The 72,089-nt window shown below is 36.3% G+C and overlaps 4 protein-coding genes across 6 annotated transcripts; 2 read left to right on the top strand and 2 right to left on the bottom strand.

The window, feature by feature from the left end:
- Positions 1-3,870: 3,870 nt before the first annotated feature.
- On the top strand, positions 3,871-6,441 carry LOC107781148 (iron-sulfur assembly protein IscA-like 2, mitochondrial). Its single transcript, XM_016601792.2, has 4 exons — positions 3,871-4,199; positions 4,656-4,780; positions 4,982-5,090; positions 6,051-6,441. The coding sequence occupies exons 1-4, from the start codon at positions 4,023-4,025 to the stop codon at positions 6,114-6,116; spliced, it is 477 nt and encodes a 158-aa protein (XP_016457278.1). The 5' UTR covers positions 3,871-4,022; the 3' UTR covers positions 6,117-6,441.
- A 12,392-nt stretch (positions 6,442-18,833) lies between these two features.
- LOC107781149 (uncharacterized) lies at positions 18,834-23,008 on the top strand. 2 transcript variants are annotated; one of them, XM_016601794.2, is made up of 10 exons: positions 18,834-18,947; positions 19,275-19,385; positions 19,883-19,997; positions 20,693-20,729; positions 20,808-20,877; positions 20,954-21,058; positions 21,334-21,484; positions 21,753-21,835; positions 22,434-22,527; positions 22,623-23,008. In XM_016601794.2, the coding sequence occupies exons 2-10, from the start codon at positions 19,355-19,357 to the stop codon at positions 22,705-22,707; spliced, it is 771 nt and encodes a 256-aa protein (XP_016457280.1). In that variant the 5' UTR covers positions 18,834-18,947; positions 19,275-19,354; the 3' UTR covers positions 22,708-23,008. The 2 variants fall into 2 exon arrangements, with proteins under 2 accessions (XP_016457280.1, XP_016457279.1); XM_016601793.2 differs by lacking the exon at positions 18,834-18,947 and having other exon boundaries at positions 18,963-19,385.
- Positions 23,009-23,850: 842 nt separating this feature from the next.
- Positions 23,851-27,594, bottom strand: LOC107781150 (monothiol glutaredoxin-S15, mitochondrial). The gene is made up of 7 exons (XM_016601796.2): positions 27,455-27,594; positions 26,267-26,373; positions 25,420-25,554; positions 25,163-25,262; positions 24,937-25,003; positions 24,151-24,229; positions 23,851-24,077 (listed from the first exon to the last, which is right to left on the bottom strand). The coding sequence occupies exons 2-7, from the start codon at positions 26,336-26,338 to the stop codon at positions 24,018-24,020; spliced, it is 513 nt and encodes a 170-aa protein (XP_016457282.2). The 5' UTR covers positions 26,339-26,373; positions 27,455-27,594; the 3' UTR covers positions 23,851-24,017.
- A 957-nt stretch (positions 27,595-28,551) lies between these two features.
- Positions 28,552-31,723, bottom strand: LOC107781151 (uncharacterized). 2 transcript variants are annotated; one of them, XM_016601798.2, is made up of 3 exons: positions 31,496-31,723; positions 31,232-31,393; positions 28,552-29,856 (listed from the first exon to the last, which is right to left on the bottom strand). In XM_016601798.2, exon 3 carries the CDS (start codon positions 29,808-29,810, stop codon positions 28,776-28,778), a length of 1,035 nt encoding a protein of 344 aa, XP_016457284.1. In that variant the 5' UTR covers positions 29,811-29,856; positions 31,232-31,393; positions 31,496-31,723; the 3' UTR covers positions 28,552-28,775. The 2 variants fall into 2 exon arrangements, with proteins under 2 accessions (XP_016457284.1, XP_016457283.1); XM_016601797.2 differs by having other exon boundaries at positions 31,212-31,393; positions 31,496-31,722.
- Between the last annotated feature and the right edge of the window lie 40,366 nt (positions 31,724-72,089).

Below are 72,089 nucleotides of genomic sequence, written 5' to 3' on the forward strand. Positions count from 1 at the left end.
TAATCCTAGTAAGATACAACTATATAAAGTATTTTCCAAGAAAATAATACAAAATATGAGATGTGTCATGTCATTATCCTAAAATATTCAACAATAAAAACAATAAAATTATGTAATATAAATATTGCTAATTAAAAAGCCATAATAAAAATAAACATAATCTAAAAGTACTAAGTCATGCTAAAATAAATAGAATAAGGGAGTATTAATTACATGACTAAACGCTAAAGAAAAATAAAAATAGGTTTTACATTTTTATCTAAATTATTGCAAAACAAAAAATAGATATTCAATACGTTCTCGTTCGTAATATTGAATTGATTGTCTTTTGTTAGCATTAGTATTGGTTTGATTTTGGTTTGGGCTTTTGTCAGCATTATTTAATTTTCTAATATTAATAGCTATAAAACTTATTGGAGCATTCAAAAGTTCTAAGTCAAAGAAACTAAAATTTGAACTAGAAACTCCCCACAAACGACGCCAAATTATTTTACCAAAAAAGTGTTAAACCTTTTCTTAAAACGGATTGATAAGAAAATAGGGATGAATCGTAGTTAAATATAATATCTACTAGATCTGAAGGTTTAATGTATTAATGATGTAGGGCTGTGTCTGATAATATTGAATGTCGATTACAAGTGTTCAATGATTGTCAATGAATGCAATAGAGAAAGCATGCAATTAATGTAGATACTGACAATAAATGTAATAAGAAGAAATTTGTCACCCAAATGTATAGATGACATGGATGATTCTCCTTCCTGACAACAACGACAATATAAAATGAAGGTGGACAAGAAATCCTCTTGTAGATTGAGGATTGGGTCATGGAACATAGGCACGCTGACGGGTAAGTCGATAGAGTTGGTGAAGATTCTCCAGAAGCGGAGGGTCAACATAGCTTGTGTCCAGGAGACTAGATGGGTAGGGTCGAAGGCAAGGAATGTAGACGGGTATAAGCTGTGGTACTCTGGGGCCGTGAGGGGTAAGAATGGAATGGGCATCTTGGTGGATAGGGAGCTTAGGGAGTATGTGGTTGAGGTTAGGCGAGTGAATGACAGGTTGATGTTTATTAAGTTGGTGATTGGTGAGTGTACCCTTAATGTCGTTAGCGCCTACGCGCCGCAAGCAGGCTTGGATGTGGAGGTTAAAAGGCGTTTTTGGGAGGGTCTGGACGAGACTGTGCGTAGCTTTCCTCCTTCTGAGAGGTTATTTATCGGAGGGGACTTTAATGGCCGTATTGGGTCAGCCGCTGGTAGCTATGGCAAGGTGCATGGTGGCTTTGGTCTTGGGGACAAGAATGGAGGAGGCACTTCACTATTAGATTTAGCGAGGGCTTTCGAGCTGGTGATTGCGAACTCGATTTTCCCGAAGAGAGAAGAGCATCTGGTTACTTTCCAAAGTGCGGCGGGGAGGACTCAAATTGATTACCTCCTCCTCAGAAGGTGTGATAGAGGGTTGTGCAAGGATTGCAAGGTTATCCCGGGAGAGTCCCTCGCGACTCAGCATAGGCTCTTAGTGTTGGACATCGGTATTTTGTTAAAGAGGAAGAGGAGGTGTGCCCGGGGATCGTCGAGGATTAGGTGGGGAGCTTTGACTAAGGATAATGCCCAGGAGCTGGAGAAGAGGTTATCCGCTATGGGGGCTTGAAGGAGTAGTGGGGATGCGAGCTCTATGTGGTCCGCGACGGTAACCTTTGTGAGGGAGGCGGTGAGGGAGGTGATAGGGGTATCGAAGGGTTATGCTGGAAGGCATAAAGGCGACTGGTGGTAGAATGATGTAGTCCAAGGTAAAGTGGAGGCAAAGAAGGTAGCGCATGCGAGGTTGGCAGGGAGCGCCAGTGAGGAGGAGAGGAGAGAGAATAGAGAGAGGTACAAGGTGGCGAGGAAGGAGGCGAAGCTGGCGGTCACGGAGGCCAAGAATGCGGCATTTGGTCGTCTGTATGAGGAATTGGGGGGAAAAAGGTGGAGACAGGAAGTTATTTCAGCCAGCTAAAGCGAGGGAGATGGAAGCACGTGACCTAGACCAAGTAAGGTGCATCAAGGATGAGGAGGGTCGGGTATTGATGGGGGAGTCTCAGCTTAAGCAGAGATGGCAGTCGTACTTCCGAGGTCTTCTTAACGAGCAAGGGGATCGGGAAATAGAGTTGGGAGTATTGGGGCATTCGGAGAGTCTCTGAGACATTGGGTTTTGCAGGCGCATTAGGGTGGATGAGGTAGTGGGGGTTTTGCGTAAGATGAGTAGGGGTAGAGCGATCGGGCCGGACGAAATTCCAGTTGAGTTCTGGAAGTTTGTGGGGAGAGCTGGACTGGAGTGGTTGATGGGGTTGTTCAATGTTATTTTTAGGACGAAGAAGATGCCGAAGGAGTGGAGATGGAGCACAGTGGTGCCGTTGTATAAGAGAAAAGACGATATCCAATGTTGTAACAACTATAGGGGTATCAAGTTACTAAGCCATACTATGAAAGTCTGGGAAAGGGTGGTTAAGGCGAGGGTGAGGAGGACGGTGTCAATATCTGACAACCAGTTTGGGTTCATGCCAGGTCGATCCACCACGGAAGCAATCCACCTTATTAGGAGGCTGGTGGAGCAGTTCAGGGATAAAATGAAAGATCTGCACATGGTGTTTATCGACTTAGAGAAAGCATATGACAAGGTCCCTAGGGAGGTGCTCTCGAGATGTCTCGAGGCTAAGGGCATGCCGGTGGCCTACATAAGAGCGATCAAGGACATGTATGATGGAGCTAGATCAAGGACTTGGTGTGGTGTGTCGGTTTCCTCTGTACACCCCTAGATCTAAGTTTCTAGAAATATTATTCCAATTAAGCTTATGTTACAAAATAATCTGAGCAAAAGCAAAATTATAAATTACATTTGTAAAAAATGTAAAAATTGCACGGTGCGCCCTATTTGGTCGCCCCTATTTAACCTATACCCATTTTTTAAAGTTTTTTAACTTGTACCCACTTTTTATACAACTTTAGCCCCCTTTCTCCTTCTCCTTCTCCCAGTGATCTCCATATCTCTTCGGTTATTAGACAATGATCCACTTTTTTTTAGTTCAACAAATTCTTCTGAATCTATTTCTGGTACTCTCTCTACAACTTCCTCCAAAACTGACTGTTTTTACTATGAAAAATCCTCAAGAAATACTACTACTACTACTACTTATTTTGTTGCGGCAAAGAGTAAAAAATCAGTGAGAAGAGACAGCGTTTCACCATGTTTGGAACGTAGGAGTGAGTTTTATTTATTTGATGATTATCACAATAAAAAAACAGAGGAAAATGAGGAGAGTTTGATTAAGTCAAAATCAAGAGCTTTGAAAATCTACAACAATTTGAAGAAAGTGAAACAACCCATTTCGCTTCGTGGTCGTCTTACTAATTTTCTTAGTTCCATTTTCAATAATGGAAATGGGAAAAAATCAAAGTGAGATTTACAATCAAATTCCATTGTGAGCTGAGTTCGCCAGTTACAAATAAAAACTTCAGCTCTAGAGCTGAAGTTCGATAGTTACAAAACAAAAACTTCGCCAGTTACAAACAAAAACTTCAGCTCTTCGCCAGTTACAAAACAAAAACTTCAGCTCTAGAGCTGAAGTTTGCCAGTTACAAAAACAAAAATGTTACTTCAGTTCCGTCTACTAGAATGCTGAAGTTTTGCGTGATTACCTTTGCTACTTCGGCCCCGTATACTTAAGTTACGCGAAAAAGTAGGTACGCTTGTAATTGTTTTTGCAAAGCGTGCACAAATTAAAACGTGACCCGAAAAACGGGTATAGATGCAAATGGCGCAACCACACTTATATAATATGGGTTAACCCATATTCAACCCGCCCATTTAATACCCAACCCGCTTTTTAGCCGCATGAAATATGGGCGGCTTGAGATCCAACCCATTTTTAATACGCCCAAATCCAACCCAAACCCGCCTATTTGCCACGGCTACTTCCAACAATCTTCAATTCGTCCAAATCCATATCGTTTGCTTTTCTTCTGTAGATGACAAAGTTGTAGGCTATGACATCGTCGTCATCGAGTTCTCTGATTCGTCGAATTGTTCCCTTTTTCACCACTCGGATTCGCCAAAATTACCGCCTTTTGAATTCTTCTGCTTCTTCTGCTCTATCTCAACCCCAATCCCAATCCCAAGTCGAAGCTCCCGATTCCGTTTTAATGACCGAGAGCTGCGTTCGTGTAAGTTTATATCTCACAATCGGAAGTTTTCCCTGTTATGATTGATATTATTTGGGATATATTTTCTGTCGCTATAAATATTTTCTTATGTGAATTTGTAACATAAATTTTCAAGGTTTTTATGCTGTCTCTTTTGAAGGCATCACGAGACTTGAACCCTTTTTGTTTAATCAGCTAAAAAGTCAAAACTTGTTTAGTTGCTTTATGAAAGATTGTTAAATTCCAAGCGGATATCTCCAACCTCCATTTCTGAAAGGGTTTATATGGAAAAGGGGATTTTTTTTTTTTGGGTCTGGAAATTGTGATACCTATGACTATGTGAGAACATAATCAGTTAGACGACAAGATTCAAGCTTTTATACTGTTTTATGAGGTTTGATGTGTGTAGAGATTTAGGTGTCTGTAAAATTTAATTGAGACAATTCAATGACTTGGTCCTTTTACTTGCCTGAGTAGAGGATGAAAGAGTTGCAAGCTGGTGAACACCAAGAGAAGATGCTTCGTTTGAGTGTTGAAGCTGGTGGTTGTTCGGGGTTTCAATATGAATTCTCTCTAGATGATAAGACCAATTCTGATGACAGGTTTTCTACTATTTGTCAGCCTATTTAATTTTCGGGCCGTATTTGTCTTTCCTTAATTGTCTTAAAACTAATTATTGAGTATAATTGATTGATTGCTGAATCATGTTCCCAAAAGCCACTTAAAATGCACTTTAGTACCATATGTTACCAGTATTAAGATTTTTCAGTATGTTGTTTATGCTGCCATCTTATTCCTCATAGAATTTTTGAGCGTGACGGAGTTAAATTGGTCGTGGATAATGTATCATATGATTTCGTCAAAGGTGCAACTGTTGATTATGTCGAGGAGCTGATTCGCTCTGCTTTTCAGGTCTGTAAATGTACCTTCATTATTGGTATTTTCTTACATGTCAGTCACATACACATCCATATTGGTATTCTAGATCAATAGCATGACATATGTTGCTATTCTCATTTTCATTTACTGTTTGTCAATGAAGCAAGAACGAGGACAGATCATTAGCTTAAGCCCAAAAACACTTGCCATTCTCAAATATGATGATTTATTAGCCTGGGTTAGAAAATAGAAGTTTTACCTTCAAGTAGTTTATCTATAAATTAAAGGTGTCTAACTCATATAGACCAGAATTCTTATTTTAAAATGCATGATTTTTTTTCTTCAAAATTTAACTGCTTTTGAAGTATGGGAAAAGATCACTTTAGACTTGAGCAGTTTTTTGTGTCTCTATCTTGTCATGTATGGAACAAGGAAATTAGTTGATACTTCAAAAGGTTATCTTGCACCACATACAGTTTCAGGCTTCCTCCAGACAACCCCCATGTTCTCCCAAGTGCCCATCAACTGAAAATGTATCAGAAACAGAAAAGAACAAATGAAAAGAATGGACTCGTGCTAAAATTATTTATGAACAAACAAAAGTTTTTTTTATTTTTGCAAAACACAGGTAAAATGACTCGGACCATATGTTTTACTATTGTGATTGAACTTTTGGTACTACCTTCTAAAGGGGAATATGGTGTTAGTGCTTGGATGTTATTTTGGAGGAAAACAGTTGAAAAGCTTCTTAGATTTGACAAAATTACAAGCCTGCAAGTTTTCTGGTGTTATCTGAGCTATAGGGAAATAAAAGTCACATGCTCTTAGAAGAATTCATGCGAGGGTGTGGTAGTGTATTACACGAATTTATGCCATTATCCTAATGTTCACATTGCTCCAAGTCCAAGAATTTTCATCCGTTAAAGTTTGATATATCTTTTAGCTGGCACTAGGACCATTTAACCGCTTTTGTGCATGTCTTATTTTCTGCAGGTGTCTACCAATCCTAGTGCAGTGGGTGGATGCAGTTGTAAAAGTTCATTTATGGTGAAGCAGTAAAATGGCACATTCAGCCAAATAATCGGCATTCCAATGAGCAGGACATGGTTTATTAATCCTTCTGGTGTCTAATATCTGTTCATCATATACTTGTACCTTTTGTGGTAGCAAGACCTGCATTATGAGGCATTTTTCCGAATTTGTACTCAAGAGATCATAGGTTCTTTTGTACATGTCAATTCTTTTGTCTTGTTGGAGGGTAGAATGGTATTGTTAAACTAAGCAGACAGACAGGCTGTTGTATTTTAGGCAATAATTCCAGCTGAAGAGATGCTATTCAGCATTTGACAAGGAAAATTGAAGTGAAGATGCTTCAATCAGAACACATCTTACTCGCGGCATTCCCTGTAGGCTGTAGCTATTGTTATGAAGGTCCTGAGAGCATGCATACTAGATAGTGTCGCCATCCACTATGGTAGAAAAGTTTGATGAAGCAAAGCTTTATGTTTCTGTATGATGCTTGAAATCTATGTTCATGTTGATGGAACAATGCTCAGGTGATGGTCTAAAAGTGGTATCAAAGATTGGGGGAAATGCCAATATGAAGGAGCTACTTACACCAAAGCTAGTAATTGTTGTCAAAAATGTTACATTTCACACCACTATTATCTGTCGATACTGTCTGTCTTAAGTTTTTCTACTTAACGCTTCAATTATCATTAATGAGCACCCACTTAGTCTTTCTCTCATGTCTTTTCCTAACCACATTTATAGCATATCAAATTTTAAAGACTTAAGCCTAGTTTATGGCGAGTAGACATATAGTTTGAGATTGTATTAAGCATTGTTTAGATAGGATCTAGTAGCAGGTAGATCAAATTCGATAATAGAGGATAACTTATTTAGAATAAAATTGCAAATCTTCCTCAAATTACTTTTTAGTGCAAAGTTTATAATGTAAAACTACTTTAGTATGGTTTATTTTAGAGAAACTATCTGAAATCACTATGTTTCAGTGGTTATTAGCTAGTTGTAGCTATCATTTAGTACTATATTACTTCCTATAGCTATGTTTTCAGATTTTTTTAGAGTGTATTCAATGTATTTAAGCTACTGTATTCATGAATACAGTAGCATTTCTAGGCGTGAAACAAGGGATTACAGATAGACAGATTTTTGTATTCGACTGTATTCATGGCGTGAAACATGGGATTAAAGCTGGACAGATTATTGTATTCGGTTGTATTCACGGCATGTAATAGGGGATTACATTATTTTTAAACGGAAAGTGATTGAATTAACATAATAGACTCCTAATATAACTCAACAAACTCAATTATAACACACAAATTTTGTATTTTCAGTTATAAAAAAAATTCTCAACCGAAAAACACCTCAAAAACATAGCAATCTTCAGAGAAATTATATAATACATTTGAATACATAAATTATGTTAATTAAATAAAACATATGAATACATTCATGGAATCTAGCAAAATAGTGAATATAATGAAATACATAGAATACAGCGGGATACATTGAAATACAATTAAAAAAGAAAATGAATATAATGAAATACAGCGAGATACATTGAAATATATTAACAGAAAATACAAGTTCCATTACAACGAGAAACTATCTGTCAAAATCTTTCCTTCTTCCATTGCTCTTAAAAGAGCAATTGTCTGTAAATGGCGACAATTTCACTGTCTTTTGTTTGGCTGTGTCGACTTTTTGTACTCTTTTAGCAAATAAGAATATTAGACCTGAAGGAGAAATATCACGACTTCTTCCCCTTCTCCAGCGAGATTGAAATTCGACTGTGAATGAGATTGGGAGACTGAGGGCGGCGGTATGAGGGAGAATAGATATGGGGTAGGAGATAGAAGAAATTTGAGGGGATATAAGAGAGAAAAATAATACAAAGTTTATTTTATGGCATAAGGGTAAGAGGTAACCATAAATAAATATTTGACTATAAAAAATCAAAAGGTAACTATGGAATATAATTTTTTTTAAAAGGATATTTATTTAAAATAAATTAGGTATCAACCTTTGCTATAGGAGGTAACTAATCCAATAATGTATGTACAATTTTTATTCTATTATATTAAGTTGGGACATAATAGAAAATCCAATAATATTATCTTAAGGATAAAGCAATAACTTTTTATAGTCAGTTAAATTATAATGATAAGATAAATTTATTACTACCCCGAGTAGAAAAATAATTATACATCTTTTTTCATACCGGTGACGCTTCTGAGGAGGTCATATAACTTAAATTCAATTGTAATGAAATTGGAGAGGGGGAAAAACAGAGACTCGAAGATTAAAATAGACTAGTTTTAGAATACGCACGATAAATTCATCCATTTTAGCAATATCCTTGCATCATAAAAACATAAGTACTTATCGATCTGATGATGATACATAGTGAAAAGTACATATTTAGATGAATTCGTATGAGTAACAAAAAAATATAGCATGATTGGAGTTGTTGACCTAAAACTAAAGAATTATCATTTGGATGTTGAACGCATAAGGACATAAATCTAAGAAGAGTGTCAAAAATCTTTGGGGTAGGAATAAAAAACTGAGCAACTTTTTTCACCCTAAAAACCAAGGTAGGTAGGAAATTTAAAAATGAGCCCATCCTTCTCCTTATATGTGAAAAATTAAGTTACCAAATATAAAAATGGAATAAAATAAAAAATAGTATAGTGAATTTATGTTTATTCAAACGCTATAGATGAGTTTTAGTATGTGTGAGCTGGTCCAACTGATCTAAAAAGATTTCAGTTTGCGGACACAACAATTATTCCGTTGAAAAGAAGTATTTCTTTGAGAGTAATTATAATGAAATCTTTTGAATGTCAACTCCATTACCCTACTTAAAAAAGAATAGTGTATCATCCATGTTACAGGAGTAGAATTAAATAATGATAATAATCATATCTGTTGATACTCAAGAATCAATATCAGGTTTTGGTGGGGTTTATTTTTAACTTAACGACAAGATATGCTGTTGGCACTACATAGTTATAGTTTGAAACGGAGCTTTGGAGCAACGACAAAATTGTTCTTGTGTAATTTATAGGTCATGTTTTCAAGCTTTGGAAGCAGACACTAATGCTTGAATTACTCTTTGTATTAGGGTACGTTGTCTAATGAGATATGGCCTTTTAGACACTGTGTAGTATTAGGGTACGTTGTCTAATGAGATATGGCCTTTTAGACACTGTGTAAATATAGAATATTTTGCGTGCCTTTTTTTTTACTCCTTCCAGTTCATAATAAGTGACCAGTTTGCTTTTAACACGCCCATTAAGAAAATACTAAATTCTATACAAAATACCTATTATGACTAAACTACTCCTAATTAACTATTTAATGTGAGGAGTAAGAAAACTTTTTAGGGATATGCACATAAGGGTTACTCCCTCCGGTCCAAAATAAGTGATTTTTAGTTGTTTTCACATAGATTAAGAAATTCACCCTTTAACATTAATTATCAATGAAATTGACCATATTAACCTTTACTATCTCTTCATATAAACACTCTTAACATATACTCCAACACTATTTACTCCAAGGGCAATGTAGGAAAAAAATAATTAATTCATTCTTGAAATCTGAAAAAATCACTTATTTTGGATCACAAAAAAAAAGCCAAAAAATCACTTATTTTGGATCGGAGGGAGTAATAATTAACAATAAAAATTGAATTTTTTCTTAATTATATAAATTGATATTTATTTTGAACCAAAATAAAAAAGTAAACTGGTCACTTACTGTGAACTAGAGGGAGTACTATATAGCTATTGCACTCTTTAATTTGTCCAGATTTAACCTCAAAACATTGTTTAATACATGTGAATGCGTGATTCACTTGGAGAAAAAAGTTGATTATCTAAAGAAATAGATTAAGAAAAAAAACTCTTCAACTTCTAAATGATGGCTGTCCCTTTTTATTCTTTGTTTTATTATTGTATATTTTGTTTTACACGGTTGCAATTTTCCCTTGTGACCTTTATTCCTTATGCTATTTGGGATGGTTGTAACTTGTAACTATAAGACTGGAATCTGATAGTATAACTTCTCGACTTTTTAATTTTTTATATTCTAGTCATTTAAAAAAATCTTTTTATAATAAATGTGAATTAGTAACTTCATAAGCGAGATAACTAAACTGTTATAAACATGGTAAACTATATCAATCGTGTACGATGGTTTTATAATACTGTGTGATCGATGTATGTTATAGTTAATCTACTTTTTGGAACTCAATGTCTCTTCTCTTCAAAAAGAAGAGACAAGAATAACAAAAAGAAAGAAAACAAAAGGAGGACGGCAAGGATAATGTTATTCCATGACCTAACATCTAATTTTGGTTTAATTATATTGTAGGCATAGTGAATTTATCAATGCATGAATCATCCCCTTTAGTTCTTTATGACTCTATCAATGCATGAATCATTCATTCTACTTTTTTATGAGACTATACCAACGCATGAATCATACATCCCCTTACTAGTTCTTGTCTTCTTGACGACTACTTTCAGTCATGCAACAACAACAATAATATATTAAGTATAATTTTACTAGTGGAGTCTGAGAAAATAGGATGTACGTAACCTTACCTCTACTTTGTGTGAGATAGAGAAGTTGTTTCTGATAGACTTCCAGACTTAAGAAATAAAACGTTTTCAAAACAAGTATAAAAATACAAGATTAGAAAAATATATGCTAAAAATACTGAAGAAAGGAAAGTATTGACATGAATTATAGTAAAAACAACCAAAGTGAAAGAAAAAAATAGTAATAAAAACAAAGAATAACATAATAATAGATTAATACTACTAATAGTGATAAGGGGAAGAGGGAGCAAATAAGGTGCTTTAAATTAGAACCAAGCTCTCCCAAAGAAGAGAGAGAGTGTTCAACTGTCTACTAACTTTCTACCTTAATTATTGACCTTCATGCTCTCCTATCTAGGGTCAGCCATGCCCTCGATGAACTTTCAATTCCGCAAGGAATTTATAATAAAGCACCCAAGGGCGGCTCAAGAAAATTGGTGGTCTAAAGTCAATTTTTAATCTGGGGCCTTTCAGAAGAAAATAATAATAATTCATCTATATTTTTAATTGAAGTCTATCTTTCAAGCTTTTTAAGATGTAAAGTTGTTAATAGTTTCTTTTTATAAATAATTTAATCTCTCCTGAGATATTGTTGATCTTAGATAATAGAACCAGATTCAAAAAGTTGATAACTTGATATCGAAATTATTTTTGATATTCTAATATACTTGTTGAAACGCTTGAAACCTGAGAGGGAAAAGGGAAAAAAAAATGCGAATATAGTTTTATTCAACAGTACTCTTCAACTCTTGTTTTTTATAGAAAAAATAAAACTCTTTTCTTTCTATAGAGAACAATATAACTTTTAATTGGAGAAAGAAAATCACTCCCCCTAAACCCATGTTGCAAATATAAAACTTTTTATTATTTAAATTTTACGATTAACATAATTAGTGAAGTACATTTCTCACTAAAAAAGAGTACAAACTTTTAGAATCCATTTTTTGGTATCTTCAATAGTCCAAGTCTTATTTTCTATCTTTACCTTTTGTAAAATATTTTACTTTTTTATTTGAAAATACCCAATATATTTAGACCCTACCTCTAAAGATTGCTGTGAGAGGTATATGATCCAACTTACCTAATTAATTAGATATATTGGATTCGAGTCCCGTGGTTACACAAATTCTGTTAAAATGTGTTCTCATTTTTACTAAGCCTTACGCAGTACAATTCTAGATTAGTCGGGATCTCAATACAAATACGAGTAGAAAACAAAAGGAAAAATTTGGGGCCCCCAGAATTTGGAGGCCTAAAGCATTTACTTTAGTGGCTTGACCCTTGGGCCGCCCCTGAAAGAATTAAGAGCAAGGTGGGAAGTTTTTGGAGGGAATGATGTCGGGGGTCTATTTTGGAAACAGCCTCTCTACCCCAGGGTATGGGTAAGGTCTGCGTACACACTATCCTCCCCATACCCCATTAAGTGGGATTATACTGGATGGTTGTTGTTGTTGTTGTACAATATGAAGAAATAAAGAGAGAATATAGTTATACATGGTTATATGCATTTTATGCGTAAATGATAAATATATTAAAAATTCATCAGTTATTTTTAATTTAGGCAGTGAGCGAATTAACAACTATTTAGAGTAATGCCTTAACAAAAAAAACAATAAAAAAAAAAGAACAAGAATTATGGTCTTTTACAAGGCTAGCCGAGCTACGAAAGAAATTGCAATTAGAGGCAGCAAAGTGTCATGACCCAAAATCTAACTAGACGTGATGAAATCTAACCTAAACCCGCTAGGTAAGCCAATAACCAATTATCCAATCTAATGAGTTTTATTAAGAGAAGAAAAGATAATACAAATATTTTTATTCAATAATTTTCCAAAGACTGGTAGTACAAATCATGAGCTTCTAAGATTTAGATTTTTACAAAACTGAATCGAGATAATTCAATGTTTGTTTGAAATGTAATAAACATAATTGGAATCTAATGCTACCAAGGACAAGTGATAGACATAATTGGAATGCATGTACACAGCTCCTGCTATGCAGCAACATCAACAACTAATACATGCACGCAAGGTGCAAAAGTGTAGGTTGAGTACAAACGACCATATATACTCAATAAGTAACAACCCTAACCTTAGGTTGAAAGTAGTAACGAGCTGAGACAAACGTGAGAGTTCAACACCAATAGCCAACAACAGCTCATTACAATATAATAAAAGTGGTACAAAAAATAACTCAGAGATATAATACTTAGCTCGTTCACAGTTCCAAAAAATAGGCATGTTTTTCAAATAAAATAGTAAAACCCAAATCTTTTACCGAAAGCACCAAAATATGAGTAAGTTTGTAAAACCGTTTTCCAAAACTTTTCAACAACTAAATGTTTCATTATCAAATGGCATGGGAAAAGTACATCTCTATGCCTACATGTTACTGTGTAGGAGGAGTCATGAATGACGTGATACCGTACAACATGATGAAGATGCATCTCTATGCATGTATGACAAGCGCACGTCAAATGCAATACAACATAGTGAACAACCATATGCATACTCTCAGAGTATCAGTCCACTCAATGCTTCGAGTCACTCAATCCTCTCAATTACTCAGTCCTTACAGTCACTCAACCCTCACAGTCACTCAATCCTCCCAATCGCTCGCCACTCGCAGTCAATAGGTACCTGCGCCCACTGTGGATGTGCAGACTCCGGAGGAGCAATTCCAGCTCAAGTGTCAAGCCAATCATGGCATGAATCAAATAAATATGCCGCGACATGCATACCGAACCCATAAATATCCTCACAATCAATCCCTCGGTCTCGCTCAGTCATCAGTCTCTCTAGCTTACAAGAATCATGATAATCAGTCCAAACAATGATGATATAATATATAAATAATGGCAACGGAGATTGAGATATGATATGAAATAAATAGTTGTGGTTGAGTGCGTGATTTCAAATTAAGCGAATAATTCAACATGAGAACTCTGTGGTTCCCAACAGTACCAACATATAATCTAAGCATGATTTCTAACTTGACTTGCAACTCAATTCACATGGAGAATATAAGGATAAAAACAAGATTACTCAAATATGCAGTTTCATGGAATTAACTAAATCACAATTCACACGGTGCACGCCCACGCTAGTCACCTAGCATGTGCGGCACCTCAAGATCAATCCCATAGCACGTAATTCGGGGTTTCATACCCTCAGTATCAAATTTAGAAGTGTTACTTACCTCGAACAAGCCAAATCCGATATCGAGCAAGTCAAATGATGCTGCAATAATGCCATCCAGCGTGTACCGACCTCCTATAGCAAAGGTTGATACCTAATTTATTTTCAATAAATATCCTTTTAAAAAATTATATTCCATAGTTACCTTTTGATTTTTTATAGTCAAATATCTATTTATGATTACCTCCTACCCTTAAGCCATAAAATAAATATTGTATTATTTTTCTCTCTCATATCCCCTCAAATTTCTTCTATCTCCTACCCCATATCTATTTTCCCTCATACCGCCGCCCTCAGCCTCCCAATCTCATTCAGAGTCAAATTTCAATCTTGTTGGAGAAAGAGAAGAAGTCGTGATATTTCTCCCTCGGGTCTAATATTCTTATTTGCTAAAAGAGTACACAAAGTCGACACAGCCAAACAAAAGACAGTGAAATTGTCGCCATTTACAGACAATTGCTCTTGAAAAAGCAATGGAATAAGAAAATATTTTGACAGATATTTTCTCGTTGTAATGGAACTTGTATTTTCTGTTAATATATTTCAATGTATCTCCCTGTATTTCATTGTATTCATTGTCTTTTTTTTCATTGCATTTCAATGTATCCCGTTGTATTCTATGTATTTCATTATATTCACCGTCTCGCTATATTCCATGAATGTATTCATATGCTTTATTTAATTAATATAATTTATGTATTCAGATGTATTATATAATTTCTCTGAATATTGCTATATTTTTGAGGTGTTTTTCGGTTGAGAATCTTTTTTATAACTGAAAATACAAAATTTATGTATTATAATTGAGTTTGTTGAGTTATATTAGGAGTCTATTATGTTAATTGATTCGCTTTCTGTTTAAAAACAGTGTAATCCCCTATTTCATGTCGTGAATACAGTCGAATACAATAATTTGTCCAGCTTTAATCCCATGTTTTACGCCATGAATACAGTCGAATACACTCGAATACAAAAATCTGTTTAGCTGCAATCCCCAGTTTCACGCCTAGAAATGCTACTGTATTCATGAATATAATAGCTTAAATACATCGAATACACTCTAAAAAATCTGAAAACATAGCTACAGGAAGTAATATAGTAATGATAGCTACAACTAGCTAATAACCACTAAAACATAGTGGTTTCTGAAAGTTTCTCTTGAAGGATTAGTTACCTCCTATAGCAAAGGTTGATACCTAATTTATTTTAAATAAATATCCTTTTAAAATATTATATTCCATAGTTATCTTTTGATTTTTTATAGTCAAATATCCATTTATGGTTACCTCCTACCCTTAAGCCATAAAATAAACTTTGTATTATTTTTCTCTCTCATATCCCCTCAAATTTCTTCTATCTCCTACCCCACATCTATTCTCCCTCATACCGCCGCCCTCAACCTCCCAATCTCATTCATAGTCGAATTTCAATCTCGCTGGAGAAGGAAAAGAAGTCGTGATATTTCTCCCTCATGCCTAATATTCTTATTTGCTAAAAGAGTACACAAAGTCGACATAGCCAAACAAAAGACAGTGAAATTGTTGCCATTTACAAACAATTGCTCTTGAAAAAGCAATGGAAGAAGGAAAGATTTTGACAGATATTTTCTCGTTGTAATGGAACTTGTATTTTCTGTTAATATATTTCAATTTATCTCGTTGTATTTCATTGTATTCATTGTCTTTTTTTTCATTGTATTTCAATGTATCCCGATGTATTCTATGTATTTCATTATATTCACCGACTCGCTATATTTCATGAATGTATTCATATGTTTTATTTAATTAATATAATTTATGTATTCAGATGTATTATATAATTTCTCTGAAGATTGTTATGTTTGTGAGGTATTTTTCAGTTGAGAATCTTTTTTATAACTGAAAATACAAAATTTGTGTGTTATAATTGAGTTTGTTGAGTTATATTAGGAGTCTATTATGTTAATTGATTCACTTTCCGTTTAAAAACAGTGTAATCCCCCGTTTCACGCCGTGAATACAGTCGAATATAATAATCTGTCCAACTTTAATCCCATGTGTTCACGCCATGAATATAGTCGAATACACTCGAATACAGAAATCTGTCTAGCTGTAATATCCTGTTTCACGCCTAAAAATGCTACTGTATTCATGAATACAGTAGCTTAAATACATCGAATACACTCTAAAAAAATCTAACATAGCTATAAATAGTAATATAATAAATGATAATTACAACTAGTTAATAACCACTAAAACATAGTGGTTTCCCAAAGTTTGTCCACATTATTTCATTATTTGTGTAGAGAAGTTGAACTTCATAGAGTTTTAGTGGGATATGACTTTTGTATTTCTCGTCCAACTTAAAGTAAGGATTCCCTAATATAAGTCCACGATTCCATCATAATGGGTCCAGGGGACAAGACTAAGCGGCGCGCATAATGGGCCGAGGAATCCATCTCCTATATATTACAGCATTTGAACAAAACGCATTTTTTAAAATAATATCTTTCAATAATAAAATTTCAAGTAATTAAGTTGATTTACATATTGGATGTGTCAGTCTTACCTATATTATAAAATTTTGATGATTCATTTCATAAACAAAGGAATAGTACAGTGTTGAAGCAAAATGGATGAGAAATTTAAATAGAAGAGAATGTAAAGGTTCTAGGAGTATTTCTTTTTTCCTTTTTTTACGACAAAAGTACTTTGAATATATATATATATATATTGAAAATGGTTATATATTTTACTTGAAACCTTTTTATGTGATAAGAATGTGTCGCCAAAACTTAAATGTAAGTTTTATGGAGTGTTGATTCGACCGGTTATGCTGTATAGGGCTGAGTGTTGGCCAGTCAGAACTCCCACGTCCAGAAGATGAAAGTAGCAGAGATGAGAATGTTGAGATGGATGTGCGGGTGTACCAGGAGAGATAGGATTAAGAATAAAGCTATCCGGGATAGAGTAGGAGTAGCCTCCATGGAGGACAAGATGCGGAAGTCGAGGCTGAGATGATTCAGACATGTTAATAGAAGAAGCATTGATGCTCCTGTCAGGAAGTGCGAGAGGTTGGCCATGGAGAGTTTTAGAAGAGGTCGAGGTAGGCCTAAGAAGTACTGGGGAGAGGTGATTAGACAGGACATAGCGCTGCTTCAGCTCACTGAGGACATGATCCTTGATAGGAGGGTGTGGAGATTTAGCATTAAGGTAGAAGGTTAGTGGGTAGTTTTTAGTTGTTCCTCGATAGCCTTAGTAACATGCATGTCCTCTCATATTCTTAGATTTTTATCACGTTATGTGGTTTTGTTCGTCGCAGGTATTGTATTCTCGTTATTATTTGGTACTACTTAGCCTTTATCTCTCCCTTTTTTTCTTTTCGCTTCCTTTTTTCTCCTTTTTTGCTTTCCTTTTATTTTTCTAACTCTTCCTGAGCCGAGAGTCTATTGAAAACAACATCTCTACCTGCATTAGGTAGGGGTAAGGTCTGCGTACAGACTATCCTCCTTAGACCCCACCTGATAGGATCATGTCGGGGTTGTTGTTGTTGTGTTGAAACCTTTACAATCAAAAGTCCGATGGAGGCATTGTTTGAATATTCCGCTTGCGTACCTTCGCCACCTTCAAATCCGGGTCCATCGGCTGCAATTTGAACTTAAGACCTTCAAATTGTTACCTTTTTGTTTGAATTTAAACTCAAATGAAATGGTGTGTTCACCAATACTAAGAAGCAGAGGTAGAGTGAAGACAGATGAGAAATTCGGTCATGCAATGAACTTATGAAAGGTTCAACTTTGTGGTTATGGGGAGATCAGTACAAAACGAACGAAAAACCTAATGATGAACTTTTAGACTCTTAGGAGTAGAAAAGGAAGGTAGGGTTGCTACGATGAGTAACCTTCACTTCCAACTAAGAGGTTGTGAGTTCGAGTCACCCAAAGAGCAAGGTGAAGACTTCTTGAAGGAAAGGATACCGAGGGTCTATTTGGAAACAACCTCTCTACTCCAAGGTAGGGGTAAGGTCTGTGTACACACTACTCTCCTCATACCTCAGTAGTGAAATTATACTGGATTGTTGTTGTTGTAGGAGTAGAAAAGGACTTAGAGCCACTAACAATTATAGGTGGCAAATCCAGAATGCTTTTTTTGAAGATAAAAAGTTCATTTACTTTTCTCAAATAACATTTCCAGCTTGGTGGCCATATCTATACCCGTATCTCTACACCCTAATTTATTACTATATCGTACGGTACCTTTTTCCTAAAAGAATTTTTTGAACGTCCCAAAAACTTTAACATTATTATTATTATTATTATTATTATTATTATTATTATTATTATTATTATTATTGTTGTTGTTGTTGTGGTTGTTGTTGTTGTTGTTGTTTTACTATAAAAACACTATTCTTTTCTAAATAGTATCTTATATACTATATGAAATGTTTAAAATTTAATATATTTAGTAAAATTTTCATGTTATATATAACATAAAAATTTTACTAAATATATTAAATATTTTTTTACTAAATATATTAAATATTAAACATTTCATACATAAAGTTTAAATTCTAAATCTGTTTTTGCATATAATATGAGACAATCGCAGTATATACAGTGGCGAAATCAAAGAATTCAATAAGAATATTCAAAATTTAAACACTTTTTGCTAGGGGGTTATACAAGGGTGTTCAAAGTTTATATTTTAATCAATAACATGTAATATTTTTACCCTATATACAATATAATTTTAGGACGGATGATGTTTAGTTGACCACCCGAGTATATATATGTATTTATAGCTGGTGAAAATAGCAATATGGGATTTGTGCTAGCTTCTTCAAGTGCTTGATTATTCCTATTATTGTTGGAGTCATAACAATTTCACAATGATGATAAATTGGAAAATTAAAATTCCACTTTTTTAAGTTAATGGGTATCCATCAATCAACAATAATACATAAATAAATGATTGATAGATATTTTTTTTAATACCAAATTGGTAGTAGTGTTATTCTTTCTTGTTTTCAGTAATATTCTTAGCTGTAGGTTGCTTTATTTAAGGCCGTGCCAACAGGTATAGATTCTCTTTAAATGCTGCAATTCTATAGCTCTCTGCTTCTCGACTTGAGGGGGAAAAATGGACGGATAAATTTTTGTGCTCTGTTTTGATTCTTTCTCTTTTCCTCTGTTCAAAAGATTGCTTGCTTTTTCCTTTGCCTTTTGCCACTCCTTTTCATGGATGCCCTATATTTTTTTATCAGTTTCTAGGCACAATGTGTAGCTGGTTCACACATACTTAAGTTTTTTTCTATTTTCTGCATATTCACATGCCTTATTCTATTTTGGACCTACTCTTTTGGGTATAAATAGGGATTGCTGGTTTGGCTTGTCTTCATTGCAGTACCATTTCTCAGTTCAGTGGTGTAGCTGGTCTTTGAGGGTGTGTACTAAAGTTGCATTTCATCTCTGAAGGAGGATATCATGAGTTATTTAAACCCTTCAACTGGCTCTGGTTAGTTGCAATGTACAAGCTTTTCATTTCTTTTAGATTCTATATATCCATCTAGTTTAGCATTGAGGGTGGTTCCCTCGTTCTTTGAAAATGTTATAATTAGTTTATGTCCTTATTAAAATGTTATAAATGGAGCGACATGGACAATGAGGATTCATATAGCCGACCCCAATTTGTTGTTGTTGTTGTGGTAGCTAGTAGTAATTGTTGTTATAGCTTATGTCCTTGTTAAAATGCTATAAATGGAGCGACATGGGCAGTGAGGATTCATGTAGCCGACCCCACTTTGTTTTTGTAGTAGTAGCTAGTAGTAACTGTTGTTGTAGCTTATGTCCTTATGGCAATTGATTCAGTAAAGCCAATTTGACATTGCAATAGCCACAATCAATTTGGGAACATTTCTTTTTCTCCCTTCTCTAATATTAATCTTTACTTGAGCTATTTGTTTCTTCAAGCATTTGCTAGTGGAGTAATAACTTAGTGAAACAATATTACAGGAAGTAGAACTTCTAGAATGACATTTGAGTTTGGGAGGACATATGTAGTGAGGCCCAAAGGAAAACACCAGGCTACGATAGTCTGGCTGCATGGCCTCGGTGATAATGGCTCCAGGTAAATTCCATTTTCCTTTTAATCCAGAACTCTACAGTTAAGATTTGGTGAATTGTTAATATCTTGTGCTTAGATATGCCAGCTTTTGTTTCTGTAATTTGACATAAATGCAGTTTTACAAAGTAACATTGATAAGCCTTAAGTGATCAGAATACACATAATCCGACCGAGTTATTGTTGCAACCTTTGTGCTTTCCTGATTCTCCAAATTTTTAGCGTCACTTTAAGCAATTATGAATTTATAATCATAAATCACACAGACTTTGTGGGCGAGATACATTATTCTGTTAGTATGGAGAAAAAGAAAGATTTTTGCATACTATTGTCTTAGAATCGAGTTGCCCGTATCAAGTCTTTGATATACTCTATAAGGGAGGATGTTATTTTTTTTTTTTTTCTTTCTCCTTCCTGGAATGAGACTCAACAGTGACTGGATAAATAAGGTGTTCATGCTCCTTTACTTTTTTGGGGCAACTACTTCATTAACTTGGTTATATGTGGTGGATATTCAAAATGTTAAGTAAGAAAGTTTAATCAATTGTTCTTATCCTGAAAATCAGCGAGGCAAATGGAACATATATATCGAAGCTTCTTCATTGATGCTGGCCTGTTCATGTCTCTCTTATTTCATATGTTTGTTATTTCACCCTGAGATATTCTGAACGCATTAGCTGATTGCCTTTTTCTTTCTGCAGTTGGTCCCAACTTTTGGAAAGCCTGCCCCTTCCTAATGTAAGCAGTGAGCTCATAACCCCTTAAATTTTGTGCTTCATCCTAAATCATTGTTTCTGAAATTTAAAAACTTTGCAGATCAAATGGATATGTCCAACAGCGCCAACTCGTCCTGTAGCTATACTTGGTGGATTTCCTTGCACTGCATGTAAGAATGAACCCCAAATGTATCAACATGTTAACTTTCATAACTGTCATTAAAGGACCATTGTATGTTATTCCAGGGTTTGATGTGGGTGAACTTTCTGATGACGGTCCTGATGATCTTGAAGGCTTGGATGCTTCAGTTGCACATATCGCGAACCTACTATCAACTGAACCTGTTGATGGTAATTAAGTTCTATATTATCCTTCATTATCAGCTTAGTTTTCTCTCGCTAAGCTTAATTCTTTTCTAAGGTCTGGAGTGTCAGGGTTGCTTTGCAAGAATTTCTTAGATGTTTTACAGGTATTAGAATGAAATGGGCTAGATAGAGTGCAATAGATATGGGGACTAACCCCAACTAGATTTGGATTTATGCCTAGTTGATTGGTTTTTCTTAAGCCTTGTTTTCTTAGGTCTGTGTTATACATTTGATTAAAAATTTAAAACCGTTTGGTCCAGTTAAACTTGGAATTGGAGGCTTCAGCATGGGTGCAGCCACTGCACTCTACTCGGCAACTTGCTTTGCACAAGGAAAATATGGAAATGGAAACCCTTATCCGGTCATCTTAAAGGCGATCATAGGTCTAAGCGGGTGGCTTCCAGGTTCAAGGTGTGATTGCATATCATATCCGAGAAATAATATTAAATACAATCTGCATTAGATTTTTGGACAAGTTATGTTTATGAATTGTGCAAGATATTAGTCTTACAAATTAGCTCCCTAGTTGTCTAAAGCTTCTGTTATGAAAAGCTATAAAAAGGCAGGTACCGAAAAAGTTAAAAACAGATTACTTATATGGTTATTTTTGAGTATTATTAGTCTATTCTACTTCTTAGACAACAAACATACGTAGGAGTTAACGCCTAGAATTGTGCAGGAATGTGAGGAACAAGATTGAAGGATCACTTGAAGCTGCAAGACGTGCTGCATCTTTACCTATTCTACTCTGTCATGGAATGTGTATGTACCTTGCAAAATTTGTTTTATGACCTTTTAGCTATTTCAGCACATAGTGCATCCGTCTTGAGTCCTCAAGGGTCCTTACCTCTGATCTGAAATACAGATTTGTCAAAATGTACCTCGACCTTTTTATTACTCCACAACCACACAATAACAACAACAAACTCGGTGTAGTCCCACGAGTGGGGTCTGGAGAGGGTAGAGTGTACACAAACCTTACCCCTGCCTTTAAAAAGGCAGAGAGGTTGTTTCCGGTAGACCCTTGGCTCAGGGAGGAAACCACACATGAACAAAAATTATGAAGAGAGCTTCTAGATTGCTATTATATGGGAGTATATTGCATTGAAGAATATAACAAAATTCTTGAGCAGAAAACCAGACTAGTATGATTAAACTTATTTTTCCAATTCTTAGTTCATTCTGCTTATTTACCTACGCGGTACTAAATTGCTCCTTGAAATTCTCTTATGAATTATCTTGACCTTGTTCCAAGGAGGGGCTCTTGTGTTTACTGCGCACAAACTCTAGACTATTAGTAACGTAGTGCAGTTTGCACGATCTGCATAACCATTAAGACCCTTCTGTTTGTTATTTATAGGCGATGAAGTAGTTCCTTACGTATATGGAGAGAGGTCTACTCATGTCTTGAGCTCAGCTGGATACAGGAATCTTGCATTCAAAAAATATGATGGGTATCCTTCATTTTCCTTTTTCTTTCTTTGCAAAACTGTAGTACTCATGGTTTAAGGGAAGTATTGTTTTCTTAAATTACCATCTTTTTCTGCAGGCTTGGTCATTACACAGTGCCAAAGGAAATGGATGAGGTCTGTAATTGGTTAAGTGCAAGACTTGAACTTGAGGGTTGCCGATGATAAACTAAGTCAAGAGTTTCATGATTGAAGTAGTGAATGAGTGAGGGCAAATGCATGAAGAAGCAATAATATGGGAATGCACACAGTTTTTATGTAGTTAATTATGCGTATGGTGAATTCTAGGACCTTAGACTTCCAGTTTTGACTCGATAATGTGCTGCAAAATAAAGTTTTTGATGTGTTTCTCTTTTCATCACTTGTAGACACCACCTGGATATTCTTTTTTTCCAATTCCTCTCATAATTTTGGAGTCATTGTACCATGATGTATCAATATTAATGGATATTATGCCTATTGTGTATGCTCTCTCTCTCTGTCTCTCTCTCTCTCTCACACGCACACGCGCGCGCGCAACAACAACAACAAACCCAGTGTATCCCACAAATAGGGAGTCTAAGGTGGGTATTATGTGCGCAGTCAGTGGCGAAGCCACATGGTTAGAAGGGTCGTCGAAAAATTATACTGTATAGAGGTAAAATATTATGTTTTAGAGGTATATAACACATATTGAACACCCTTTGTCGAAATGTTTTTTCACTTCTTTTAAATTTGAACACCCTTGGGGAAATTTCTAGCTTCGCCACTGTGCGCAGTCTTAACCTTATGCAAGTAGAGAGGCTGTTTCTGGTAGATCCTCAGCTCCAAGCAAGCATGTCCGAACTGTATAGACACACACACATGTTTAGCTAAAAGCTTCATCTATTTCCAGCTAACTAATGATTTTCTAAATCCCAGTAGTCTCATCCACAATTCTCAAGCCATTCTCTCTGATAAACTAAAGCAATTTCTTCGTCCATTTCTACTGAGTTTGCAAAGTTTGGTGTAAGCTCCAACTTTTGGCTCACAGGCCAGAGTTTTCCTGGTAAACATAGTGCAGAATTTTATTAGAAATTAGATGGCTCAAATTATTACAAGGCAGCTGATTTTCTACTAAGAGTTGTTGGGTGGAGCTTGTGGACTACAGGAAGAGCCAACCAATATTTTAGGATTCTTTTTGCCAACATAAGGCTAGCAGAAAAATCAACTTCTGTAAGTAACTCCTGTATTGTCATACTTGGCGCCCGCATATGTCAACGGTGTATCTCACATGCAAGTTATAGAGACTAGGAATACTTTCAAGCAAAAAACATTGAACTGGAACAATTTAAACAAGTAGAGACAATTCATCGTTTCCACAAAAATATGACAAATGGAATCAAGTGCTTATTTTATTACAGCTCGCAAGCCTAAAGACTATCAAACTTAGTGCTTGAAGTATTACAACAGTTCAAACATTGGTAGAACTATTCTATTCTCTGCAATAATATATCTCATTCTGCTTTCCCCTGGTTGGCTGCGATAGTTTTCAGCTTTTCCTTGAGTTCACCACTCTGCATGAAAAAAATTGTTGAGCATGTTTCTTTTACCCGGCCTAACTAGATTCACATAAACAAGTGAAATTACCTGGTGCATATTCAGGATGATATCCGATCCACCAATAAACTCCCCGTTGATGAATATTTGTGGAAATGTGGGCCAGTGGCTGCAATATATACAGAGATTATGAGTCCTTGAGCAAGCATCTAGATACATTGCACCTTCTGAAGTGAAACAACTTGTCTTAATGCAACTACTTTGGATTAAATACAGAGCTCACAATTTATTAATCTCACAATCACTGCATAAACAATACCCTGCAACATTACTAGTTTAAAATTGATTTACCAGATACATCTCCTTAAGATAGAGGCTAGATATTCCTACTTTAAATTCAAGTCCTGAAATACATGCATCACTCTGACCAACTAAGAACAGTAAGAACCTAGAAGAAGTCAGAACTCAGAAGAAGAGAACTGATGATCGCAGCTGATTATCATAAGTTCAAAGAGCTCCATTTACAACTTAATTTGTTTTTGTCATTATGCAAGTAGTTACCAAATGCAAGTAGACAACGATATGAATTGCCTCAACCCCAAATCCTCCCTCAAAAGATCATCTGACTTTATGGACAAACCAGTAATCTCATTTCCAAAGTTTACTACGATATAACATGGTAGCTGATATCCCAGCTCAGCACAGATCTCACAAGGATGTGCTTAATGTTAAACGATATTACATAGATCACAGTAGAGGGAGAAAGATAGCCACCTAACATCTAGATGTTGGTATCCATCCCTTGAAAAAATTGCAATTACAAATCCATTAATAAACAAAATTTCACAACCGTAGACCATTTAGCGTCAAAAATACCTGAAGGCTTTTACAGCATTCTTAAGCTCGGGATCTTCTAAGATATTTCTGGCACTTATAGGAACGCCTGCAAAGACCACATCAATTGGTAAGAAGATGAATACTATTTAAGGCATGGACCTCTACCATAAACCTATGCCTTGCAAGTCAAAAAGATGCAAAAATCAATAAGAAGAGACAATAAAGCCAGAAGAGAAATTCCCCTTCAGAGACTACTTGGACTTACTATATTCTTTCAGCACTCTGACAGCCAATGAGCTGAATCCACATCTAGGAAGCTCTGGCACACCTTTCATGTATATCATCACAGGATTTTCCTTGACATCCTACAGTAGAAGGATGACAGAATAGCTAAATCTAAAAACTTAAAAGAACAGCTTATAAGCCAAAGGGGTAACACCATATCTATATTCAAAGATTGAATACAACAGTGCTTTTACTTGCCACCCAAGCAGAAAATGTACCGATAGTGACAAAAAATACCTGCTCAACAATGTTCTCCAGGGAAAGACCTGAACTCTCAAGCTTACTAGTGGGTCTAAAATCTTCATGAGTGTCAGGATCACTAGGCACAGTAGTTGAATACCACACTTCCCCCTGATTAATAGATCTGGATGTCTATTACACAAATGGAACAGCTGTTAAGAACAATACTTTTAAAACAGATATATAAGAAACAACAACAACAACAACAACAACCCAGTATAATCCCACTAGTGGGGTATGGGGAGGGTAGTGTGTACGCAGACCTTACCCCTACCATGGGTAGAGGCTGTTTCCAAATAAACCCTCAGCATCCTTCCCACCAAGAACTCCACACCTTGCTCTTAGGGTGACTCGAACTCACAACCTCTTGGTTGGAAGTGGGGGTTGCTTACCAAGAGCAATCCCTCTTGGTAAGAAAGAGACTGAAAAATCCACTTTTGTCTTATCCCGTCTACGGGCTAAACTCTTTAGTATCAAACTTGAGCATATGCCCCAAATTTCATGAGTAGATGCCAAATGGCGACATATGGTAGATGGGATTCAAGCAAATGTTTTTTTTTCCTGATGATAAGGGATTCTAGCAAAGCTCATAGTTTATAATAGAAACTTTACAGATGCAACATGCATCTCAGATTGTATTTAGCTTGTAAGAATAAACTATAGTGTCTATCGAGCACAGAGCAATGGGGTGCACAAAGTTCAGACGAAAGAAAAAAGGTAAGGAACTCTTCATATTAAGCTCAATTTTTTATTTTGCATGTCGGACAAACCAGTAGAAAAAAGGCATTTGTTGACACATTCTTAACAATAAGCACAAGCAGGAAGATAGTAGTATCATTCTCACAATAGCAGACGAACGAGCAAGTGGATTGGCTGCAAAACGCTTCAACAGCATTTGAGATAATGATCTTGCCATAATTTCAGAACCAAAGTTTGCTCAAACTCTTTCAGCTGCAGTAAGTGAAATAAGAAAAATCACAAATCAGTTCTTAGTGCTTCACACTCTCAGGGGTGGTTTGGTAGGATGTATAAGAATAATGCGGAATAAGGTGTATTAGTAATGCATGTATTAGTAATGCAAGCATTAGTTGTGCATATATTATTTCTTATCTACTGTTTGGTGTGGTGTATTAAAATTATAATGCATTGCATAATTTTTAAGAAAAATAGTTGTTTACAAAAATGTCCTCCATATTCTCTAGCTTTAAATGACTTTAAGGACAATTTTGTCTTTAAACATACTAATGCATGCATTAATAGCCTTGGTATTACTAATGCCATGGTTTTCTATGCATTACTAATGTATAGGATAATACCAAGTATGGGATTAGTTATACACATGTTGAAAAAATGTGCCAAGCAAGATATTAGTAATGCATAGAGCTAATGCTTGCATTATTTTTTCTAATACCTCCTACCAAACGACCCCTCAGTAACCTAGTGAAAAACCTGAACTACAACGCATACTACAGCCTTACGAGACCAATGAAGCTAAACTATCCAAAAAAAAATTCAGCTAGACACTAATTTAAAATAGTACTAGCATGAATAAGTTCCACAGGATTGACGCATTTTTGTATTTGCAAAGACTAATATAAAAATGGAGTTATCAAAGACATCCCATCTCTAGGGCCCAAGAACTCATATTAAAGCATAACAAGAAGTTCAATATAATATCTGATCCGAGATTTTTAATCTAGAAATATGTTTCTATTTCAAATTTCGGTAGAGATACAATACTATATCAACGCCAAATTCGTAGAGGCAATTCGTCGAACACCTATAAGCAGAGGAAAGTGAACCAAATTCACATACCCATTTCAGCAAACAATAAAAAGGTTGCATTTTGATTTTTTCAGCCAATAAACCCATCCACAGTTCAGAAAGAATCTAAGCGAGCATTCAAAATTGAACAATTAATTGGAAAAAAAAAATGAATCAATCGTTACTGAACACCGGCGCCTTTAGAAATCTGACAAGGAAATGATAAGAAAATAGAGAAGCGCGAATACGAATAGAGGGGGGTAATTACCAGTCAAAGAAGAGAAGATTACAGTGCTTTGGGGTTAGGCTTCGTAAATTTTGTACCTCTGAACCCTTCTTCAGGCGAAAAATTATTTTGTTACCAATTCTGCCCTTGAAGTGTTACACTTATCCACTCTCTCTCTTTTTTAAAAAAATAAATAAATAAATAAATTTAATGAAGTGTTCGTATATTTATAATTTTAAGAAGGAAAAGTAAGGAGGAGAAAAACACGGTAAATACAAAACAAATCCTTTGACTTCTTTATGCCATGGAAAAATATTCTCTAGTTTAAAATACTGGGTATTTAATTAACCCACGTCTTATACTATAGTTAGTATTTGAGTAGGTTAAATAAATAACACCATTAAAATTCTTATAGTACATGTGACAACTATCTAAAGTCCTAATTAAAAAATTGGACAAAACTTTACTCGAGGTGATCTCACCCCCTTGTTTATAAGTTACAATGTGATATTCTGCAAAATTTGACATGCTACAAAATATGTACTCTATTTCATTGTTCTCTTTTGTTTTTTTTTTTGTTTTTTTATGCGAGTTAGTTCAGAAGTTGATGGTTACAAGCGCTTTTATGGAATGACTTTAAATATCTTTGTGGTGCAAGTATTTCATCTCTCCGGTTCACAATAAGTGATCAATTGGTCACTTATTGTGGACCGAAGGGAGTAATCAAGAGGAATTAATTTTGTTTTTCCAAAATTTGTCTTTATTTACATATCCCAATGTGTCAAGTTAACGATATGCAAATTTTATTTTTGGATAATTTAGTTAAAATACCTAAAAAAAAATTAGGAGTTAGGGGACCGGAGAGAGAAATAACTAGTGAATCTAAACGTGACACGTTTTGCTCTCAGAAAGGACTTGAGGAAAACATTAACGAGTTTTGCTAACATAAAAAATTATGTGAAGAGTTTTAACTGGTCTAAGTTAAGAGCCTGACGTTGCAAACGTGCACAAGTTAATACTGTCAATCAGTATTTAAGCCTCTCTCTTTATTTCAATTTTATCTGGAGAAGACACTTCGTTTTTTCTTTTAATCTGGAGAAAACACTTCATATTTCATAAATTCAGCTAGTAAACAGAACTGATAATAATTTCGTGGGTAGACTATTCGTGTTCTTTAAAGCAGCAAAGTCAGAGGGAAAAGAAATGAAGAAAATGAACGACAATGTTCAGTAGAAAATACAACTAACAGAATTGAGTGGAAATTCCTTCATTCAGTAACGAAGATAAACCAGAAAACCGAAGAACTTCAACCTGGGACGCAAAGCTATGCAGTACAATTAGAAACAAGCATTGATTCATTAGTTTAATGCCTGAAGAAGAAGGAGCTAGGCATATGCCTCGATGACCTATTTGTGTCTCTTGTAGTTGCTGGTCTTTCCTCCTGATTATCTGACGAAGTTGACCTCCAATCTCTCCTGTTTTCGGATCTAGCACTAGTCCGTGATCGAGTAGGGCTCCTCCCACCATCAAACTCAGAAAACTCATCCACTGTCAAAGGCAAAAATGGAAAGTCATTCAGGAAAGAAAAGGGGAGCTCAAATTCAAGATCCAGTAACAAGTTGCCATCTTCACTCAATCCATCTTCGGCCTCGGAGTACCCATCTAGGAGATCAAATAAACCACCATCAAGAGGCAGCTCAGTTAGGAGGTCATCTCCAGCAAAGTCATCACCAAATGGCGTCTGATATGCACTGAGAGTATCCCCAAAGTCTCTTTGAAGCTCCAACCTTCTCCAATCATACTGTCGTTGAGGGTCAGCCTTGGCGGGCCTGTCAGAGGGATGCTGAAGCCTTGCATGCTTTCTTAGCTCACCATAATTGCCATTGAAATTGCACGTCTCCAAGGAACAACTCCTCTGTTTGGAATTCATGAATTTACGAGCTGCCTCTACAACAATCCATCCTTTAATCTGTCCCCGGCAAAGTGGGCAGACAAGCTCTGGTTGCTGTCCCCCAGTAAACCAGGTTGTTCTTGACAAAGGTTGTCCCTGACTTGCCCTGTGGAATATCGTCCCTGATATAGTACTTCCCTCTTGTTGAGCTTCTGATTGTGTTCCAGATGATAATTTACAAAATTGATCTAGACAATTAGAATGACGGTAACTTGTGTCACACATGTAAGGCAGACAACCCTTATCCCGTGATGAACAAAGTAGAAGGACACAATTGTGCGGATGCTCCATACAAATAGGGCACCTAGCTTCTTCCCATTCTCTTTCATTCCCTACTGGTGGCAAGGAACTCTTTAACTCTTGCTCAGTATTCTTTGAGCTACAAGCATAAGGAGATGCCCTTGCCCCGTTGAAGGATGAGGAATTCACCCTTCTATCTTTCGGCATGCTGAGCTGTTGGAAGTCACTAGATTTCTACTTCTATGCTCCAATACTGCTTCAAAAATGGGCAGAAGAAAAATAAGATAACGACCACCCATAGCTAACCATCAATGCACATGTGAAACACCATCACTTCTATAATTATAGAGTGACAGTATCTGTCTGCTGTTCACGGAGAGGGAGGAGCATGGCACTGATGTAGAGGAAAAACAAGCAAACAATGTACTCCCATTTAAGCATTCCCATTTCTCATCTTACAAATAATTTTTTGAAAAGAATTACAACAACAACAACATACCCAGTATATTCCCACAAGTGGGGTCTGGGAGGGTAATGTGTACACAGACCTTACCCCTACCTTGCCAGATAAAGAGGTTGTTGCCGAGAGACCCTCGGCTCAGGTGGATGTGAAAGTTAATTAAAAAGCAACTCAACTCTAGATGTCAGATCAATGCACTAAGCCTTGACAATGGAATATCATTTTTTTTATAAGGTACAACGGAATATCATATTTAAATCTTTAGTTCACAAATAAAGGTTCCTCATCTATTGAAGTGTTCTTCACCCTTTCCCTTGAGGTTAATCAAGTTACCTCCCATTTATTACTACCACATGGTTAATTATACAGCACCATATCAATAAAACCACTAAGGACTAAGAAATGAATCATATAGATGCATAAACCCCTAAAATTCCCAAAGCTAGGCCATTAGCAAAGAACTTCTGTGATCCAGCATTAGCTATTAAGTATAACTTATCTGTGTATCCATGCATGCTTCCAAATTCCATAGACTGTCTCTTTAGGCTATTTTATACTATATAAGCCTGGAATAGGAGGGATGCAGTAAGTTGCCAATATAAAACATGTTTAGTAATGATTAATCCTCTGAACCAGGTAGACCACATCAACTGTTAAACTGGGAGACATTCTTCAGACACAGTCAGTTAAAACTTTAAAACTTCTCCTCAGAAATCACCGGTTACCAAAATGAACATTCTAACTGAAAGAAAGCAAAAAGTCTTTGTTGGACTAGGGAGAAAAAGAAACAATTGAATTGATGCTCCCAACAGGGTTCCCTACTGGTCAAATAGTTGGAGACCAAGGTTCCAATCCTAACAGAGAGGACAGTCTAAGATCCTGTACGAAATTACACGGTACCTCAGCTGATGGAAGATAGCATACACCTAATAGCATAACAATTTAATCGAATGAAATTTAATAAATGGCTCTGTTAAAATCATCATTAAATCAAAAAGATCAGCAATCAGCATCGTCTAACTTGGGATAATATCTATAGTTCTTTCCATTTTTGTCCCTAATTATGATTTACACTAGAATCAAAACAGCAGAAACTAAAAAAACCTGAATTTCTCGAACCGATAAGGTTCATTCAGAAAAAAACGTACACTTATTTGATGAAAATAACCTTTGCTTTGTCGACTTTGCAAAGGCCGGTTTGAAAGCAAGAGATCTTTGACGGAGCTGAGTTAGATCTCAATTGACGGAATAAAGGCGGCCAAAATCAACGCCAGCTGGTCGACGGAGAGGAACCACCGGAAAATGATATTTTTACCAAACTATGCTCACCCTGATTAATCCATTTGAGAATAATTATATAATTAAACAATGATTTACAAATTAAAGCTCAAAGATGGATATGAAAATCAAAATTTCAATTAAGAAGACGAACCTGCAACTAGGTTTACTAGGTCAAGCCTGAACTGTCACCAGGTGGAGCTTACAAAAATTTCCAGAGCCAAATTTGAGGAATCGTCAAATTAGATACCGAATTTTATGTGGAGTAGGAAAGTTCCAAAGGACCAAATTGTCCTAAAATTGGTCTTAATTCATGACCTTGAAATTTAACGAGGCGCCACCGCGGGCAACCGGCAGAACCCAGGAAGTGGGACTGTAGGCAAGAATTGCATTGGCGGAAAATCATTTTAATATAATTGCGCTCCGGTCCATAATAATTGTTCAATTTACTTTGGACACATCTATTAATAAAATATTAAATTCTAAACGAAAATAGTTAATGTGACTAAACTAACCTTCATTAAATGTTGTATTATAGTTATAGTAGCACTTAACCACTTACTTCTCTTCTGAGATGTGAAAGATAAATGACTTTTTAGGAATACGTATAGTGTGTATCATGGGAATAAATATGATGACAGAATGATTTTTTTTTCAATTTACATACTTTAATAATGTATAGCAAATAACTTTTTCTTATTTTCTGCCTTATTAATGACATTTTCTTGAACAATTAAATATAAGTATCTTTCAAATGAGTTTGATAGTTATGAACTTTTTTAAACTATCAATATATAAAAGTTGATGGCTATGGGTGAAAATATTTTCTCGAAAAATAAAAGATTTTTTTATTTATTTATGTTGTTTGGTTAGGTAGTAAAAAATATTTTAAAAAATATATAATTTAGGCAGAAAATATGAAAGACGAAATGTGCAAGAACAGGAGAGGGTGGTAGGTCAGAGTCTACTAAGGAAGATTGAAAAATAATTTTGGAAAATACTTATCTTTCTTTTCGTAGCGAAGTTGTTTTCCTCCAAGGTCATGAGAAAAATATTTTTCAAAATATTTAAACTAACCAAATATTAAAAAAATAAAAATATTCAAAAAAATATTTCCTTCGTACCAAACAAACACTATGTCTCTTCTTTTTTCTTTTGGGAAAATTATATATGATCGAACATCCAAATTAGTTAATTTACATGTCACAAGTGGAAAAGTAAAATACGAGTCAATACTCAATATTACATTTGTCTCATATTATGTGTCGTATTTCTCTTTTACACGCTCCTTAAGAAATATTAATTAGGAAACAGATTAGATTATTCTACCCTTATTTATGTCTTAAAATATAACCTTTCTTCATTGAATAATTATTTTATTTATGTGTTATCTCCATCTTCAAGAACAATTATTACTAAGGTTAAAAAAAGAAAAAAATAATCAATTTTGTCTTGAACTTTTAAAAGAACAAATAATTTGATACAACTATTTTTAGTAATCAGGCAGGGGCAGAGCTCGAGTCTCCCACTTCCAACCGAGAGGTTGTGAGTTCGAGTCTCCCCAAGAGCAAGGTGAGATGTTCTTGGAGGGAAGGATGCCGGGGGTCTATTTGGAAACAGTCTCTCTACCCTAGGGTAGGGTAAGGTCTGCGTACACACTACCCTCCCCAGACCCCACTAAGTGGGATTATATTGGGTTGTTGTTGTTGTTGTTGTTGTTGTAGGCAGGGGCAGAGCTAGAGTGTAGCTACTAGGTTCGGCCGAACCCAGTAGCTTTGGTTCGAACCCTGTATTTATCTTAAAAATTCATTGAATATGTATAAATTATTAATTTAGAACCCAGTAGTTTAAAATGATTAGAATTATAAACCTATAAACTTGAAATTCTGGTTCCGCCTTTGTAATCAGGGCTATTAATACGAGACAGAGGGAATGGCAATCAGTTTGACGTTGGGATGTGATCTAGGAAAGAATTCGCCGCATTTAATTTTACGAGTAATGGAATTTCAACATGTTTAATTTAAACTGCGCCTAACTTGCTACTTCAAAAACTACGTAAAAAATGTAAATATTCTTCATTTTATTTTATTTTTAATATTTAAAAGACAATATAAAATCATTATAAACACGTAATGAATGAATAAAATAGGTCAAATTTCAATTATTACAATGCCAGCTAGTAGTTTCTATCCCTTTTTTAAGTCTATAAACCATATAGAATAAGCATGTAAAGAATAAGAGCTTTTGTTTAAAAGTGTTTTATTAAAAAATTACTTTTGTAAAATAACAGTTGTATTTGGTCAATTCATTTGAGTAATAACATAGCATATCTAATTTCACCTAGCCTACTACTATTTATTATTTTTCTATTTGCCCAATTCTTTCCTCCCCTGCCCTTATCCCAGGGTCCCATACGTAATTTGCTAATTTTTCCAATGTGCCTGTCATGAGAATATTTTCATTCATAACAGCTTTTGCAAATTTATTGTGTTTTGCCAATTTCCAAAAAGTACGAGTATTAAGTATCAAATTATGAAAAAGGTTAGTAAATATTTAGACAATTAGTATTATTTTAAAAAAAATGAATTTAAATATTTCTGATAAAAATTTAATTGATTTACTTATCCGTTTTTACAAATGGAGGAAGACAACTTATATTTACATGACAATCAACACACGGCTCCTTTATCCCCTTTTACCTTTCATGATAAATTAGCTAAACTCATAAAAAACAACAACAACAACAACAACAACAACAACAACAACAACAACCCAGTATAATCCCACAAGTGGGGTCTGGGGAGGGTAATATGTACGCAGACCTTACCCCTACCCCGAAGGGTAGAGAGGCTGTTTCCAGGAGACCCTCGGCTCAAAAAAGCAACAGGAGCCGATATATTAGTACCATAAAAATGCATAATAAAATAACAGCAATATAAGAGATATGAAATACAGAATACGAAATACGAAATAGATGGCTGGTATAGTAAAACTAGCAGGTAAAGCCCTGCATCAATAGACGACCAATGACATTCTTAGTCTAACTCCTAACTGGCTAGTCTCACTCTATTGTGCTGTAGAAATATTCACAACTTTCCCTAACCTACAACCTTAATGCTCGACCTCCATAATTCCCTGTCAAGGGTCATGTCCTCAGTAATCCTAAGTCGCGTCATGTCCTGTCTGATCACCTCTCCCCAATACTTCTTAGGTCGCCCTCTACCTCTCCGCGTGCCCACTACAGCCAGTCGCTCACACCTCCTCACCGGTGCATCAGTGCTCTTCCTCTGAATGTGCCCGAACCATCTGAGTCTTACTTCCCGCATCTTGTCCTCCATGGGGGCCACGCCCACCTTCTCTCGAATATCTTCATTCCTAATCTTATCCATCCTTGTATGCCCGCACATCCACCTCAACATCCTCATCTCTGTTACTTTCATCTTCTGGATGTGTGAGTTCTTTACCGGCCAACATTCAGTTCCATATAACATGGCAGGCCTAACCACTGCTCTATAAAACTTACCTTTTAGTAACGGTGACACTTTCTTGTCACACAAGACTCCCGACGCTAACCTCCACTTCATCCACCCCATCCCATACGGTGTGTGACATCCTCGTCAATCTCCCCGATCCCCTGAATAACCGATCCAAGGTACTTGAAACTACCTCTCTTGAGAATGACTTGAGAGTCAAGCCTCACTTCAACTCCCGCTTCTGTCGGCTCATCTCCAAATTTGCACTCGAGGTATTCCGTCTTCGTCTTGCTCAACTTGAAACCTTTAGACTCAAGAGCATGTCTCCAAATCTCTAGCCTCTCGTTGACGCCGCCTCGTGTCTCGTCAATTAGAATAATGTCATCAACAAATAGCATGCACCATGGCACCTCCCCTTGAATATGATGAGTCAGTGCATCCATCACCAGGGCAAATAGGAATGGGCTGAGCGCAGACCCTTGGTGCAAATAAAAAACAAAAGACAAAAAAAATAGCATTGAAATCGATTTTTGTTGACCCATCAGAATTGTCTTCCAGGATCTATAATTGAGGAGGAACAAGACCCCCGCAATGTAAAAAGTTTCCTTTTTATACAATTCATGATATCTTTCTTCTATGCATATCTCGGTTTTAATAACTTTTGGGTTTTATGCCAAATCGACCTTAGAGAGAGTTCATTAGTGTCTTGTAGATATATACCATAGCTGCATCATCCTTTATCTTTGCTTTTTGTCTTCTAGCGAAGATGTCTGATACAAAGCCTTCGAAAGGATTCTTCTTTTTCTCATACAAGTAGCCCCTTAGCGGAAAAATTCTATAACCCAAGTTTCGGGTATAAAAAAAAATTCTTTGCTAAAATAGACTAAATAATTAAAATATAAATTAAAAACTCTATTCAATATAAAATATAGTTATTCCAAAGTAGTAACATTTAGTATCTACTATTACTTATTATTTACATGATAATTTAAATATATCAAAATATATTATTTAATATAAATTAAAACCCTACTCTTAGGAATAGGAGAAAGAGAATAAAAATATGATTGAAATAAAAAAGAGAAGAAATGTATGGTAGAAATAAAAATAAAAAGAAAAAATATTAAATTAATGAGGAATAATTTAAAAAATATCAATTTATTGTAAGGTTATTTTTGTCTTGAAAAAATTAATTTTCTGCTTCTGCTTCTGCTTTTTGGAAGAAGCTAAAATTTGTAGCTTCTCCCCAAAAGCAAAAAAAAAAAATATTTCTGTTGCTGCTCAGAAGTACTTTTTCTTATTGGCCAAACACTTCAAATTTTTCAAAAAGTATTTTTTTAGTAAAAAAAAAGTATTTTCTGCCTCCAAGTAGCTTGGCCAAACAAGCTCTAAAATAGATGAAAATTTCTCAGTTCTTCTCTGAGCTTATATTTTTCTCTCACTAGGTCTTCGACTTATCTCTCTTCTATCTAATCTCTTCTTAGCTCTTCCTTCGATCTTTTTCTAACACTAACTATCACGGGCAAAGCTATATTTTCATAAGGGTGGTCATTCATCGAAAAATTATACTATATATATATATATATATAAATAAAATATTAGATTTTAGAGATATATAACTTATAAAATTATCATTCCTAGAGAATTTTTTTCATTTCTTTCTAGTTTGAACATCCTTGGATAAATTTCTGGCTCCGCCACTACTAACTATCAAGTGTTACAACACACGTTTGTCAGTTTGCTATAAATTAATTGTTTTACTCTTAACTTTGAGAAAATTATGTGAAGGAAGCATTTTGGCGACTTTACTATCAAGTTAATTCTTTCACTTAATCATTCTTTCATGACCACATTCTTTTTCAGCTAATGGAAAATATTTCTCATGTTACATGAATCTAATGTTTATTTCCTCCGAAAAGCCATCTTTTTCTTAACTATTTGTCATAGAAGCTGCTTGTCTTGCCCTTCATGTTTTCCATTCCTTTGACCTGTTATATGCTTTAGTATGAGACAGTACAACACCAAAAATTCATCCAAATAAACAAATAAAATTGAAAGAACATCAAAATAAGTTTGTAAGTTACATGCTTGAGAGTTTAATTATATTGTAACACTGCATTATAGGAATTAAATTCCGAAACTCTAGCTTTCAAGTAGTTAGAAAAGAAGAAGATCGAGTTTTATTATTAGGGTCAAAAAAGCTCTAAGCAAGTCTGGTAAGTCTAATTGAAATCATTGCTTTTGTGGCTAAATAATTTACAGGGGCGGTCCCACGAATTTTGTGGCCTAAATTAAACTTTACAAGGGGTCTTAATATATTTTTTTCCAATTTTTTTTTTTTTACATATTACGGATTTTTTAATTAAAGCCTATTTTTCTAGCTTTTTTTTAGATGCAAAGTTATTAGTAATTTTCTTATAATCAAGTTTTCCTAATAAATCTTTCTCAATTGACAATATAACTAACACATTCAACCTCTCTTACGACATTGTTGATCTTAGGTAAGATTTTATTAATTCTAGCTTTATAAAACTTCTTGCCGCTGAAAAGCAACGATAACATGAGTTATTAACATTATTCTATAAGCAATATAGGCATTTGGAACAGAATTAAATCTTTTTATTTGATTGAGTATATCAGTTTAACTATTATCTTCTAATTGTACTATTTTTCTTAACACTTTTAGTTCAGAAAATAAGTCTAAATCATCAATACCTGATTGATTATTATACTTTAAGCAACATTCAAGATTAACTCAATATAGGGATTACACTCTTTTTTTTTTTTTTGTTGTTGTAAGAAACATTTAAGATTAATGCAATATTTATTTGAATTTTCATCATCTAGTGATCTCAGTTTTTTTACCGTTGAATAGAAAGCAAAATATTTTCATATTCTTTGAATTGTTCAAATCTATTTTGAAGTAAAAAATAACCTTATCTACTACGTATAAAATATAAACAATTTTAAAGGACTCTTCGAGAGATTTTGAGATTTCATTATCAACATTCTCATCAAATTATTTCTTCTTATATATCACATGTTTCTTACGAAATTCGTGTTCGATATTCATTTCAAATGCAATTTCACACGTCTCTTACAAAATTCGGGTTTGGTATTCATTTCAAATGCAATTTCCTTGATAGAAATCATAGTGGTTGCAAATCCTTCTTCTCTATACACTACTAAAAATTCGGCAAAAACTGACCAAGATCGACCGACCAATTTTGGTTGGTCAAAAATCCGGCCAAAAAAACTGTAACAACTCGGCCTGTCATTTCATGAGTTGTAGACCTGTTTTCCCTATTTTTTGTGTTTTTCAGCTATATTATAATATGCCAGATTAGTTGGTTCGGGTTCGGAGTGGTTTTGGATTGAATTGAGACACTTAGTCTCTTATTTGAAAGCTTAATTTGGAAAAGTTGACCGGATATTGACTTATGTGTAAACGACCTCGGATTTGATTTTTGACGGTTCTGTTAGCTCCGTTAGGCGATTTTGGACTTAGGAGCGTGTCCAGATTTTTGAATTGGAGGTCTGTAGTAGAATTAGGCTTGAGATGCCGAAAATCGAATTTTTTTGAGTTTGATCGGGAGTGTACTTTTCGATATCGGGGTCTATTTCGATTTTGGAAGTTGGAGTAGGTCTGTAATATCAAATATGACTTGCGTGCAAAATTTGGGGTCAATCAGACGTGATTTGATAGGTTTCGGTATCGGTTGTAGAAGTTTGAGGTTTTAAGTTCAATTGGTGTGCGATTCATATTTTTGTTGTTTTTGTTTGATGTGATTTGAGGGCTCGACTAAGTTTGTATGGTGTTTTAGGACTTGATGGTACCTTTGGTTGAGGCTCAAGGGGCCTCGGGTGTGTTTCGGGATGAGTTTTGAGCGAGTCCGAGCTTTTCGGCACTCTAATATTATTCTGGGGTCTCTGGAAGTGCGGACAGCATATTTTGGGAGTGTTAAGGCAAAAGGGATGTGTAGACCTCAAGGGAATTATGTGGACCGCACAATTTTGTGTACGGCCGCACTCAGGAATTCTTAGATTCGCTGGTCCGATTTCGGATGCTTATATCTTTTGATGTACAAAAAATTTTGAGATGATTCAAAAACTAAAGTTGTATCCCTTCGTATTTAGTTTCCATAAAGATAAAGCAGTCATCATTTGGACATCTATAGATAAATTTATGGCTAAAATACTAAAGCCTGATAGTGCAGTCACCAAAAGGTGCGGCCACACAATTTTTGTGCGACCGCAGGAGTTGGGATGTGCGGCCGCACTTGAAATTGTGCAGACCGCACAATGGGAGTTCAGTGGGTGTACTATATATATGGGATTTAGGGTATTATTTTACATTTTGGACTTTGGGAGCTTGGTTTGTGGTGATTTTTTGTGGAATTTTTAAGAAATTCATCGGGGTAAGTGATTCTAATTCGGATTTGGTTAATATACATGAATACATCATTGATTTCATCATCCGATTAATATTTTGAAATGGAAATTTGGGAAAAATTGTAAAAATTTCATAAAATAAATTTTTGGGATTTGAATGTCGATTCGAAGTCGAATTTGGGTGAAACTAGTATGGTTGGACTCGTAATTGAATGAGTTGTTGAATTTTGTGACTTTTGTTGGATTTCGAGACATGCGCCCTGGACCCGAATTTTGAGTTGACTTTTTGACTTATGGACTAAAGCTTAGTATTTTCTTATGTAATTGATTCCTTTAGCTCGTGTTGATTGTATCGAATTGCTTGTGGCTAGATTCGGCGCATTTGGAGGCCGATTTGAGAGGCAAAAACATTGCGGAGTAGGATTTTGATCGGTTTGAGATAAATAACAGTTATAAACCTGGTCCCGAGGGTATGAAACCCTGAATTTTGTGTCATGTGACTATTTTGGAGGTGACGCAGATGTTAGGTGACGGGCGTGTGAGCGTGCACCGAAAGGGATCATGACTTGGTCCGTCCCGTGAGACTGTTGAATCGAATAGCTTACAGTTTACTACGGCCTCATTTCTTTGCACTTAATGGAGGTCCGAATCTTAATCATTCAGATCTCAGATATTAAGTGTGTTTGTTTTTAAAGTATGAATCTTAATTATTCAGATCTTAATCATTAAGTGTGCTTGTTGTTTTACTTCACAATCACTTAATGGGTCTGAATATATCTGTATGATTAAGATCTATAACAAAGACTTAATTGCATTAAGATGCTATCACATATTCATTATTAATTTCCGCCACTGCTTACCATTATCAACTACCACCATTCCACCACCACCACCATACTCAACCACTACCACCGTCCCCCCACCATCACGCCACCATTATCCTCAATCATAGCTGCCACTATTATCGACCATCACCACCCACTATCCCCACCACTCCGACCACCATCATTCTCACCTACAATAAATACTTATCCACCTCAACTACCACAAATGACCACCCCATCACCATGAACAACCAAAGCCGGCATTGCCCATCATTATAACCTACCACCATCCATCCACCACCTTCCTCAGCCACAACTACTATCACCAGCCGCCATTATTAACTATCACCACCCACCACCACCATCCTCAATCATAATCGCCACCACTACCAATCACTACTAGTTACTAGCATGAACCGCCGTCATCAACCAAAACTACCACCAACCACCGCCTCTAGTCAGCATTCACCCGTTAGCCATCACCACCAACAACTATCATATTTTTAAGAAACTATATATTTTATTAATAGAATATTAGATTAGTTAGTATTTCATTTGAATTATTATTTTTTAAATAAAGATAAATTTTATACATTCAGATGTTAAAAATCAAACGGTCTTAATTATTTACTATTCAGATCTTAATACACATCTTAATATATTCAGATGTGTATTCAGATTCAGATGTCTAAATCTTAATACACATCTTGACATTCAGATGTATATTTAGATTCAGACGTCTTAATCTTAAAAAAAACAAATGAGGCCTACATGTCTCCTCTGTTTTATGGAAAATTGATTGTACTTCATGTTAGAAATCATATTTTAGGCCATATGATAACACTGTTAGGACCTGTAGAGGTCGTGTAGTTGCTAAATTAGCTGCTAATTTATGTTTTGTACTCAGTCATAGCTTTTCTTGCTTATTATGCCTCGGTCTCTTACTGTTCATTGTTGATACATGTTATTAGCTCTGTTTGGGCTATTTTATATGATTTCTGAGAGCCCGAAAGACTAGGGAGGTTGGTGACTGAGTGAGGCCTAGGGCCAAGTGGTGAGATATTGATATTATAGCACGTGAGTTGTCTGTGCAACATGTGAGTTATCCGTGCGGATCCTAATTTGATATTATAGAACGTGAGTTGTTTGTGCAGGTCTTGTTTTGATATTTTAGCACGTGAGTTGTCCGTGCAACATGTTAGATGTCTGTGCAGATTATAGCGCTTGGTATAAAGGAGCCTATCCGAAGTCTGCACACCTCTAGTGAGCACAAGTACCTATTGAGTGTGAGTACTAAGGGCTGAGAGCCGAGTGATTGAGCTGTGGAGATGAGTGGAGCGACTGTTGTTTTGAGAGGCTGTACTTGCTTTCATTTATTGTTGCACTTAGTTGTTATCTGCCTTTGTTGTGCAAATTTTCTAGAAGACTTGATATTTGGTTTACTTGAGCACGAACTGTTTTGCCATAAACTGCTAGATTAGAAAGCATGTCTGCATTTTATTGAAATTTCTGAAATAAACTGGATTTGCATAGCTCGTCACTACTTTTCAGTTCCTTATTTGTTTTTTTACTTACTGAGTTGGAAGTACTCACGTTACTCCCTGCACCTTGTGTGCAGATCCAGGTAAGACCGATCGCAGAGATCGTTGAGTTCGTGAGCATTTGGCTATCGAAGACATACGAGGTAGTTGTCGGCGTTTGCAGCCCTTGTCTCTCCTTCTATTGTTATCTTTTCTTTCTATTTTTGTATTTGGTGGACTATTGTAAACTCTGATTCTAGACTGGTTTTAGGTGCTCATGACTTAGTGATACCTCGATGTTGGTGTCACGACCCAAACTAGAGGGCCATGACTAGCACCCGACCATACTTGCCGAGCACGAGCGTACATTTTATCTAACCTTCTTTATTATCTTTTAGGGCCGACGAGATCAATATAATTGGTGGACATGGATCATGGACAACTAACAATAAAAGATGATGACATGAATATACATAATATGGGATGACCAGACAATCAAGAAACTATATATAAGGTACAAGCTACCACACTACCATGAGAGACTATACAACAAAAACCAGCTGACAAGGCATACCAAACTATACATGAGTCGACACTTGTCTATGAGCCTCTAAATGAACATAAGTGCTGCAACATAGCCGGAACAGGGCCCCGCCATACCCATAATGTCTATAACAAAAATGCATACCAAGACCACGACAAGTCCGAAGAAGGGATCTCGTCATTCACCGCTTAACTGGACAACCTACTGTGGTGAGGGAGTTGCGCCTACCTGTCTATCAGGACCTGCAGCATGACATGCAATGTCCACAAATAAAAAAGACGTCAGTACGAATAAAGTACTGAGTATATAAGACAGGGAACCATAAGTACGAACAGTAATGCAAGCAGGGATAAAGAATATACAACCTGTAACATCTGGGTACCTCTGAGGGCTACTGACATGAAATGCATGATACATATGTATATATACATAAACTTTTAAAACATACGCCTCTGTGGGCATCATCATCATTATATCATACTCGGCCGTAATAGGCTCGGTAAAAATGTACCTGGCCATCATAAGGCTCAGTAGAATCGTACCTGGCCATGTGGAGCTCGGTAAAACCCAACTGATTAGTGGTTGCACAATAGGTGTCGTACCCGGCCAACTATAGCACGACCCGGTAGAGTAAAATAGATACATATATATAATGCATGCTCGACTCATGAAATCACATTCTAAACCTTTCGGAGTGAAGTAAGGTCGGTATCCTCTATACACGTTATTAGGACTAACTCTTCGCCATGAACCTTATAAGAATCAGGAAGTACCAGCAACATTTATAACATAAGAAAAAGAGAAGCAACATCAACATCAATCGTTCCATAAGAGGGGAAACAATGTAAGTACTACTAATTTCTAAGAGTAGAGTATCTTTGGAATCTCGTTCATTACATTATGTACAATCGGAGTCGTGCAAAAGAAGGAAAGGGATAGCCTCACATACCTTGTATATACTGCCCAACATCAAGCTATGCAAATGTCACGACTCCTTAGTCTACAATAGGAGAAATGACACTATCGTTAATGTTTAAACGTCGTAACTATTATGTATCGATCACAACCTATTTTACGATGAAACAGACAACACCTACCCTATTTATATGACTTCCCACAAGTGAAAACAATCACCAATCAGCCTGCCCAAACAACATCAATGTTAATCATATTGAACCTCCCAAAATAGTCCACCAAACGATAACATTACTACCAAGCCTTTCGATATATATTTCACAAGTTCTAACTTCAATGACTTACCCGCAACTTGGATAATCTTAAATACATATAATGTAAGAGGTTACTTACCTTTATACAGAAAGAAAAACTCCAATTTGACCTTAACTGTCCATGAAATATCCCTCAAATACTGCCACAACAACAAGGAAGCGAAACTAGCAATCAATGAGTGTTTTTTGGCACTAGAATCTCTTTAGAAGGCTTGAAATCACCTAGGTTTGATATTAAGAACTTGATGGAGTATTTACAGAACATAAACCCCTTAAAACAACCTCCCACACGAGCTAGAACAACACAAAAATGAGCAACAACAAGAAGAAAAGGAAACTTACTAGCGCCCCGGGATTCCCGACACTTGATTGTTTGCCCTTTGTTTGGGTCTTGAATCTTGAGAGAACCTTGAGATGGTGTTTCTAGAGTTATAAGGTCTGGCGCAGTCTCACAAGTGGGCCCCATAGAGAGGTGTTTGGCGCAGTCTCACAAAAACGCGAATATTGCTCTTCTTCGAGATCATATCGACAAACGGTTTAATACGTTGGAAACTAGACTCATAGGTCTTCAATTTGGTGGGTAGATCACCCCATAATTCTAATTAAATTTGGAGAAAAACTTAGTAACATTTAACCTAATGTTTAAGTAAAATTATGAACCTAAATTGCGACAACTTTTGTCGACTTTTGTCTCATAACTCGTTTGACTTCAAGACTTATAATACGGATATTATATGATTCAAACACCTTAAAACACTACCTCTTGAGTGTATTAAGCACCTCTAGGTTTACCCGAAAATACGGCTGACAACATCCTTGATTCGTTTAACTTCTAATACTTGTTAACCACCCTTATACACATTTGTATCATTTAAGACCAATATGATTAACTTCTTATCATCTTAAAGATAATCTCTTCATGGATTTACGTCGACTACCTTATGGCATGAGCTAAATACGTGAATATGGGTTGTAACAGTCGGGCTATCTTTTCCACAGTTTTATTTTATGTTTAACTCATTTATGAAATGTCTGTTATGAAAAAGTTTTGATTTATCTTTAAATGAAATAACAAAGCATTTTGAAAGGGCTGACTTTCCTAATACCACGATAGGCGCCATCACGACAGGTTAGAGTTTTTTGGTCGTGACCAAAACCGACCAAAGTCGATCGATTTTTTAAAATAATTTTTTTTTTTACGAAATCAATCAACTTTGGTTGGTTTTCTTTGACGCAAAATGCGGGAACCTATTTTTAAGTCCCGCAAAATTTATTTTTCAAGAAACCGACCAACTTTAGTCGGTTTTTTATTTAAAATAATTAAAATTAATATTTAAAAAAACCGACTGAAATTGATCGGTTAATTCGGCTGGTCATTTTAAATACCGACCGAATTCGGTCGGCAATTTTAATTTTTAATAAAACCAACCGACATTGGTCGGTTATTTTTGTATGAAAATACAATTAAAGAGTATAAATAAAATAAAAGACAGCCTTAAAACAAAATGTACCAATGGTCTAGTGATAGAATAGTATCCTGTCATAGTACAGACCCTGGTTCGATTCCCAGGTGGTGCATTTTTTAATTACATAATTAAAATACCGGCCGACTTTGGTTGATTTTTCGTCATTTTTTTTTTGAATTTAATTGACCGACCAAAGTTGGTCGATAATTCTGACTAACTTTGGTCGGTATGCCCTTCCGATCTTCAAAATACCGGCCACACATTAATGGTCGTGTTTTGGACGATTATTGGCCCTTACCGACCTATTTTGATCGATTTTTTTGAACGGTTCTTCCCGAATTTTTAGTAGTGATATTTGTTAAATAAAAAAATCAAACATTTTTACTTTGCAGATATTTTTTTTTACAACTTATATACAACCTATTAGGTGTAATTACAAATGAGGCTCGCATAAATATGGGGCATAAAACAATTGTTTTACCTGCTTTAAGAAAGGCCGACCCATGAATTAATTAAGATCTACTTATTTAATTAAATCAAACGCATTTTGAATGCAGTAATTTTAAATTTTCGCTTAGCATTAGGCGCCCACCTGTATAACAAGGGAATACATTTCGTGTCTTTACCATTAGGCGCCCACCTGTATAACAAGGGAATACATTTTATGTCTTTACCATTAGGCGCCCACCTGTATAACAAGGGAATACATTTCATGTCTTTACCAATTAGGCGCCCACCTGTATAACAAGGGAATACATTTCATGTCTTTACCAATTAGGCGCCCACCTGTATAACAAGGGAATACATTTCATGTCTTTACCAATTAGGCGCCCACCTGTATAACAAGGGAATACATTTCATGTCTTTACCAATTAGGCGCCCACCTGTATAACAAGGGAATACATTTCATGTCTTCTGCCAATTAGGCGCCCACCTGTATAACGAGGGAATACATTTCATGTCTTCTACCAATTAGGCGCCCACCTGTATAACGAGGGAATATTTTTCAGTCTTTACATTACAGGTCTTGAAATCCCTAACCCACCGAAAGGCAGAAGGTTACAATAAAAGATCCACAGCATAATGCAGGAAGCCACATCCTCAAGCGGACAGAACAAAATGAGGCAAACTGGTGTTCAGGAAACGCAAGAGGCCGGTGTCATCCCCGTCAGTTCTCGGAAGAAAGAAGCACCGGAATAGACGCAAGCCGACAAGAAAGCAAGGCATCAAGAACAAATGGAAGATAGATATGATCTTGTAATCCATAGGCTAGCCTAGCTTCTTGATTTTTCTTTTAAGCACGGTGTAATAAGGAGATCGGTAAGTAGTAGTAACAGCAGGCAGCAACAGTAACAGCAAAATTACAGTCCCATGGTAGTCCTAGCTACCAAAATTTCCCGAACTACATTGACCTGATTCCTGTTTAGCCCAAGATATGTAGGAAACCTCTGAAGCAAAGGTTCGGTCAAATCTTTTCAAAAAAAAATGCTTTGCACGGAGTACTCGAACGGGCAAAAATCGCTCGTATTCGCTCACTTTATCTTTGCACGAAAACTCTTTATGTTTTCGGACAAAGAGGGGCAGCTGTGAGCACGTGATTTTTGCCCTATATGAGAATTACTCCCAAAAAGTCAAAATAAAATAATTTTCCTTTGCGTGCAATTTTAAAATTTTAGTTGCATTTTTGATAATTGTTTATATTTTTGTCTGTGCATGTTTATTTGTTAAATTAATTAAAAAATATAAAAATATGCCACATTTGCATTTAAAATGTAATTCTACAATTAGGAGTAATTAAGTTTGTTTTACAAAATGAGAAAATCATAACAATAATGTACGTTGCATTTTAGCACTTAATGTCCAAATTGTGTAATTTTTTTATTAGTCACTATTTAATTATGTGTTAATTGTTATTAAGAGTTAATTAGTATTTTCAGATAATTTTTGGGTTTTATAATTTAATCTTAGCATTCTAGCTTTATTATTATTTAGGAAATTGAATAAATAGAAAGGGATAAAAATAGAAGAGATCGGATTGGGCCTTTTCTTCAATTTTAAGTCACACGCCCAAAAAGACCCAATCTTCCCAAACGACCCAGTCCATTTCGAACTGGATCGACCCAGTCCATAACCTAAAGGACCCAAAATCCTAAAGACTAAGCTACCCGCCCCCCCTCTTCTTCTTCCTCTCTTTCTCTCCTTCTTTTCCAAAGCTCCCCAACAATGGCTGCCCTCCTTCTCCTTCTCAACACACATAGCACACACCACGCACACACATCTCCAAGCATCCATGACTGTTGCCTCATCTTCGTCATCGGAGCTCGTCAATGGAGCTCGTCAATGGCGACCAGCAGATCCGCCATCGTCATCGCACCACCCAAGCCATGAACAACCAAACTCCTGCTGCCCCGCCGAGCTCCAGCCATGGACATGAGCTGCTGCTACGTTCAGTTTCGACGCTCCAAACGCAGCAACATTCAGTCCGTCACGTTCACTGCGTCTTCGTTTCTCCCTGGCGAGCTCAAAGCTCGGCCATGGCTGATCGTTCTTGCTTCTTCTTCTCCAAGATCACGTTAGTTGCTTCTTCTTCAAGATCGTTGCTGCTGTTTCTTCTTCTTCAAGATCGTTGCTGCTGTTTCTTCTTCTTCACGTTGATACTGTTTCTTCTTCTCCGTCACTGCTGCTGCTGCGTTCTTCACTGTCCGCCATGGCTGCCCTCGTTGCTCCTTCTTCGTCCTCGTCCAAATGACCAAACTACTTTCCGTTCGAGTTCGTTGTCGCTTCGATCCGGTTAGTGGGTTGGAGTTTCATTTTGTCCGTATTTTTGTTTTGATATTCTCGGATCTAAAATCGGTAAATGTTTGATTCTTGTTTTGTTCGTGTTTATTGCTTAATTAACTAGTTTTTCAGTTTATTTCATGTGTTTTTATTTATTTTTGTAAAAGAAGTTGTTAGTTTAATTTTAATGTTGTTAGATTCAAATTGAAATTTAATTAATTATTTTTTCAGTTTATTTCATGTGTTTTTATTTATTTTTGTAAAAGAAATTGTTAGTTTAATTTTAATGTTGTTAGATTCAAATTGAAATTTAATTAATTATTTCTTCAAGTTTGTTTCATGTGCATTTATGTATTTTTTTTAGAAATTGTTAATGTTGTTAGATTCAAGTTGAAATTCAATTAATTATTTCTTCTGCGGTTTGTTTTTATTCGTTTAAAAGAATTTAATTGTAATATAGAAATATGTTAGTTTAATCGCTTGAATCATCCATCTTTGTTGATTAGTTTAGATTAAATTCATGTTCATCTTTTGTTTGAAGTTCGTTCTTAATCCGGTGATTTAATGTGAGTTTATGTTTTAAATTCTTGATTTAATTTGAATATTCATCTTGGTTGTAATGTTGTTGGATTTAGTTTAAAGTTCCAATGATTATTGAATTTAGAAATTCAAATTTACTTGTTTGTTATGCTCAATTTGTTAATGTTATTGAATCTGAAAATATATGTGTTGTTAAAAATATCGTTCAGTCAAAATAATTTCGGTTGTTGCTTTGTTGTTCATCGTTTAAGTTTGAATTTGTTGATTGAACTAGATTAAGGATTGGTTATAGCTGGTAATTTAATTTTTAAGTTCTTAGATAATTTTGAAGTTTGAACAGATTTTGAATCAGGGCAGTAACAGTAGTTTTAGGGGTAAAACGGGAATTAACTAATTACAGATTATTTAATTATGGTGGGGGACAAGACATAATGATAAAAACAAAAAAGAAAAAGGTTAATAATGTCTTCTTTTCAAAAAGAGGGAACATGGGGGGCCCATATTGACTATTTTTACTAAAGTAAAAGTTAGAAATAGTATAGGTAATAATAAAAGGTTAAAAGGTGCACATAGTAAAAGAATATTGGGTTTAAAAAGTAAAAGAGGTAAAAAGAAAAGGTAGTCTTGCTTGAGGTATAAGAAGACTCATTTGACACTTAGAAAGAAAAAGGAGAGAATTTTGGGGAAGATAAAAATTTCAGAACTAAAGAGGAGATAAGAACATACTTTTAATCTTGAGGAAGAGGATTCCTAAAATATCCGAATACTATTTCCGTGTATTCCTGAGTGTGATCTCTGCCTCCTGTTTGCTTCCGGGATTTTCAATTGGCTTCTTGAGTTAACTGTTGGTCCTTTGTTATTGCTTTATCGAGTGGTTGCTGGAATTTCTATTTGGTTTTCAAGTCTACTGCTGGGTTTTCTGACTGCTGGTTGTTTGTTGTTGCTGCGTTGTTTCTACTGCTGCTGATCCTATTCTTCCTTTCCTTGTATCCAAATATCAGGTACACGACTGTAATACTAGCTATTGCAAGCTGAAAAATGTGAAAGCATGAATACATGAAGAATGGAACTTTGAAGTTTTAATTTCGCTTTTTCTTCGTTTCTTTTACTGATTGTATTTATGCTATTTCATATATTACTGTTTAATAATTGAAATAAGAGAAAAATAACATAAGTTGGTATTTAGTGAATCAGCTTGGCAAAATGGGTTAATTCACTAGCTATGAAAGTTTTAATATGGTCAACAGTAGGTCAATCATGAATGGATAGTTAAATTTAGTTAAAGCCAAACAAGACTAGATAATGTTTAAGTTTAATAATCTTTCTAATAGGCTTTAGTAATTATGGTTAAATCTAGTTTCAAATGGTTATGAATAATTAATTCCAATAGTTGTTTTTTGTATATAACAATGCGAGCTTCAATCTAGCTATATTTGATTTCTTTTAAATATTAGTTGTCGAATTTCTTATTTTATTTATAATTTCGATTTTTTTTAAAAAAAATTCTTTCATTTAATATTGGTCCTAATCTAGCAATTAGTATGTTACATGTTCTTAATTTTTTAGCTCCTAATTAATTAGGATTTTCTTTCTTTATTTTAGAGACTAAAACTTAATAGAAAAAATAGAAAAAATGTAGTCATTCTAAGATTATCTTTTTTTAAAAAAATAAAATAAAATAAAAAATAATGAGACGAGCCTCGCCAAATAAAAATGCAAATTGCGGGGCCCTCACAAAATGTATGTGTTAATTACTTAGAACTCGGGATAGGCCGCTTAGCGAACTCCACGACTTTATCCAAAATAACAACACGCTAGTTTCTTTAGGACGCGTCTTAATTAATCTTACTTTCTTAAACTCGGGTGCACATTTATGTGACCCAAATCCAAATCTCAGCGGAGTCAAAATATGTCTCTAATCATGGGTACATTGATTGTGACGTGGTTCGAGATGCGTGTCCATGACGTTGCAAATTCCTTTTAAAAAATAAGAATGAGATGAGCCTCGCCGAATAAAAAATACAAATTTGCGGGGCCCTCAGTAAATATTTGCTTTAAAACTGTTTAGACTTCGGGATGGACCGTTTAGCAAAATTTCACGGTCCTACCCAAAGTAAATGATACGTTAGTCGCTTTAGGCGCGCCTTTAATAATTTAATCTTCTTAAACTCGGGTACACATTTATGTGACCCAAATCCAAATCTCAACGGAGTCAAAGTGTGTCGACGATCACGGGTACATTGATTGTGACGCGGTTCGAAATACATTTTCACAATATTGCAATTCTCTGTAAAATAATAATAATAATAATGAAAGCGGTAAAGAGTTAAAATCTTCACATAAGCTCATAATTGTATAAAAAAATTAGATAAACAAGCCGAATATGACAGTTGAGCGACCGTGCTAGAACCACAGAACTCGGAAATGCCTAACACCTTCTCCCGGGTTAACATAATTCCTTATCCGGATTTCTGGTTCGCGGACTGTAATACAGAGTCATTCTTTTCCTCGATTCGGGATTAAATTGGTGACTTGGGACACCCTAAAATCTCCCAAGTGACGACTCTGAAATAAATAAACAAATCCCGTTTCGATTGTCTTTTAATTGGAAAAACTCCTTCACCCCTCACGAGGGCGGAAAAAGGAGGTGTGACAAGGAACAATCAAGATTAACTCAATATAGGGATTACATTGATTTTTTTTTGTTGTAAGGAACATTTAAGATTAATGCAATATTTATTTGAATTTCCATCATCTAGTGATCTCAGTTTTTTGACTGTTGAATAGAAAGCAAAATATTTTCATATTCTTTGAATTGTTCAAATCTATTTTGAAGTAAAACATAACCTTATCTACTACGTATAAAATGTAAACAACTTTAAAGGACTCTTTCGAGAGATTTTGAGATTTCATTATCAACATTCTTATCAAATTATTTCTTCCTATATATATATATATATATATATATATATATATATATATATATATATCACACGTCTCTTACGAAATTCAGGTTTGATATTCATTTCAAATGCAATTTCCTTGATAGAAATCATAGTAGTTGCAAATCCTTCTTCTATATACACTACTAAAAATTCGGCAAAAACAGACCAAGGTCGACCGACCAATTTTGGTTGGTCAAAAATCTGGCAAAAAAAATTGTAACAACTCGGCCGGTCGTTTCATGAGTTGTAGCCCTGTTTCCCCTATTTTTTTGTGTTTTTCAGCTATATTATGATATGCCAGATTACTTGGTTCGGGTTCGTAGTGGTTTTGGATTGAATTGAGACACTTAGTCTCTTATTAGAAAGCTTAATTTGGAAAAGTCGACTGGATGTTGACTTATGTGTAAATGACCTCGGATTTAAATTTTGATGGTTCTGTTAGCTCCGTTAGGCGATTTTGGACTTAGAAGCGCGTCCAGATTTTTGAATTGGAGGTCCGTAGTAGAATTAGGCTTGAGATGCCGAAAATCGAATTTTTTAGAGTTTGATCGGGAGTGTACTTTTCGATATCGGGGTCTGATTCCGATTTCGAAAGTTGGAGTAGGTCCGTAATGTCAAATATGACTTGCGTACAAAATTTGGGGTCAATCAGACGTGATTTGATAGGTTTCGGCATCGATTGTAGAAGTTTGAGGTTTCGAGTTCAATTGGTGTGTGATTCATATTTTTGTTATTTTTGTTTGATGTGATTTGAGGGATCGACTAAGTTTGTATGATGTTTTAGGACTTGATAGTACCTTTGGTTGAGGTTGAGGGGGCCTCAGGTGTGTTTTGGGATGAGTTTTGAGGAGTCCGAGCTTTTCGGCACTCTAATATTATTCTGGGGTCTCTGGAAGTGCAGACCGCATATTTTAGGAGTGCTAAGGCAAAAGGGATGTGTAGACCTCAAGGGAATTATGCGGACCGCACAATTTTGTGTGCGGTTGCACTCAGGAATTCTCAGATTTGCTGGTCCGATTTCGGATGCTTATATCTTTTGATGTACAAGGAATTTTGAGATGATTCAAAAACTAAAGTTGTATCCCTTCGTATTTAGTTTCCATAAAGATAAAGAAGTCATCATTTGGATATTTGTAGAGAAAGTTATGGCCAAAATACTAAAGCATGATAGTGCAGTCACCAAAAGGTGCGGCCGCACAATTTTTGTGCGACCACAGGAGCTGGGATGTGCAACCGCACTTGGAATTGTGCAGACCGCACATTGGGAGTTCAGAGGGTGTACTATATATATGGGATTTAGGGTATTATTTTACATTTTGGACTTTGGGAGCTTGGTTTGTGGTGATTTTTTGTGAAATTTTTAAAAAATTCATCGGGGTAAGTGATTCTAATTCGGATTTGGTTAATATACATGAATATATCATTGATTTCATCATCCGATTAGTATTTTGAGATGGAAATTTGGGGGAAATTGTAGAAATTTCATAAAATAAATTTTTGGGATTTGAATGTCGATTCAAAGTCGAATTTGGGTGAAACTAGTATGGTTGGACTCGCAATTGAATGAGTTGTCGAATTTTGTAACTTTTGTCGGATTTCGAGACGTGGGCCCTGAACCCGAATTTTGAGTTGACTTTTTGACTTGTGGCCTAAAGCTTAGTATTTTCTTATGGAATTGATTCCTTTAGCTCGTGTTGATTGTATCAAATTGCTTGTGGCTAGGTTTGGGGCATTTGGAGACCGATTTGAGAGGCAAAGGCATTGCGGAGTTGGATTTTGATCGGTTTGAGATAAGTAACAGTTATAAATCTGGTCTCGAGGGTATGAAACCCCGAATTTTGTGTTGTGTGACTATTTTAGAGGTGACGCAGATGTTAGGTGACGGGCGTGTGAGCGTGTACCGAAAGGGATCGTGACTTGGTCCGTCCCGTGAGACTGTTGAATCGAATAGCTTACAGTTTACTACGGTCTCATTTCTTTGTACTTAATGGAGGTCTGAATCTTAATCATTCAGATCTCAGATATTAAGTGTGTTTGTTTTTAAAGCCTGAATCTTAATTATTCAGATCTTAATCATTAAGTGTGTTTGTTTTTTTTACTTCACAATCACTTAATGAGTCTGAATATGTCTGTATGATTAAGATCTATAACAGAGACTTAATTTCATTAAGATGCTATCACATATTCATTATTAATTGCTATCACTGCCTACCATTATCAACTACCACCATTCCACCACCACCATACTCAACCCCCCACCATCCCCCCTACCACTACCACGCCACCATTATCCTCAATCATAGCGCCACTATTATCGACCATCACCACCCACTATCCCCACCACTCCGACCACTATCATTCTCACCTACAATCAATACTCATCCACCTCAACTACCACAAATGACCACCCCATGACCATGAACAACCACAGCCGGCACTGCCCATCATTATAACCTACCACCATCCATCCACCACCTTCCTCAGCCACAACTACTATCACCAGCCGCCATTATTAACTATCACCACCCACCACCACCATCCTCAATCATAATCGCCACCATTACCAACCACTACTAGTTACTAGCATGAACCACCATCATCAACCAAATCTACCACCAACTACCGCCTCTAGTCGGCATTTACCCGTTAGCCATCACCACCATCAACTATCATATTTTTAAGAAACTATATATTTTATTGATAGAATATTAGATTAGTTAGTATTTTGTTTGAATTATTATTTTTCAAATAAAGATAAATTTTATACATTCAGATGTTAAAAATCAAACAGTCTTAATTATTTACTATTCAAATCTTAATACACATCTTAATATATTCAGATGTGTATTCAGATTCAGATGTCTAAATCTTAATACACATCTTGATATTCAGATGTATATTTAGATTCAGACGTCTTAATTTTAAAAAAACAAATGAGGCCTACATGTACCCTCTGTTTTATGGAAAATTGATTGTACTTCATGTTAGAAATCATAGTTTAGGCCCTATGATAACACTGTTAGGACCCGTAGAGGTCGTGTAGTTGCTGAATTAGCTGCTAATTTATGTTTTGTACTCAGTCATAGTTTTTCTTGCTTATTATGCCTCGGTCTCTTACTGTTCATTGTTGATACATGTTATTAGCTCTGTTTGGGCTGTTTTATATGATTTTAGAGAGCCCGAGAGACTAGGGAGGTTGATGACTGAGTGAGGCCTAAGACCAAGTGGGGAGATATTGATATTAGAGCACATGAGTTGTCCGTGTGGATCCTAATTTGATATTATAGAACATGAGTTGTTTGTGCGGGTCTTGTTTTGATATTTTAGCACGTGAGTTATCCGTGCAACATGTGAGATGTCTGTGCAGATTATACCGCTTGGGATGAAGGAGCCCCTCCGGAGTCTGCACACCTCCAGTGAGAGTAGCTACCTATTGAGTGTGAGTACCGAGGGCTGAGAGCCGAGTGATTGAGCTGTGGAGATGAGTGGAGCGACTGTTGTCTTGAGAGGTTGTACTTGCTTTCAATTATTGTTGCACTTAGTTGTTATCTTCCCTTGTTGTGAAAATTTTCTGGAAGACTTGATATTTGGTTTACTTGAGCACAAACTATTTTGCCATAAACTGCTAGATTAGAAAGCATGTCTGCATTTTATTGAAATTTCTGAAATAAACTGGATTTACATAGCTCGTCACTACTTTCCATTTCCTTATTTGTTTTTGTTACTTATTGAGTTGGAAGTACTCACGTTACTCCATGCACCTTGTGTGAGATCCAGGTAAGACCGATCGCAGAGATCGTGGAGTTCGTGCACATTTGGCTATCGGAGACATACGAGGTAGCTGTCGGCGTTTGCAGCCCTTATCTCTCCTTCTATTGTTATCTTTTCTTTCTATTTTGATATTTGGTGGACTATTGTAAACTCTGATTCTAGATTGGTTTTAGACGCTTATGACTTAGTGATACCCGATGTCGATGTCACGACCCAAACTGGAGGGCCATGACTAGCACCCGACCATACTTACCGAGCACAAGCATACATTTTATTTAACCTTCTTTATTATCTTTTAGGGCCGATGAGATCGATATAACTGGTAGACATGGATCATGGACAACTAAAATAAAAGATAATGGTATGAATATACATAATATAGGATGACCAGACAATCAAGAAACTATATATAAGGTACAAGCTACCACGATACCATGAGAGACTATACAACAAAAGTCAACCGACAAAGCATACCAAACTATACACGAGTCGACACCTGTCTATGAGCCTCTAAAGGAACATAAATGCTACAACATTGCCGGAACAGGGCCCTGCCATACCCATAATGTCTATAACAAAAATGCATACCAAGACCACGGCAAGTCCGAAGAAGGGATCTCGTCAATCACCGCTGAACTGGACAACCTACTGTGGTGAGGGAGCTACGCATGGCTGTCTATCAGGACCTGTAGCGCGACATGCAGCGTCCACAAATAAAAAGGACGTCAGTACGAATAAAGTACTGAGTATATAAGGCAGGGAACCATAAGTACGAACAATAATGTAAGCAGGGATAAAGAATATACAATCTGTAACATCTGGGTACCTCTGAGGGCTACTGACATGAAATGCATGATACATATGTATATATACATAAACTTTTAAAACATACGCCTCTGTGGGCATCATCATCATTATATCATACCCGGCCGTAATAGGCTCGGTAAAAATGTACCCGGCCATCATAAGGCTCGGTAGAATCGTACCCGGCCACGTGGAGCTCAGTAAAACCCAACTGATCAGTGGTTGCACAATAGATGTCGTACCCGGCCGACTATAGCGCGGCTCAGTAGAGTAAAATAGATACATATATATAATGAATGTTCGACTCATGGAATCACATTCTAAACCTTTTGGAGTGACATAAGGTCGGTATCCTCTGTACACGTTATTAGGTCTAACTCTTCACCATGAACCTTATAAGAATCAGGAAGTACCAACAACATTGATAACATAAGAAAAAGAGAAGCAACACCAACATCAATCGTTCCACAAGAGAGGAAACAATGTAAGTACTTCTAGTTTCTAAGAGTAGAGTATCTTTGGAAGCTCGTTCATTACATTATGTACAATCGGAGTCGTACAAAAGAAGAAAAAGGATAGCCTCACATACTTGTATATACTCCCAACCTCAAGTTATGCAAATGTCACGACTCCTTAGTCTACAATAGGAGAAATGACACTATCGTTAACGTTTAAGCGTCGTAACTATTATGTATCGACCACAACCTATTTTACGATGAAACAGACAGCACCTCCCCTATTTATATGACTTTCCACAAGTGAAAACAATCACCAATCAGCCCAAACAACATCAATGTTAATCATATTGAAACTCCCAAAACAGTCCACCAACCGATAACATTACTACCAAGCCTTTCGATATATATTTCACAAGTTCTAACTTCAATGACTTAGTCGTAACTTGGATAATCTTAAATACATATAGAGTAAGAGGCTCCTTGCCTTTATACAGAAAGAAAAACTCCAATTTGACCTTAATTGTTCCATGAAATATTCCTCCAATACTGCCATAACAACAAGGAAGTGAAACTAGCAATCAATTAGTGTTTTTCGGCACTAGAATCACTTTAGAAGGCTTGAAATCACCTAGGGTTGATATTAAGAACTTGAGGGAGTATTTACAGAACAAAAACCCCTTAAAACAACCTCCCACACGAGCTGGAACAACACAAAAATGAGCAACAACAAGAAGAAAAAGAAGCTTACTAGCGCCACGAGATTCCCGACACTTGATTTGTGTTGTTTGCCCTTTGTTTGGGTCTTGAATCTTGAGATAACCTTGATAGGGTGTTCAGAGGATGTTCCTAGGGTTCTAAGGTCTGAATATCATGAAAACAATGACATAAAATGGGTTGGAGGCATCATATATATATACCCAAATGTCTTAAACCGCCTAAGTGGGCCCCATAGAGAGGTGTTTGGCGCAGTCTCACAAAAACGCGAATATCTCTCTACTCTGAGATTGTATCGACAAACGGTTTAATACGTTGGAAACTAGACTCATAGGTCTTCAATTTGGTGGGTAGATCACCCCATAATTCTAATTAAATTGGGAGAAAAGCTTAGTAATGTTTGACCTAATGTTTAAGTAAAATTATGAACCTAAATTGCGACAACTTTTGTCGACTTTTGTCTCATAACTCGTTTGACTTCAAGACTTATAATACGGATATTATACGATTCAAATACCTTAAAACACTACCTCTTGAGTGTATTAAGCACCTCTAGGTTTACACGAAAATATAGCTAACAACATCTTTGATTCGTTTAACGTCTAATACTTGTTAACCACCCTTATACACCTTTGTATCATTTAAAACCAATAGGATTAACTTCTTATCATCTTAAAGATAATCTCTTTATGGATTTACGTCGACTACCTTATGGCATGAGCTAACATACGTGAATATGAGTTGTAACAGTCGGGCTATCTTTTCCACAGTTTTATTTTATGTTTAACTCTTTTATGAAATGTCTATTATGAAAAAGTTTTGACTTATCTATAAATGAAATAACAAAGCATTTTGAAAGGGCTGACTTGCCTAGTACCACGATAGGCGCCATCTCGACAGGTTAGAGTTTTTTTGTCGTGACCAAAACCGACCAAAGTCGGTCGATTATTTAAAATATTTTAATTTTTAATTTATTTTACGAAATCAACCAACTTTGGTTGGTTTTCTTTGACGCAAAATGCGGGAAACTATTTTTGAGTCCCACGAAATTTATTTTTCAAGAAATCGACCAACTTTAGTCGGTTTTTTATTTAAAATAATTAAAATTAATATTAAAAAACCGACTGAAATCGGTCGGTTAATTCGGCCGGTCATTTTGAATACCGACCGAATTCGGTCGGCAATTTTATTTTTTAATAAAACCAACCGACATTGGTCGGTTATTTTCGTGCGAAAAAATAATTAAAGAGTATAAATAAAATAAAAGACAGTCTTAAAACAAAATGTACTAATTGTCTAGTGGTAAAATAGTATCCTATCATAGTACAGACCCCAGTTCGATTCCCAAGTGGTGCATTTTTTAATTACATAATTAAAATACCGGTCGACTTTGGTTGATTTTTCGTCAATTTTTTTGAATTTAATTGACCGACCAAAGTTGGTCGATAATTCCAACCAACTTTGGTCGGTATACCCTTCTGACCTTCAAAATACCGGCCACACATTAATGGTTTTGTTTTGGACGATTATTGGCCCTTACCGATCTATTTTGATCGATTTTTTGGACGGTTTTTCCTGAATTTTTAGTAGTGATATTTGTTAAATAAAGAAATCAAACATTTTTACTTCGCAAACATTTTTTTTACAACTTATATATAACCTATTAGGTGTAATTACAAATGAGGCTCGCATAAATATGGGGCATAAAACAATTGTTTTACCTGCTTTAAGAAAGGACGGCCCTTGAATTAATTAAGATCTACTTATTTAATTAAATCAAACGCATTTTGAATGCAGTAATTTTAAATTTTCGCTTATGTTTCGATATAGAAAAAATTAATACAAGCATTATTAAATCATAACTACTCCCTAATTCTAACCTTTGGATGCTGCTGGCAGTTGGGAAGTTGAACTGTAGATCTAAGAAGACGTAGTTGCCTAAATAGAACGTAATCGTTTCGATACAAATTGTAGTATGATGCAGCCAGGCGTTGACACGTGTCCTGCTATATGACACGTGTCCTGCTATATGACCACGCAACGGTTATCTTGTTTTGAAAAGCTTGGATTATACTTATTGTGGTCGGCACGAAAGTTAAGAGAAAGAAAGATGTTTGATTGGAGTATACAGTAAGAATATTACTACAAACTTACAGATGTCATAAGGACATATTATTAACTATGATAAATATAAAATTAATTTAAAATTAAAATATTTTAAATATGAAATTATGTCATCTTTTTGTAACAAAATGGAAAAAGCGTGTTGGTTTTATTGTCCTCCGTTTCAATTTATCTAAATCTATTTCTTTTTTAGTTCGTGCCAAAAAGAATGAATCACTTTCATATTTGGGAATAATTTATCTTTATGCAATAATTTATAATCACACAAAATAAATGTGTCTTATTTTACACTATAAATTCATAAATTTTATCTTTTTTTTTAAATCTCCGTATTTATTTAAATACGTTCATATAAATTGAAACGAGTGAAGTATTAGAATTGAAGGGGTATAAATGTAAATATATATAGATCATGAGATCACGATGACTACGCTATTTACAGTTCTCTTAATTTGTGTAACTACCTCTGCTCTATTTACAGTTCTTCCTTGAATTTTTTTTATGTTCTTGCTCTCCATGTATGGTATATCACTGCTATATTCACTGCAGCTATCACTTCCTTTTTGAATTGCTTCCAATGCTTCCTTTTGATCTATTCCAACATTTGTTTGATTTTTGTAATTTGCACTGCCTGCCCTAGCCACAGATTTAACTCTTGCCTTACTGCATTGATCCATCTACATTTGACAAACATGTGGTCTTGTAATTCCAGCGTGTCCTCATTACACAAATTACAATTAATGTTTTCAACCTGTAATTGCATCCCAATCATCATGTCCTTAGTTAGCAGCCTCCCAAGTGTTGCAGGCCAACCAATAAACCCGTGTTTAGGTTGTGCTACAGCTGTCCAGATTAAATCTGCAACCTTCAGCTTCTTTTGTCGACCAATTATTGCAAGATAGCTTTGAGCAATTGAGTAACTCCCTTCTGGAGTTAATGTATATCTACCCTGGGAGTATCATTCCTTCATCAGTTCTTAAGTTGAGTTTAACTTTCTCCAATACCAGCTACTATCTATAGAAGGTGTATGAGCCCATAGGCTATATTCATATATACTCCATAAACCCACCTTACCCATAGGAATTCCTTATTCAAAGCCACCTGCCATATTAGTTTACTTACTGAGGCTATATTCCATTCCTTACAACCTTTGATATTTAGACCCCCCAAGTTCTTTGGACAACACACCTTATCCCATGCAACCAGAGCCACTTTCTTCTGTCCCTCCTTTTCCCCCACAGATACTCCCTACATAGCCTATCTACTCCTTTCACCACACTTTGTGGTAAAACGAAAACATTCCCCCAGAAGCTATGTATAGAGAAGAGCTCAACATTAACTATTTGAAGTCTTCCTGCATATAACAATTGCTTAGAATATGTAATATTGATTCCGTGAGTGATCTTTCCAATCAACATTTGACAATCCATCTTTTCCATTTCCTATGAGATAGAGGCAGTCTCAAGTATTTGATAGGAAATGTTCCAGCAGTGAAACTTGTTCTTCCCAACAGTTGATCTTTGATATCATCTCCAACCCCAGCTACAAAGATGCTAGATTTTTTCAGATACTATACTGAAGTGATCAAGGGCTTCCATTACTCTATTTACTGAGTTAGTATTTCCCTTGCAAAATATCATCAAATCATCAGCAAATATGAGATGTGTCAGCTTGATCCCTTTGCACATGGGATGGAACCTAAAATCAGGTAGTCTACTAATTGTCCTTAAAGTTCTAGAAATGTATTCCATTACAAGAACAAATAGCAATGGAGAAATAGGATCTCCTTGCCTCAACCCTCTCTTTCCAGCAAAGTAACTATGTCCCTCACCATTAACTTTTACTGTGAACATAGTAGTAGAAACTAGAAACACATACTATGATCCAATTTATGAAATTATTTGGAAATCCATATACCCTCTTAGAGCTTCCTCCAAAAACTCCCAGCTCATCATATCATATGCCTTTCTAAGGTCTATTTTCATTAAGCATCTAGGAGTTGTCCTCCTATTGTAGTGCCTTAGTAAATCATGGCATATTAAATCATTATGCAAATTACATGAATTTTGATCAATATTTTATCACGTATTTTTTATTATATAAATATGAGAAAAATTATAACTTCAAATATTTTTGTACTATAGTGTTTTAAATATTTAAATTTAAAATATTAAGATAGTTTTAAATTATTATTACTATTAATTAAATTGACGCTTAAAAAGTAAAACGTGATAAGCAAATGGGAACGAAGGAAATTTCTCATACAAACAAATTTTAAATTTCACTTCAAAGTTTTGGATCCGTCACTCAGATTTTACTCTCTTTTTCTTAAAGCGAACTAAAAAAAAGAGCCAAACATTTAAGGAAATTCTAATGAGCTAGTCTTTTTAATATAAATCAAAATCATGATATCAATCTAAATCGTTAAATTAGTGACAATATGGAAAATGATTGAGTGATCTGTTATTTTAGTTGATCCTAAACATGGGCAAAAAGCGTTAAAATTCCTAAAGCAAATGAGGTCCATGAAACATAAAACTTGACAGTTTCTTTAATTAATTATCCTATGCCATGAGTCATGCGTTGAGCAGATGTAGCCTTATATTCTGCCATGTGCTAGAAAATGCATGCAACTGAGGTCATCATTTGAGGAACCTGAAGCTTATAAATTCACACATTCACACATAATCAAAATCCACTCCATCTTTGATTTTTCATCTTCTTTTGTTATTATTACTTCACACAACACAAACAAAGCACATAAATAGTAGATAACAATATGGCAAGCCACGGTAATGACAACCTTTACAGCAGTGGCGCACAAGCCCCTGGCCAAGCTCAGGTATATATATCATTACTCAATATCATTTCTTTTTTAGTAGTTTGATCCATTTAAAACTATGTTTTTTTCCCAATTGCAGATTAGAAGGGATGGCTCAAACGCACCTTCTGAGAGCCAAGGCCATAACTTTCTTCAACAGGCCCTAAATTTTCCTAACAAAACAAATGGAAAAATGACACTGTATAACTATTGTAAAAATAATAGTCGAATATATATATATATATATATAAATTATACAAATTTTATATACTTTTTCGGTTATCGGATATAAATAATTTTTGGCGCGGACTAAAAGTTTCGTGATAATACCCTTTTAGATTATATGTAAGTTCGAATTGTATACATTTATGTATTTATAGAAATTTTTAATATTTGTGTGTAAATTTATAGTCCAAGTAAAAAATTGTAGAACCATCCTCTATTTAATATATAACCATTTTGGTGCGCACTAACGCGCGGATACGGTCACATATATTTTGGCCACAAATTTGCAAGAGGTGGTTGAGACGGTTTTCTTTTCACACATCGACAATTTTTGCCGTGTTAATTTTTACCTTTGCGCAAAAGCTCCTCCTCCTCCTGTCCGATGTTCATCCGAACCCAATATTTTCAACGTCAGTGTATAAATTTATAGTATAAAATTTACTAAAACGCTCCTCTTCTTGTCCGGTGTAGCTTGTGGACATTAGGTTTATTTGAATTCAGTATTTTCAACACAAATTATTAATTTATATATAAAATTTACTAAAATTGCACCGAATAATAAGTCTAAACCCATAATTCGCCAGATTCATATCTCTAATGTTCTTTTTTGCATTTTCTTTTTGGTTAAGACTGGGACACAAGTGAAGAACATGGCACAAGGAGCAGCAGACATTGGAAAAGGAGCAGCACAAGGTGCAGTGAGCGTGGCACGTGGAGCTGCTTTAGGTGCAGCTAACATGGCTCAGGGTGCAGCTGATGCAGTCAAGAATACTGTTGGAACCAATAATCCACCCCATGACAACACCGGCACCGCCGCCGCCGGCAGCCACAGCACCAACATCCCAAATTACCTAGATGAATTCCCAAAAACCAACCCCACCAACCCCAAGATTTAATTATATTGCTCTTAGGAAATGCTGTCATATTACTGAAAAATGCTTCATTTTTTTGTCTTTCTTTTGTGTTGTAGGCTTGTAGCCTATTACGAGGTGTGGTTTGTCGTTTAGCACACACCGTAGTTCTATCATTTCTTTTTTTATTTACGGAATTCTATTTGAGAATTGTTATTCTTGTATTTAAATATTAAATTGACAGCAGCAGCATCCGTACTGTTTTCTTGGATATACACGAATTTGTTACAGAATTCGTTTATAAAATTCAGATTGGGAAATGAAGTTCTCAGATATAAAATCGGGTCGTTGTTTGGATGTTTTGAAACGAATTTTCTTATGAACGATGAAATGAAAAGATAAAAATATGTTACTCATTGTAATTGACTTTTGACCAATGACCGTGGACAACAAACTGCGATGCTGATGATTGTCTCTTAAACAATTGTTTACCGTGAAAATGGTAACAACAATTAAATTTGTAAATAGGATTTTAAAAATATATGATCTATTCTCGAGTTAGTTGTTAGAGCAGTTGATGCTAAGAACGTGAGTTGATGCTAAGAACGTGAAGCTTAACGATGAAATGCAAGCTAAAACAAGACAGTAATCAAACCGAAGGGGCCTGCTGCCCGGATGCAAAGCCGGTCGATAAGGACCTCGAGGTCGGGACTCGAATCGAGCTCGAGCTATCGGGGCAACCGGGAATAGGATAACAATTAAGGATACGATCAAGCAAGGCTCTTTATGACCAAAGTTGCGCAATATAGCATGAAATAAGTAAGAAGACAATAGATGTTAAAACGGCCTTGAGCCAGCGAGAACGAACAAAATAGGAGAAAGAGAGAGATATTATTATTTTAGTGGAGAAATGGAGCAACATCAGCCTTTTACAAAGTGGTATGGGTTCCCCTTATATAGGCGAGGGAACACGGTATGGTACAGAGCGCATTAAATGTAAATATACGGGGATGGGACGGCTAGACATGACACCAGAGCCTATTGATTCTAGTTGCTTGCCTCGGAAGTTCCTCGTCTTCGTAACCTTTGCTGGGTTGGGACAAATCTTTTAACCTTGGAGCCTCTGCAGGGCCGCGGATGATCCTCTAGATAAGGAGCCCGATCATGATCCCACAGCCTCGGGGAGCTGACATGACATTCCGAATATACCTTAATGGCGGGAAATGGATTCCCTTGATTTCACCGCATACAGATAGTCTCCGCGTTTCCTAGAACGAAGTAATAGGAAACAATATTGAATCGTCGTCTCGAGGTCATTATTGCCATGACATCAACCATCTAAGAACATTAAATTTCATGCCCCAGAGAACCGTGCAGGGCCATCGTCAAACGCGGTAATCGAGAAACCCACGAACTGCCGTAGGCTCGTCTCTTCTGCTTCCCCAGTGATTCCTATAAATGTACCGGTTGCTAGATACTCCCCATCTTCACCCTTCCTTCAGGCCCGTGAATCAGAAATTTGCTATTTGACATCTTCACATCTTTCCCTCTTTTCACATGAAGGTTTTACCATTTTTCATGGCCAGGACTTCTAGGTCGGTCCCTCGACGGAATGATACTGCGTCGTCGCCCACTTTAGAGCAATGGACTCCTCCCGATATTGACACGTTGAATGATTTCTACATCGAGACTCCCTCGTCTACACCAGGTCGATGTAAGCACGTATCTCGATATGTTAGCGTCGTGACCGATGCTGACAAAGTAAAGGAGGACTGCCGATAGAGCGAGGCAGTGGAGGTAGAGATTCTCGGCCTCAACGATAACATTACCGACTTCAAGGCTAGCTTTCTTTACATATATACTTACCCATTCACCCTGGGTCCTGATAAATTTGTCTAATCTCCTCCTTTGGAAATCGACCCGGTTATCCTTGACTTCTGCGCCCGATATTGGGTAACCCTCAGTCAGATCTACTCGTCCTTTTGGAGGATCGTGTTAATGCTCAGGCACTTTACCTAAGGGGTCGCACGCGAGGTTTTTACCCTTAGCCATTTGATCAGATTGTACCGCCCTCGGCTGTATCGAGGCTTAATCAAGCTTTGACATCGGTCCAAAAAGTCTTTCTTCACGAGTGTTGATGAGGGGAAGGACCGGGGATGGATGAGCAGGTTTATTCGAGTGAGGACCTCGGATATCATCCCGGCCCGGAGGATGCCCTTTCCAGAGCGATGGAACGATCTACGTAAGTGAACTTCCCTTTAGCCACTTCTCAGTTACTTTTTTTTGTCACGATAACCCCTTTGTGCTCTCTCCAGCCGCTGCTTGGCATCCCGAGGTGGTCCCAGATTTGGCGGGATGGATCAGGCGTTTGTATGAAAGGTTCTTGTATCGTATTCGGTCTTGGACCTCATGGCTAAAGAGCGTTGGGAGGCTAAGAATCATGGTGAGGTTTCTTTACCGCTCATGCTCCGCATTTTGTGTTTCCTTCCGAGCTCTAAGCAACAACGTATCGCGTTTATTGTGTTGGTGTAGGCCATGGCGAGAATATGCAGATGAGGCCACCCCCCTATGGTGGAGTGGAGGCCTTGGAGCCTGATAAGAATAAGAAAAGGAAAGACAGGGCGGCCACTGCTCGTCCTGATGAAACTGCTGCCCTAACCTCCGGGTTGAACCCCGATGCCGAGGGGGAGGACGATGATGGAAGTCCGTTGAGAAGGAGACTGAGTTCTGGCATGAGAGATTTACAGGCGCCCTGGTTGGAGGCTGCTAAGTCTGGGACGGCTGGGTCCAGCAGGGCTAAGGAGCCAGGGGTCCTCGAAGAGGACGCTGATGTAGCTTCTAATCGTATGACAGGATTCGATGTAGCTTCCGCTAGTAGGACCGTTGGTCCTGATGGATTGGGGTTCGGTGCTTTCCAAGAACATGGGTTGTTATCTAGAGAAATCGGCGACCTAAATGATTTTATTCAGAACTTTCCAGTCTCATTAGGAGAGCTGAGGGATGTTGAAAGGATGATCGGCGCCACGGTCGGTACCCCTTTTAGAGGGGGAGGTTTCATTGCCAACATTTTTGATGGCGTAATCGACAGAGCTGATCTTGACATCTCTAACGGCAGAGAAGTCCCTGCAACAGGTGACAACTTCTCCTTGCGCGTTTCTTTTCGCTCTCGGGCATTATTCGTCATCTTTCTTAACTTTCTCGTTGTGCCGCAGTGTAAAGAGATGTATGATCATGCCATCCTTCGGTTTCGTGGGGAGCTTTCTTGCCACGAGAAGGAGCGTAATAACATTGCCTCGAAACTACAAGACTCGAAGGCTCGTGGCGCCCAGGGAGATAAAGACTTGGGGAGCTTCGGACCTCTTTGGAGGCGGTGCTTCGGGAGAAGACCGCTCTTGCTGCTCAGGTATTCTGCCTTGCTCATACCTGCTCTTTTACTCTGTATCCATACATGTTATGTGTTCATATATTCATCGTCTTACCCTTCATTGTAGGTTGATCAGAGCAGCTCACAGATTAGTCAATTGGAAGCGGAGATCTTCGGGTTGAAGGAGCGGAGCGAGGTTGTGACCGGGGAATTGGCGACATCCCGGGGCCTTCTCTCGGACTCTCATAGGGAGACTGCTACTTTGGCCGCGGCTAAGTCTGAGGCCAAACGAGATGTTGCCGCTTATAAGGAGGATGCAGCCACAGTGCATGCAATGGTTCGTGACATATCCCTGGCGGCTGAGCAGAAACTGGTCCGAGCTGTCGAACATGCCAAAGCGGAGGCGAAGAGGGAGGTCCTAGAAAAACTCGAGGCCAGAGGCTTCGAGCTGTCTGCCGACCTGGAGGAGGCTCGTGCGATGGAGGGAAGACCGGCGCTCTTGATTGCCTCCGATGGGGGTGAAGATGATAGTGGTGAGGAGTAGTCTCCGAGCCCTTTTTTATATGCCTTCTTTTTTGTTCCATGTGTTCTCCCTCCTGGGAGGCGAATGGTGTAAAGGTGTTTTTCCTTTTTGTCAATGTATGAAAGGAGCTTTTATTATGCTACTCCTTTTTGCTGCTTTCCCTCTCTTTTTTTGCTTCCGAGCATCGAGCATCGGCCCTTTGGAGCCTTTTCTTAGGACAGACCGGGGGGCCCGAGACTAGCTATGTCCCGAGGTTGAGTCGGTAGCTCCTCCGAATTGATATTTGCAACGTTGGGGATCTCCCGAGGTCCCTTGATTTTATGAATTATGTGGGAGCCTGGGATGATTTTGCCAGTACACTTCCCAAGGAGAAGGTGACGTTAACGCGGCCAGAATTAATTGGCCTTCTTGGGCAATTGAGCAGTTGTTACTTGGACCCTATATATTTATCTATCCGCCCTTCAAGAGGCAATTTTGCAGTTTTTGATAAGTCTATCTCCTATGTAGAGCCTGTCGCTTTGTGCGAGTCCCTCCACTTCTTTGCTTCAGGAAGTTTTTTGCCTGTATCATCCTCTTCTTCTCTTTATTCTGTCGTAGTCATGGCCGCTGCTTTGACACCTGATCCTCGAACGAAGGGGATTCCTTTCTGCGTTCCACCTTTGGTTGGCGCCAGCGGCGCTCCCTCGATGCCGGAAGAGCGAGGCCCGGGGTGCGATGCCTTGAAGAAGGTCGCCACATCGGGGAAGCCTCCCAATGTTTCGGGACATCGGGAGCACGTGTCGAGGATTATTTCATCAGTGAGGGAGGAGAACCTCTGGGTGATCAGGAGAGAGTGCGGATGGGGGAAGGCGTTATTCTACAAGTACCTTCCCCCGAGGAGAGTATTATAATGTATGCTGAGGGTTTCTTAAGCGTGTATACCCATGTTCTCGCACCGAGTTCCCCGGACAGGGTCGTGCTTGATTTTTGTAGAAGGTATCGAGTAACGTTGGCGCAGGTTCATCCCTTTCTCTGGAGGATGGTATAGTAGATGAGATATTTTGCTGATAAGGCCGGGATAGAGTTTACGCTTGTCACACCTCCTTTTTCCGCCCCGCGAGGGTGCGTGGGATTTTTCTCCAATTAAAGGACAGTCGAAACGGGATTTGTTTGTTTGTTTCAGAGTCGCCACTTGGGAATTTTAAGGCGTCCCAAGTCACCAATTTTTATCCCTGATTCGAGGAGAATATGACTCTGTCTATTTAATAGTCTGCGCACCAGAAATCCAGATAAGGAATTCTGTTAACCCGGGAGAAGGTGTTAGGCATTCCCGAGTTCCGTGGTTCTAGCACGGTCGCTCAACTGTTATATTCGGCTTGATTATTTTGATTTGTTAAATACATTTTTATTGCATGATTTTATTGTTACCACTTCTATTTAGATTTAAAGACCCTTCTTTGAATCGAATCACGCGTACGTATATTCGTGTTATAAATTATATTTTTAAAACATGCGGAGTTGTGTCACGCGCACGTGTACACAATAATATAGATAATATTTTTATTAAAATATTTATTTTCAAAATTATGCTTTAAATAAAATCAAGAACATTCGCCCTTTTGGTATAATTAAGTAGTGAACCTCACATCTCGGGTTTTTATGAAATTAATAATGATATTCTCCGAGAAATTCCTTTTATTAAATATTCGATCGAAGTTACGCGAACGCATAATCCGAATTGCCTTTAGAAATATAATTAGGTTACGCGAACGTATCCCTAATCACAAAAATATTCTTGATGGTAGTATAAATTTGTTTACAAATTGTTTATTATATCCACGTATTTTTATGTGAACATCATGAGAAATAAATATTCTTTTAGTCTCTAAATTCCTTAAAAAGAATTTACAATTTATTGGACGTTGATCGCAATTTATGTTTTTCGCGTATGAATTATATTCCTCAAACCATTCGAATTTGTGGAGTAAAAATAAATGTGTGATTAATACTACCATTTAGTGAATACAATATTTGCCTACCCAAATAGACAACATGCAAATTACGTATAAAAATTGGGAAAGAATGGATGTAAGGAAGTGATATTTTTGAAGAATTTTCATTGTTCTATTTGAAGCGAATGCTAAAAAATGTTATAATCTATAAACCTAATCACCTTCTACATTACTTGTTTTTAATCCAAAGTTATAATCGTTTGATTAATTTGTTTATGATGGTAGATAGGCATCAAGTTGATAAGAAAGGGAATTATTATACAAATCGATTGAATAAAATTGCCTTACATGCAACACAATTGTCCGTCTAAAACATTCATAACACTCTAACATCGTAACGAGCTATATCAAATCACCTTCCATATATGATTATATATATACTCATCATCATGCCATATATGAACATACAACTTATATCAATCTAAACCAAAATCAGATTTTTTACAAGATATACTAATAATGTAATTTCTTGATACTTCCATTCTACTTTACATTTAGCTAACAATATTACGGGATGTAATTAATGGCCCATTTTATGTCATGTTCCCTACCTTGATAATTCAATCATGACTTCACTTAATGAAAATTCCGAAATAGGTGATATTATTACAACAAACGAATTTTAAGAGGTAACAATTATCTTATATTCATTACGCCAAACGTACTACTATATTAATCAACTGAAACAAAAACCAAATTTTTAACTAATGAACTTGAACGAATGGAAAACAGAATTATAATTCCCGAACTTCATTAATTTGTCATGTTGAAGCTTTTCGTGACATGAATTTACAGATATGTACCTGATATTGGAAGCAAAAGAAAATGAAGATGAGAATCAGCAGCAGTAATAACAGTACAACAGCAACAACTGCCCAGCAACAGTAACAACCCAGTACAGACCGGTGGAGTAGTAATCCCAAAAAACAAAAGCTTTAAGCTTTAAATGAAACAACAACCATTAATACTAATTTCAAACAAAGAAAGAAAGCAGTAGATTTTTAGTTTTTATTTTTATTTTTGAAAGCTTAAATATTTTTCGGAATTTTTATCTCTTCTATTCTCTGTCCGTTTTTTCTCTCTATCTGTGTGTATTTTTTCTCGTATCTCTTCCTATTTCTGTTCTCTCTGTGTTGTATTGTGTTCAAGACTTCTTCTTATAACTCATCCCATAAACCTTTCAATTAATTAAAATCCATACTTTTTCTCTACCCAACCCATTATCTTTCCACTCATCCTCATTACATTAAATAAACATATCACACCACCCCATTATATTTTGTCCCCCATGCTTCATTTAAAATAATGCAAGATTCCCCCTTTAAATTAAATCTTGTCCCCCCTTTATATTAAATAACCATATCACAACCCACCCCATTTTATTTTGTCCCCCATGCTTCATATAAACAATTACAAAATGTACAATTCCTAAACTACCCCTCTGACCCTATTGCAAATTACTATTTTACCCCCGAAAGTACTATAAATTACCAAACTACCCATCAGCTATAACACATCAATTAATCAAACTTAACCAAAATATAGACAATATGATCAATTTCTAACAATGTTCAAACAACAATATGAACACGGATGAACATCATAACAACAATATCACATGAACACGATTTTAATAACATTTCAACAACAAATCACATGAACACAAATTGAACAACAAAGAACAACTAAAATTTGATTGAACAATATTTTAGCAACAAACCTATTTTCGGAAAACAACAACAACAAACAAGTATATTTAGATTTCTAACTTCAATCATATTGAACTTAAAATCAACTACTAACAACATTACAACAAACAATTCTTATATTAAACTTTAAACAAGATTATAAGACCAATTCAAGAAATAATCATAAATGGTAAACAAGAAATCAAACTATACAAATTTCGGATTCAAGATCAACCAAACAAAGTATGAACATGAATAAAAATATTCAATAACAATAACAAACAAACTTTGTTCAAACTTCGAATTAAACTTAAACAAAACAAATAAACATATTCAAATCACTAATCTTCAAATAATCAACTAATCTTTCTTAAATTAAATCCAACGAAACTTATAACAAAGATGCATGATCCAAAAATTAAAACCAAAACATAACTTCACATTAAATCACTAAATTAAAACCAACTTCAAAAAATGAATACGAATTAAATCTATATTAACAACAAACAACGGATTTAAACGATTTAAACTAACACCTTTCTACATTAAAACTAAATCCTCTTAAAATTAATAAAACAAACTGATAATAATTAAATTGAATCTTCAACTTAAATCTAACAACAATATAATTAAACTAACAATTTTTATCTAAAACAAAATAAGAAAAATAAAGCAAACTTATGCTAATTCAAAATCTGAAAATATCAAACAAATTATGGACGTAATAGAACTTAGAATAACTAACCGTGAATGACCAACGACGAACATCGAACGAACTCTAAACGAAACCAACGAACTTGGGCATAAACGGACTTGAAGACGACAAAGAAACAAGCATCATTTGAGGTGAAAGATGAAGAAAAACGCAGCAAGAAGCAGCTGGAACGAAGAAGCAGTAGCGCGATGGAGTTGGGCTTCGTTGAAGAAGAAACAGCGGCGTCCATGGATGTCGAGCTCAAGCTTGAGCTCGACGAAGAGGACGAAGACAGACCCGGCGAGAAGCAGCTGAAGCAGAAACGTGAGCAGCGGCAGCAATGGTGAAGCTGAAGACGCAGCGACGCAGCAGCACGACGGAGCGACAGTGGAGCTCGTTTTTGGGCTGGTTTCGAGCAGCTCTCATTGCTGCGTTTTGGAGAACGGAGCAGCTTGGTCGTTTGGACTTGAGGTTGAGAAGATGGAAGTAGAAGGACCTCCATGGATGACGAAGGAACAGCAGTAGCAGCTGCAACGACTGGAAGAAAACGCAGCAACAATGGCGGACGTGAAGCTACTCCAATGGTCGTTTGGTTTCGACAACGGGAAATGGGGGGGGGGGGGGGAAAGCAGCCATGGCTGCTCGTGTTGGGGTCGATGGGACGATGGAGAATGTCGTGTGTGTGTGTGTGTTGAGGTGGTGGAGGCGTGAGGAAGGGCTGCCATGGATGTGTGCTTGAGAAAGCTTGAGGAAGAAGAAGAAGATAGGAGGGGGGCGGATGGTTTAGCAATTTTTTAGGGTTTTCTTCATTTTGTTTTGTTTTGTTTTGTAAAATGTAAGACAAAAGGGTTTGGGTCTTTTGGGTTATGGACTGGGTCGACCCAGTTCGAAATGGACTGGGTCGTAGGGAAGATTGGGCCATTTTTGGGCCTATGGCTTGAAATCGAAGAAGAGGCCCAATTCCGACTTTCTTTATATTTTCGCTCTTTTTTCTTCTTTTATTTCTCTA

This window comes from Nicotiana tabacum, chromosome 8 (assembly GCF_000715075.1).
Source record: "Nicotiana tabacum cultivar K326 chromosome 8, ASM71507v2, whole genome shotgun sequence".
Lineage (NCBI taxonomy): Eukaryota > Viridiplantae > Streptophyta > Magnoliopsida > Solanales > Solanaceae > Nicotiana > Nicotiana tabacum.

What these genes read in the sequence shown, in the direction of transcription:
- LOC107781149 (XM_016601794.2), top strand. Translation starts at nt 19,355, where the DNA reads ATGAGTTATTTAAACCCTTCAACTGGCTCTG. An exon ending in AAAGCCTGCCCCTTCCTAAT is followed by an intron (nt 20,730 to 20,807) that starts GTAAGCAGTGAG and finishes AAAACTTTGCAG; the next exon opens with ATCAAATGGATATGTCCAAC. An exon ending in ATCAACTGAACCTGTTGATG is followed by an intron (nt 21,059 to 21,333) that starts GTAATTAAGTTC and finishes CGTTTGGTCCAG; the next exon opens with TTAAACTTGGAATTGGAGGC.
- LOC107781150 (XM_016601796.2), bottom strand. Translation starts at nt 26,338, where the DNA reads ATGGCAAGATCATTATCTCAAATGCTGTTGAAGCGTTTTGCAGCCAAT. An exon ending in TTGCTCGTTCGTCTGCTATT is followed by an intron (nt 25,555 to 26,266) that starts GTGAGAATGATA and finishes TTTGTGTAATAG; the next exon opens with ACATCCAGATCTATTAATCA. An exon ending in CAGAGTGCTGAAAGAATATA is followed by an intron (nt 25,004 to 25,162) that starts GTAAGTCCAAGT and finishes TGGTCTTTGCAG; the next exon opens with GCGTTCCTATAAGTGCCAGA.
- LOC107781148 (XM_016601792.2), top strand. Translation starts at nt 4,023, where the DNA reads ATGACATCGTCGTCATCGAGTTCTCTGATTCGTCGAATTGTTCCCTTT. An exon ending in TGACCGAGAGCTGCGTTCGT is followed by an intron (nt 4,200 to 4,655) that starts GTAAGTTTATAT and finishes TTGCCTGAGTAG; the next exon opens with AGGATGAAAGAGTTGCAAGC. An exon ending in TGATTCGCTCTGCTTTTCAG is followed by an intron (nt 5,091 to 6,050) that starts GTCTGTAAATGT and finishes TATTTTCTGCAG; the next exon opens with GTGTCTACCAATCCTAGTGC.
- LOC107781151 (XM_016601798.2), bottom strand. Translation starts at nt 29,810, where the DNA reads ATGCCGAAAGATAGAAGGGTGAATTCCTCATCCTTCAACGGGGCAAGG.